At 35.5% G+C, this 72,089-nt stretch overlaps 3 protein-coding genes, 1 long non-coding RNA gene and 1 pseudogene across 5 annotated transcripts; 2 read left to right on the top strand and 3 right to left on the bottom strand.

Annotated features, from left to right (window-relative positions):
- Positions 1 to 38,622: 38,622 nt before the first annotated feature.
- On the bottom strand, positions 38,623 to 39,686 carry LOC140182587 (uncharacterized). Its single transcript, XR_011878487.1, has 3 exons — positions 39,068 to 39,686; positions 38,925 to 38,988; positions 38,623 to 38,824 (listed from the first exon to the last, which is right to left on the bottom strand). It is a non-coding gene; the product is annotated as an uncharacterized lncRNA (long non-coding RNA).
- A 1,926-nt stretch (positions 39,687 to 41,612) lies between these two features.
- LOC112775968 (uncharacterized) lies at positions 41,613 to 42,095 on the bottom strand. The gene has a single exon (XM_025819903.1). The coding sequence runs from the start codon at positions 42,093 to 42,095 to the stop codon at positions 41,613 to 41,615; it is 483 nt and encodes a 160-aa protein (XP_025675688.1).
- A 5,415-nt stretch (positions 42,096 to 47,510) lies between these two features.
- On the top strand, positions 47,511 to 49,457 carry LOC112790179 (protein DETOXIFICATION 51). Its single transcript, XM_025832445.3, has one exon. The coding sequence runs from the start codon at positions 47,799 to 47,801 to the stop codon at positions 49,314 to 49,316; it is 1,518 nt and encodes a 505-aa protein (XP_025688230.1). The 5' UTR covers positions 47,511 to 47,798; the 3' UTR covers positions 49,317 to 49,457.
- Positions 49,458 to 60,948: 11,491 nt separating this feature from the next.
- LOC112790177 (probable caffeoyl-CoA O-methyltransferase At4g26220) lies at positions 60,949 to 61,969 on the bottom strand (annotated as a pseudogene).
- A 2,768-nt stretch (positions 61,970 to 64,737) lies between these two features.
- Positions 64,738 to 68,148, top strand: LOC112790176 (uncharacterized). 2 transcript variants are annotated; one of them, XM_072232734.1, is made up of 3 exons: positions 64,738 to 66,076; positions 67,005 to 67,417; positions 67,492 to 68,148. In XM_072232734.1, the coding sequence occupies exon 3, from the start codon at positions 67,495 to 67,497 to the stop codon at positions 67,942 to 67,944; it is 450 nt and encodes a 149-aa protein (XP_072088835.1). In that variant the 5' UTR covers positions 64,738 to 66,076; positions 67,005 to 67,417; positions 67,492 to 67,494; the 3' UTR covers positions 67,945 to 68,148. The 2 variants fall into 2 exon arrangements, 1 of the variants encoding a protein (XP_072088835.1); XR_011879721.1 differs by having other exon boundaries at positions 64,773 to 66,930.
- Positions 68,149 to 72,089: the final 3,941 nt, after the last annotated feature.

The following is a 72,089-nucleotide window of genomic DNA, read 5'->3' as shown; positions in this document are numbered from 1 at the left end:
CCTGAAACTTTATTATAATGATAATTTTGACCCAATAAATTTATATAATTACTATTTTACCTCTAATAATATCAATTTTAGAATTTTATTTATTTTTCATTTAAGTTACATTTTTAACTCTCTTTTTACCCAAAAATGACCATAACACCCTTTTTACTTTTAAACCTTTGTTCCATAGGATTAAAATCAGTTTTTTAACCTCTTTTTAACCCTTATACACATGAATTTCATGATCATTTAGTGGCTGAATTTTCAGGGGTGCAGTTTTTCATTTTTATCCACTTTTAGTGACTTTTAAGGTTTGAAACTTAAACCCCAAGTGCTCCATTAATTTTTGATTGTCCCATACATTTTTCAGAGGCAAATAGCTTCATATATCACTCAAATAATAGTCCAAAAATAGAGAAGTATCACTAAATTTTTAGAATTAAAAATCAAGTACAAAAATCACCACAAAGTGGCTCATATAAACACCAAAAACAAGTACAACCATACTCTAACTCATCCTAACCCTTACCTCTTATTGAATTCAGTTTTTAAACCTTTCATACACTAGAAAACGTGCACACAAGGGTAGAAGCGCAGATGGTGATGGTGCAGTTTCATTTTTGGCCGAAAGTGTCGCAAAAACGTCGAAATTCAACCACTTTGAGCTCGATATTCTCTTACTCCTTAGGCGTGCTCCATGGGTTCTTCAAGAGGAATTCTCTATATATGGAGGAGAGTAAAAGTTCATTATGACTACTATTTTTAAAAAAATAAAAGAAAAGGAGAAAGAACAAGAGTTTACCTAGCCGAAATTTTGATATAAACGCAAAGATTAGCAAAAATTGACAACAGTTTGTGCTTGTATGTTTGAGTCCTTGAAGAACACCTGAATAATAATGCAAGAAGAGTTGAAACTGGGGCACAGAGAACAAGTTTAAGAATTTTTTGTCTTTCTCGCTCAAGAATTCGGTCAAACGAGTGTAAAAATGTGTAAAGTATTTTGTGAATTTTGTGGCAAATGCTTCCTTAAATAAAAAATCAAAGTCTTGATGAATTTATGATGGTGAAAGGGGCTAGAATTTTCGTGGTCAAGGGCTGGGCTTCAATGAATAAAGAGCGTGAAAATGAGGAAGCTTAGTCTGTGCTTACATGTTGAGCTTATCCGCAATTAACCGGAGTTAGTTACTCGAGATTAAATGCACAGCAGAGAGGGGTGAAAGGCTGAGATAGTCTTGGCCCAGAGGAGTAAATTTTACCGTGTGGTAAAATAATTAATGGCTAAGATTTATTCTTAAAAAAATAAATCATAAATAAATGGCTAATATTAATCTTGGGACACAATTATCGAGGTGGGAATTATTTTTACCACTAGTTTCGAAATTTTTGGTTACAAGAGTTTTTCTCAGTGCACGCGAAATCGTCACTAAAAGTGAATTTTTGGCTCAAAAAGTCTCTAGTGAGAAAATAAACCAATAGTAATCTAATATCTATTATTTACTAGTAAAACTTGACTTAGGAAAAATTAATTACCCTCATAAAGTCAATTTTGACCATATTAATGGCATTTTTCTTTTTTATTTTTGATTTTTTTTCTTTCTTTTCTCCTTTTTTTTATTTTTTTACCATTGGGCCAGCCTTACTATTTTTTATTGGGCCGTCATTTGGAATTTTGAAAAATAAATTTGGAAATATCCAGAAAAATCTGTTTATCGAAAATCGATTTTTTACATTCTACCCTTCTTAAAGAAAATTTTGCCCTCAAAATTTTAGTTATGCACAAGGAATTATAAGGACATCTATATCTTGTGTTATGGTTAAGGTTCTTAATTAGCATAACACTCACCTCAAGCAAAGTGACCGGATCTAGTAGTACTTGTTAGTAGTCACGGTAAAACTCTGCTCTAGTGATGGGGTCTAGAGGCTCTATCTAAAATTCTCTTGCGACAGTTTCTTGCAAGATGTCCCTCATTATTGTAGTAGTAACATATATTTGTACTAAACCAGCAAGGCCTCCCGCCATGATTTTTTCCACACTTCGGGCATATAACGTCATCCCGAGTTTGTTGAGGTTGTTCTCCCTGTACCCATCCTAGGTCATTATTATTGTTACTACCATTGAAACGATTGGATGGTCGCCTCTAGGTCGGTTCCAGTGATGTTGTTTGTTAGATTTGAAATCTCTACCCCGAGGGGCTAGTCTCCGATCGAAACTATGTTGTGTAGCCTCTCGATGATTTGCTCGTGCAACTGCTAACTTCTTTGAACATTCCGCTGCCAGTTGACTCTTATTGACTAATTCAGCTAAGTTTCTGATCTCCATTGGACCCACTAAGGCTAACAGCTCCTCTCTGAGACCTCCCTCATACTTAATACACTTCCACCCCTCATATTCTATAAGATTTTCTTGGCACACCTTCGAAAATCGACACAAGTTCTCGAATATCTGGGTGTACTCAGCTACCGTCATGCTTTCCTGCCTCAATTGTAGTAATTCCAACTCTTTGGCAGTGCGAGAGGATGGAGGAAAATACTTCTTATAGAACTCAGTGTGAAAGTCAGCCCAAGTGATCTCAGCACCTCCTTGTTCCAACAAATGGCTCATTCTCTGCCACCAATGCTCTGCATCCCCCTTCAGCATATAAGTGGCGAACTCCACTTGTTGTTCTTCAGGAATATGTTGCACCTGCACAGCCCGTTCTATGGCACGAAATCAATCATCTGCCCTGATCGGGTTGATGGTTCCAGAGAAATTGGGGGGATTAACTTTAAGGAAAGATGCCAAAGTCATTAGCCTATCCCTTTCGGGTGCGCTGTTTTCCTATCCATTTTTATTTCCATGGTCATTCCCATTACCGTTCCCTTGCTGTCCTTCCATTTTTTCCATCACTCTATTAGTTTCAGTGACGGAATTGCACACAGCTGCAGCCATTGCGTTCATAGATTCTAAAAAGGCGGCCGGGTCAAATGCCGGCTTGGAACTCAGACTCGATTGACGGGGGCTACGCCTAATTATAGACATTGAGGTCCTATTAACACCAAACGATCAACATTAAGGTGATTAGTCTTAATATATCCAGTTTAAGTGCTAACATTTCCAAAATGAATGCTCACAGACCATCATGCAAAATGTATCATTAAAGATACCCTTGTAGCATGTAAATACACAAGCAGAGCATGCGGTGAATCATGGTCAGTCCATCCCCAGGCTCTACCAAGGATGAACTGCTCTGGTACCATTTGTAACGACCCAGCTTCTAGCACGTTATGACCAATGCTAGCTGATGAGTGGATAATTTATACACTTTTTGGCATTGTTTTAGGTAGTTTTTAGAATGATTTAGTTAGTTTTTAGTATATAATTATTAGTTTTTATGCGAAAATCACATTTATGGACTTTACTATGAGTTTGTTTGTTTTTTATGATTTCAGGTATTTTCTAACTGAAATTGAGCGACCTGATGCTGAAAAAGGACTGCAGATGCTGTTGGATTCTGACCTCCCTGCACTCAAAATTGATTTTCTGGAGCTACATAAGCTCAATTTTCGCGTTCTCAATTGCATTGGAAAGTAGACATCTTGGGCTTTCCAGCAATATATAATAGTTCATACTTTTCTTGAGTTTTGATAATGCAAACTGGCGTTTTAACGCCAATTTTCTACCCTTTTCTGGCGTTAAACGCCAGAACTGGCATAAAAGCTGGAGTTAAATGTCCAAATTGGCACCAGAGCTGGCGTTTAACTCCAAGAAAAGTTTATGCACGTGAAAGCTTCAATGCTCAGCCCAAGCACACACCAAGTGGGCTCTGGAAGTAGATTTCTGCATCATTTACTTATTTATGTAAACCCTAGGTTACTAGTTCATTATAAATAGGACCTTTTACTATTGTATTTTCATCGGAGATCATTTTTGAGACTATCTTTGTATCACTGTTGATCTCTTGATCACGTTTAGGCGGCTGGCCATTCGGCCATTCCTGGACCTTCATCACTTATGTATTTTCAACGGTGGAGTTTCTACACCTCATAGATTAAGGTGTGGAGCTCTGCAGTTCCTCATGAATTAATGCAATTACAAATGTTTTCTATTCAATTCAAGCTTATTCTTGTTCTAAGATATTAATTCTCACTTCAACATGATGAATGTGATGATCAAGTGACACTCATCACCATTCTCACTTATGAGCGCGTGCCTGACAATCACTTCCGTTCTACCTGAAAATAAGCTTGAATGTATATCTCTTGGCCTCCTGGTCCACGACGCATGGTTGCCTCTCCTAACAACAGAGCCTTCCATTCCGTGAGATCAGAGTCTTCGTGGTATAAGCTAGAATCAATTGGCAGCATTCTTGAGATCCGGAAAGTCTAAACCTTGTCTGTAGTATTCCGAGTAGGATCTGGGATGGAATGACTGTGACGAGCTTCAAACTCGCGAGTGCTAGGCGCAGTGACAGTGCGCAAAAGGATCATTGGATCTTATTCCAACACAAGTGAGAACCGACAGATGATTAGCCCTACGTAACCCGTAGCCGGACCATTTTCACTGAGAGGACAGACGATAGCCATTGACAACAGTGATCCCCTAACATACAGCTTGCCATGGAAAGAAGTACGCATGACTGGATAAAAGCAGTAGGAACGCAGGGATTCAAAAGGGACAAAGCATCTCCATATGCTTATCTAAAATTCCTACTAATGAATTACATAAGTATCTCTATCCTATTTTATGTTTTATCTGTCTTTTAATGATCAAAATCTCATAACCATTTAAATCTGCATGACTGAGATTTACAAGATGACCATTGCTTGCTTCAAGCCGACTATCTCCATGGGATCGACCCTTGCTTACGTAAGGTATTACTTAGACGACCCAATGCACTTGCTGGTCAGCTACGCGGAGTTGTGAAGAAAGTGTGTGAGATCACAATTTCATGTACCAAGTTTTTGGCGCTGTTGCCGGGGATTGCTCGAGTTTGGACAACTGAAGGTTCATCTTATTGCTTAGATTAGGTATTTTTCATCTTTTATTTTTTTCAGAATTTTTAAGAATGAATTCTAGAGTTTCAGATGATGCTTTTATCATCACATAAGGCTTTTTGATTCCCATCAATTTGGCTGTTGTATGTAATGCTCTGCTAAAGCTTGGCTAGCCATGTCTAATCTTTTTAGACTGAAGCTTTAGACTAACATTGCATGATTCCTGGAATTCTTATTAAAAATTTTGAGTTTCTTATTTTCTTTTTCAAAATAATTTTCGAAAAAAATACAAAATTTTTTTATAAAATCATAAAATCAAAAATATTTTTGTGTTTCTTGTTTGAGTCTAGAGTCAAATTTTAAGTTTGGTGTCAATTGCATGTTTTTATTTTTCTAGCAATTTTCAAAAACTCATGCATTATGTTCTTCATTATTCTTCAAGTTGTTCTTGATGATTTTCTTTGTCTGATCTTTAAATTCTCTTGTTTTGTGTCTTTTGTTGTTTCTCATGTGCATTCTCAATTTGTTAGTGTCTCTAGTATGAAAATTTCTAAGTTTGGTGTCTTGCATGTTTTTTTTCTTTTCTTAAAAATTTTCAAAAATAAGTGTTCTTGATGTTCATCTTGACATTCAAAGTGTTCTTGCATGCATTCCTTGTTTTGATTTTAGTTTTTCATGTTTAATTTCATTCTGTTGTTTTTCTCTCTCATCATTAAAAATTCAAAAAAAATCAAAATTATGTCTTTTCATGTCAATAATACAGAGAATTGAAGATTCAGAACATACAGCAGAGGAATGACAGAGAAAAAGCTGGACATTCAAAATGCCCAGTAAGGAAGGATTTCTGGCATTTAAACGCCAGCCAGGATACCTGGCTAGGCGTTTAACGCCCAAGGAGGTTGCCAAGTGGGCGTTAAACGGGAGAATTGATACTATTCTGGGCGTTTAACGCCAGGATAACACCAAGGAGGTAATTTTGCTTTCAATTCAAATTTTTTTTCAAGTTTTAAAACTAATTTTTCAAAATCTTATCTTTTTCATATCCTCTCTTATCAAACATATCTTTTTCAAAATCAAATCTTTTTCATTTTTCTTTTAATATTTTCGAAAATCCTTACTAACAATTAATGTTGTGATTCAAAAATTTCAAGTTTGTTACTTTCTTGTTAAGAAAGGTTCAATATTTGAATTTTAGAATCATATCTTTTAATTTCTTGTTAGTCAAGTCATCAATTTTAAAAATTAAATCTTTTTTTAATTATTTTTCAATCATATCTTTTCAATCATATCTTTTTAAATCATATATGTTTCAAATCACATCTTTTTCAAAATAATTTCCAATCATATCTTTTTTATTGCTAATTTCAAAATCTTTTTCAAAACCACCTAACTACTTTTCTCACTTTTAATTTTCGAAAATCACTAACATCTTTTTTCAAAATTCTTTTTAATTAACTAATTGTTTTAAACTCTAATTTTATTTTATTCGAAATTTTTTTCAAAAATTCTCTCTCTCCCATCTCTTTCTATTTAATCACTAACACTTATCCTCCTTTAATAATCCGGACCCCCTCCCTCTCTATAAGTTCGAATTCTTCTCTCTATCTCATCCTTCTATTCTTCTTTTCCTCTGACACCTTAAGAAATCTCTATACTATGACGTAAAAAATTTCATACTTTCTTGTTCTCTTCTCTTTCATATGAGCAGGAACAAGGACAAAGGCATTCTTGTTGAAGCTGATCCTGAACCTGAAAGGACCTTGAAGAGGAAGCTAAGAGCAGCTAAAGCACAATACTCTGAAGAGAACCTGACAGAAAATTTCAAAAAGAAAGCAGACAAAATAGCCATGGCTGAACCCAACAACAACAATGCAAGGAAGGTGCTTGGTGACTTTATTGCACCTACTCCCGACTTCTATGGGAGAAGCATCTCTATTCCTGGCATTGGAGCAAACAACTTTGAGCTTAAGCCTCAATTAGTTTCTCTGACGCAACAGAATTGCAAGTTTCATGGACTTCCATTGGAAGATCTTCATCAGTTCTTGGCTAAATTTTTGCAAATCTGTGATACTGTTAAGACCAATGGAGTTGATCCCGAGGTCTACAGACTTATGCTTTTCCCTTTTGCTGTAAGAGACAAAGCTAGTATATGGTTGAACTCAGAACCTAGAGACAGCTTGAACTCTTGGGAAAAGCTGGTCAATGCCTTCTTAGCTAAATTCTTTCCACCTCAAAAGATGAGTAAGCTTAGAGTCAAAGTTCAAACCATCAAACGGAAGGAAGGTGAATCCCTCTATGAAGCTTGAGAAATATACAAGAAATTGATCAGAAGGTGTCCTTCTGACATGCTTTCAGAATGGAGCATCATAGGTATCTTCTATGATGGTCTGTCTGAGTTATCCAAGATGTCATTGGACCATTCTGCAGGCAGATCTATTCATATGAAGAAAATGCCTGCAGAAGCCAAGGAACTCATTGAAATGGTTGCAAATAATCAGTTCATGTACACTTCTAAAAGAAATCTTGTGAACAATAGGACAACTCAGAAGAAAAGAGTTCTTGAGATTGATACTCTAAATGCCATATTGGCTCAGAACAAAATATTGACTCAGCAAGTCAATATGATTTCTCAGAATCTGACTGGATTGCAAGCTGCATCTAGTAGTGCTAAAGAAGCCTCCTCTGAAAGAGAAGCTTATGACCCTGAGAATCCTACAATGGAAGAGGTGAATTACATGGGAAAACCCTATGAAAACACCTACAATTCTTCACGGAGGAATCACTCAAATTTCTCATGGAAGGATCAACAGAAGCCTCAACAAGGCTTCAATAACAATAATTGTGGGAGAAATAGGTTTGGCAATAACAAACCTTTCCCATCATCTTCTCAGCAACAGACAGAGAATTCTGAGCAGAGCCTCTCTAGCTTAGCAAACATAGTCTCTGATCTATCTAAGACCACCCTCAGTTTCATGACTGAGGCACGGTTGTCCATAAGAAATTTGGAGGTACAAGTGGGTCACCTGAGTAAAAGAATCACTGAAACTCCTCTTAGTACTCTCCCAAGCAATTCAGAACAAAATCCCAAGAGAGAGTGCAAGGCCATAACCATGACCAACATGGCCGAACCTGGAGAGAGTGAGGAGGACGTGATTCCCAGTGAGAAAAACCTCATGGGATGTCCTCTGAACAAAAAGAAGTTCCCCTTTGAGGAACCAAGGGAATCTGAGGCTCATACAGACACCATAGAGATTCTATTGAACCTACTTCTGCCATTCATGAGCTCTGATGAGTATTCTTCCTCTGAAGACGATGAAGATATTACTGAAGAGAAAGTTGCTAAGTACCTTTGAGCAATCATGAAGCTGAATGCCAAGTTATTTGGTAATGATACTTGGGAGGATGAACCCCCCTTGCTCACCAATGAACTGAATGACTTGATTAGGCAGACATTACCTCAGAAGAAATCGGATCCCGAAAAATTCTTAATACCCTGTACCATAGGCACCATGACCTTTGAGAAGGCTTTGTGTGACCTGGGATCAGGCATAAACCTCATGCCACTCTCTATAATGGAGAAACTAGGAATCTTTGAGGTACAAACTGCAAGAATCTCATTAGAGATGGTAGACAAATCCTTGAAACGGGCTTATGGACTTGTAGATAATGTTTTAGTGAAGGTTGAGGGCTTTTACATCCCTGCTGACTTCATAATTCTGGACACTGGGAAGAATAAAGATGAATCCATCATCCTTGGTAGACCCTTCCTAGCCACAGCAAAAGTTGTGATTGATGTGGACAGAGGAGAGTTGGTCCTTCAAGTGAATAAGGGCTACCTTATGTTTAAGGCTCAAGGATCTCCTTCTGTACACATAGAGAAAAAGCATGAAAAGCTTCTCTCAATACATAGTCAAACAGAGCCCCCACATTCAAACTATAAGTTTGGTGTTGAGAGGCCATCATCATGCTCTGAGTATCTGTGAGGCTCCATGAGAGCTCACTGTCAAGCTATTGACATTAAAGAAGCGCTTGTTGGGAGGCAACCCAATTTTTACTTATCTATGTTGAATTTCTATTTTCCATTGTTATTTTATGTTTTCTTTGGGATGATGATCATGTGGAGTCACAAAAACTAAAGCAAAAATCAAAAAATCATTGAAAACAACACACCCTGGAGGATAAGCTTACTGGCGTTTAAACGCCAGTAAGGGTAGCAGAATGGGCGTTAAACACCCAGTCTGGCACCATTCTGGGTGTTTAATGCCAGAAAAGGGCACCAAGCTAGCATTAAACGCCAGAAAGGGAAGAAAAGCTGGCGTTAAATGCCAAAAATAGGTAGCAACATGGCGTTTAACGCCAGGATTGGCACTCAAAGGGGTGTTTACACGCCAAAACGGTGCAGGGATGAGAAATCCTTGACACCTTAGGATATGTGGACCCCACAGGATCCCTGCCTACCTTAACTCACTCTCTCTCTTCTTCACACTTTCCCATAACACCCTTCCCCAAATACCCCTCACCAATTACCTCTATTTCTCTTCCCCATCACTTCTTCACCAATCATCTCCAACCACTCTTCCCCAACAACCCCACCCACCTCACCATTCAAATTCAAATCCTTTCCCTCCCAAACCCAACCCCTAATACACAAACCCTACCCTCTCTTTCCACTCCTATATAAACCTTTCATCCATCCTTCAAATTCACACATCACAAACACTTTTTCTCCCCTTGGCCGAACCACTCACAATTCTCCATCTCCTCCATTTCTTCTTCTTCTTCATCCTTCTTTCTTCTTTTGCTCGAGGACGAGCAAACCTTTTAAGCTTGGTGTGGAAAAAGCATTGCTTTTTGTGTTTCCATAACCACTTATGGCACCTAAGGCCGGAGAAACCTCTAAAAAGAGGAAAGGAAAGGCAAAAGCTTCTACCTCCGAGTCATGGGAGATAGAGATATTCATCTTAAAGATCCATCAAGACCACTTCTATGAAGTTGTGGCCAAGAAGAAGGTGATCCCTGAGGTCCATTTCATGCTCAAAAGGAATGAGTATCCAGAGATCCGACATGAGATTCGATAAAGAGGTTGGAAAGTTCTCACCAACCCCATTCAACAATGCGGAATCTTAATGGTTCAAGAGTTCTATGCTAATGCATGGATCACCAAAAACCATGATCAAAGTGTTTTTTATCTTTCTGTTTTTTTATTTTTATGCTTTATGTTTATTCTATGTTTGTATCTTTATTACATGATCATTAGTGTCTAGTGTCTATGCCTTGAAGCTATGAATGTCCCGTAAATCCTTCACCTTTCTTAAATGAAAAATGTTCCTAATTACAAAAGAACAAGAAGTACATGGATTTTGACTTTTATCTTAAAATTAGTCTAATTATTTTGATGTGGTGGCAATACTTTTTGTTTTCTGAATGAATGCTTGAACAGTGCATATTTTTTTATAGTGAAGTTTATTGAATGTTAAAATTCTTGGCTCTTGAAAGAATGATGAACAAAGAGAAATGTTATTGATAATCTAAAAAATCATAAAATTGATTCTTGAAGCAAGAAAAAGCAATGAATAACAAAGCTTGCGAGGAAAAAAAAGAGAAAAAAAGGCGAAAAAGAAAAAGAAAGAAAAAGAAAAAGCAAGCAGAAAAAGCCAATAGCCCTTTAAACCCAAAAGCAAGGGTAAAAAGGATCCAAGGCTTTGAGAATTAATGGATAGGAGGGTCCAAAGGAATAAAATCCTGGCCTAAGCGGCTAAATCAAGCTGTCCCTAACCATATGCTTGTGTCATGAAGGTCCAAGTGAAAAGCTTGAGACTGAGTGGTTAAAGTCGTGATCCAAAGCAGAAAGAGTGTGCTTAAGAACTCTGGACACCTCTAACTGGGGACTTTAGCAAAGCTGAGTCACAATCTGAAAAGGTTCACCCAGTTATGTGTCTGTGGCATTTATGTATCGGGTGGTAATACTGGAAAACAAAATATTTAAGGTCACGACCAAGACTCATAAAGTAGCTGTGTTCAAGAATCAACATACTGAACTAGGAGAATCAATAACACTATCTTAATTCTGAATTCCTAGAGATGCCAATCATTCTGAACTTCAAAGGATAAAGTGAGATGCCAAAACTGTTCAGAAGCAAAAAGCTACTAGTCCCGCTTATCTAATTGGAGCTAAGCTTCATTGATATTTTGGAATTCATTGTATATTCTGTTCTTTTTATTCTATTTTGTTTTTAGTTATTTGGGGACAAGCAACAATTTAAGTTTGGTGTTGTGATGAGCGGATAATTTATACGCTTTTTGACATTGTTTTTAGGTAGTTTTTAGTATGATTTAGTTAGTTTTTAGTATATAATTATTAGTTTTTATGCAAAAATCACATTTCTAGACTTTACTATGAGTTTGTGTGTTTTTCTGTGATTTCAGTTATTTTTTGGTTGAAATTGAGGGACCTGAGCAAAAATATGATTCAGAGGCTGAAAAAGGACTGCAGATGCTATTGGATTCTAACCTCCCTGCACTCAAAATGGATTTTCTGGAGCTACAGAAGCCCAATTGGTGCGGTCTCAATTGAGTTGGAAAGTAGACATCTTGGGCTTTCCAGAAATATATAATAGTCTATACTTTGCCCGAATTTTGATAATGCAAACTGGCGTTTTAACGCCAACTTTCTACCCTTTTCTGGCGTTAAACGCCAGAACTGGCATAAAAGCTGGAGTTAAACGCCCAAACTGGCACCAGAGCTGGCGTTTAACTCCAAGAAAAGCCTATGCATGTGAAAGCTTCAATGCTCAGTCCAAGCACACACCAAGTGGGCCCCTAAAGTGGATTTCTGCATTATTTACTTATTTTTGTAAACCCTAGGTTACTAGTTCATTATAAATAGGACCTTTTACTATTGTATTTTCATCGAAGATCTTTTTTTAGACTATCTTTGTATCACTGTTGATCTCTCTATCACGTTTAAGGGGCTAGCCATTTGGCCATGCCTGGACCTTCATCACTTATGTATTTTCAACGGTGGAGTTTCTACACCTCATAGATTAAGGTATGGGGCTCTGTTGTTCCTCATAAATTAATGTAATTACTATTGTTTTCTATTCAATTCAAGCTTATTCTTGTTCTAAGATATTCATTCCCACTTCAACATGATGAATGTGATGATCAAGTGACACTCATCACCATTCTCACTTATGAGCGCGTGCCTGACAACCACTTCCATTCTACCTGAAAACAAGCTTGAATATATATCTCTTGGCCTCCTGGTCCACGACACATGGTTACCTCTCCTGACAAACAGAGCCTTCCATTCCATGAGATCAGAGTCTTCGGGGTATAAGCTAGAAACAATTGGCAGCATTCTTGAGATCCGGAAAGTCTAAACCTTGTATGTGGTATTCCGAGTAGGATCTGGGATGGGATGACTGTGACGAGCTTCAAACTCGCGAGTGCTGGGCGCAGTGACAGGGCACAAAAGGATCATTGGATGTTATTCCAACACAAGTGAGAACTGACAAATAATTAGTCCTACGTAACCCGTAGCCGGACCATTTTCACTGAGAGGACGGACGGTATCCATTGACAACAGTGATCCCCCAACATACAGCTTGCCATGGAAAGGAGTACGCATGACTGGATGAAAGCAGTAGGAACGCAGAGATTCAAAAGGGACAAAGCATCTCCATAACCATTTGAATCTGTCTGACTGAGATTTACAAGATGACCATAGCTTTTTTCAAGGCGACAATCTCCGTGGGATCGACCCTTACTCACGTATGGTATTACTTGGACGACCCAGTGTACTTGCTGGTTAGCTACGCGGAGTTGTGAAAAAAGTGTGTGAGATCACGATTTCGTGTACCACTAGCCGATAGGCGCTACTACACGGTTTTTTCTAAAGACTCTAGACCTTATATTAAATATATGCATATGAGCCTATAGCGCTAATCGAGATCATGTGTCATATATATATATATATATATATATATATATATATATATATATATATATATATATATATATAAGGAAATAGATAATAGTTAAATAGACAATATATACATGAAGCATAGAAAATACAGAAAACATATTAATATCATGCACATATGCCGAAGGCTCATTTAGTACATCATAATTCACACCGAGTTATGTCATTTCTTATGCATGAAAATATTTACAAACTCCATATTTATACTAACAGACTTCGACTCACAAGAGTCACCCTAGTTTGGGACCTATTAACCTGTTTATATAGGTATTTACAAAGCACCTAGCCCAGTAAAAGTCTATACAAAGCGAGCGCAAAGACAACTACTACTACTGCTACTATTAGAGCTACTGTTGGTCATCGATCCCTAGTAGCTGAAGAAACAGGGAAGTACTGTGTGGAAGTAAGAGAAGTTGCTCTGACCCTCCGGTAATGCTACTGCTTCTCGTTAGTCCCAAAGCTGGAAACTCAAAGAAGATCTCGCCAGTTTGCATCTGCGGAATGGGGAAGTAAGGGGTGAGAACCTAAGGTTCTCAGCAGGGTACTACACAGGAATCCTATGGGGTTCTGTAGCCTAAGTCTAAGACTTCACGCAGTTAGGTCGGTAACTCACACAAACAAGTACAAGTACAAGTATATAACAGAATAGTAAACAAACACAAAGTACAGGAAGCAGAGACAACATACAATCACATGTACAAGTAAGCAATCACAAACATAGATAATGCAGCAACCAAGTATGATGCATGTCTAGTCCTATGCAGGCCATGAGCTCATGCGTCAGTTGACTACCTGCAACCCGACGTTACCTAGGAACTAGTCCTAGATATGGTTTTCCAATTGCGTTTGTCCTGTATACGTGTCAATGTGGTTAAGCAAACCACCAGTCCGTGACAACAGGTAATCATTGCAAAGCTTGATGCCATAATATACGCACAAAGGGGAAACATAGTTTTAACAAATCAGTGGGTAAATACCTGCCTCCAAACAACCTCTAGCACCTTGGGGTTTACAGTTCTTTTTTCGTGGCACATCTCAATAAACTTTATCTCTAAGGAACTTCTCTGCGCTTCTTTTTAAATAAAATTTGTGCCCGGTCCTTTCTTAAAATATCTCAGTCTTGTCACATATTTTACCATTTTGTTCATGAAATTTTTGTACATTTCCAATTTTACCCTTTTTGTATATAACTTCGTTTTTCTAGTTTTCTTTAGGTTTTTAGTGACGCTTTCACCATTAGTGTTATTACTTCACCATTTTACCCTCATATATTTTTTTCTAATAGACCTTTTCTCCTTCATTGAGTTAATTAATTATTTTAATTTGACTTTATGCCTAAAATTACAAATATGTCCCTAAGTACTCTAGTTTTACCGTTTAACTTTCTTTAGCGTCAAAATATTATCAAGTTAATCCTAATATTTTTCTATGAGCAAATTATCCATAATATTTTTAATTAATGCCAATTCTACCCTTAGGGACTGGTGCACGAAATTGCAATCACACTTTTGCAATCCACACAACTAACCAGCAAGTGCATTGGGTCGTCCAAGTAATACCTTACGTGAGTAAGGGTCGATCCCACGGAGATTATTGGTATGAAGCAAGCTATGGTTATCTTATTAATCTTAGTCAGGATGCCAATAAGGTTCTTTGAATTTAATTGTAAAAAGTGAAAGTGTTTGGAATAAGTAATTGTTACTCAATAATGGAGAATATGTTGGAGTTTTGGAGATGCTTTGTCCTCTGAATTTCAGCTTTTCTCTTGTCCTCCTCTTCACACAAGCAAGGCTCCTTCCCTGGCAAGCTGTATGTAGGGCATCACTGTTGTCAATGGCTACTTCCCATTCTCTCAGTGAAAATGGTCCAAATGCTCTGTCACAGCACGGCTAATCATCTGTTGGTTCTCAATCATGTTGGAATAGAATCCATTGATTCTTTTGCATTTGTCATCACGCCCAACAATCGCGAGTTTGAAGCTCTTCACAGCCATTCAATCCTTGAATCCTCTCGGAATACCACAGACAAGGTTTAGACTTTTCGGATCCTCAAGAGTGGCCGCCAAAATATTCTAGCTTATACCACGAAGATTCTGATTAAGGAATCTAAGAGATACTCATTCAATCTAATGTAGAACGGAGGTGGTTGTCAGGCACATGTTCATGGATTGAGGAAGGTGATAAGTGTCACAAATCATCACCTTCTTCATAGTGAAGTGCGAATGAACATCTTAGATAGGAACAAGCGTGTTTGAATGGAAAACAGAAATAATTGCATTAATTCATCAAGACGCTGCAGAGCTCCTCACCCCCAACAATGGGGTTTAGAGACTCATGTCGTCAAAAGGTACAAAATTCAGATCTAAAAATGTCATGAGATACTAGATAAATCTCTAAAAGTTGTTTAAATACTAAACTAGTAACCTAGGTTTACAGAAAATGAGTAAACTAGGATGGATAGTGCAAAAATCCACTTCTGGGGTCCACTTGGTGTGTGCTGGGGCTGAGACTTAAGCTTCTCATGTGCCTGGGCTGTTTCGGGAGTTGAACGCCAGGTTGTAACCTGTTTCTGGCGTTGAACTCCAACTTGCAACCTGTTTCTGGCGCTGAACGCCAAACTGCAACATGAAACTGGAGTTGAATGCCAGTTTACGTCATTTATCTTTGCGCAAAGTATGAACTATTATATATTTCTGGAAAGCCCTGGATGTCTACTTTCCAACCCAATTGAGAGCACGCCAATTGGACTCCTGTAACTCCAAAAAATTCATTCCGAGTGCAGGGAGGTCAGAATCCAACAGCATTCGCAGTCCTTTTTCAGCCTGAATCAGATTTTTGCTCAGCTCCTTTAATTTCAGCCAGAAAATACCTGAAATCATAGAAAAACATAAAAAATCATAGTAAAGTCCAGAAATATGAATTTTTCCTAAAAACTAATAAAATTATACTAAAAACTAACTAAAACATACTAAATTCTACATGAAATTACCCCCATAAAGCGTATAAAATATCCGTTCATCACAACACCAAACTTAAATTGTTGCTTGTCCTCAAGCAACTAGATAAATAAAATAGGATAAAAAGAAATCAAGAAGCAATAATATCTCAGAGTTTTAAGTGAAGCTCAGATTCTAATTAGATGAGCGGGACTAGTAGCTTTTTGCTTCCGAACAGTTTTGGCATCTCACTTTATCCTTTGAAATTCAGAATGATTGGCATCCATAGGAACTCAGAATTCAGATAGTATTATTGATTCTCCTAGTTTAGTATGCTGATTCTTGAACACAGCTACTTTATGAGTCTTGGCCATGGCCCTAAGCACTTTGTCTTCCAGTATTACCACCGGATACATAAATGCCACAGACACATAACTGGGTGAACCTTTTCAGATTGTGACTTAGCGTTGCTAAAGTCCCCAATTAGAGGTGTCCAGAGTTCTTAAGCACACTGTTTTGCCTTGGATCACGAGTTTAACCACTCAGTCTCAAGCTTTTCACTTGGACCTGCATGCCACAAGCACATGGTTAGGGACAGCTTAATTTAGCCGCTTAGGCCTGGATTTATTTCCTTGGGCCCTCCTATCCATTGATGCTCAAAGTCTTGGATCCTTTTCACCATTTTCTTTTGGTTTAAAGGGCTATTGGCTTTTTCATTTTCTTTATCCAATGATTCCTTGTTTTTTTTTTCACTACTTTTTCTTGCTTCAAGAATCAATTTCATGATTTTTCAGATCATCAATAATATTTCTCTTGTTCATCATTCTTTTAGGAGCCAACAATTTTAACATTCATGAAATTAAATATAAAAAATATGCACTGTTCAAGCATTCATTCAGAAGACAAAAAGTATTGCCACCACATCTAAGTAATTAGAATTTTTCTTATTAAGAACTCGAAAAAAATATTGCCTCTTTATTCTAAAAATCTACTATTTTATTCATGTTTAATGATGATGAGAAAAATAAATTATAGCTTAATTGGAAATAAATCAAAATAGATATACTAATTACTACTACTCCTATATAACTTCTAAGGTAAATTCCTATAAGAACAACTATCACAGAATTAAAGCTAAGATTAGGACTCAACAACCTTTATTTTGAGAATTGGATGTTCCTCTAGTCTGTGGGGTGCTTGGTCCTTCAAGAGATAGTTTTTGACGCTTCAGTTCCTTTAAGTCACGCCTTTGCTCTTCTTGTTCCCCAAGCAATTTGCAAAGTATGATATTTTGATTATTCTGTTCTTCCTTTATTTGGTCCATAGCTTCTTGCAACTTGGTAACAGATGCTTCAAGATGCTCCTAGTATTCAATTTGAGGGATTTTCGGGAGGAATTCCTGTGCTCTCCTCTTGATGGGTCATCCTACACTTGTTGTTTTTTCATTGATATTTTGGTGATTGGTCGCTCAACTGAGATATATTCAGTTAGTCCCATCTTCACTCCAGCATCTTTGCAGAGCATAGAAATTAAGCTTGGATAAGCTAATTTGGCATCTTTGGAGTTCTTGTTTGCGATTATGTAAAGTTCACATGAAATCAGTTGATGAACTTCCACTTCTCTTCCTAACATAATGCAATGGATCATCACTGCTCTTTTAACTGTGACTTCAGAACGGTTGCTAGTGGGCAATATAGAACGCCCAATGAAGTTCAGCCAGCCTCTGGCGACTGGTTTGAGATCTTCTTTCTTGAGTTGATTTGGGACGCCCTTGGTGCTGGTGGTCCACCTGGCTCCAGGGATGCATATGTCCTCTAGAATCTTGTCCAGGACCTTATTTGTTCTCATCATTCTCCTATTAATAGAGTCTGGGTCATCTTTCAGCTGAGGTAGCTTAAAGATCTCCCTGATTTTATCAAGGTGAATGTGAACAATCTTTCCTCTGACCAAGGTCCGATAGTCATAGAGGGCAGTTCCAGATATTCTCTGCCTGTCTGTTTGCTACAGATTAGCGTAGAATTCCTGAACCATGTTTCTTCCCACCTTTGTTTCAGGATTAGCTAGGACTTCCCAGTTCCTGTTTCGAATTTACTCTTGAATCTCCCGATATTCGTCTTCTTTCAGATCGAATCTAACTTCCGGGATCACTGACCTTAGACCCATTATTTTGTAGTAATGGTCTGAATGTTCTTTGGTTAAAAACTTCCCTTGATTCCAAAGTGGTTTTGGAATACTCTTTTTCTTGCCTCTTGGAGTGGGTTGTTTTCCTTTAGGAGCCATGATCTTAGTGAATATGGTTTAGTGATCACGGATAAACACACCAAACTTAGAGGTTTGCTTGTCCTCAAGCAAAAGAAAGAAAAGAAGAGGGACAGAAGGAGAGCTAGTATCGAATGGTGGATGAGAGGAGGGAGGCCGAATGTGGATTTAAAGGGAGGGGGTGGGTTTTCGAAAATTTTTTAAGAAATATAAGATAGAAGATATGATTTATAAAAGATAAATATGATAAGAAAAAGATATAATTTAAATTTAAAAAGTTGTGAATGATATTTGAAAAAGATAAATTTGAATTTTTATTTTGAAAAAGATTTTAAAAGATAATTGAGTTTTTTAAAAAAATTTCAAAAGGAGTTGGATGGGATTTGAAAAGGATTTGTGTTTATGAATTAAGATACATTTGATATTTTTGAAAAAAGGGATCTTAGAAATTAGGATTAAAATTTTTGGAATTGAAGGATGAGAGTTTGTAACATGTTTATGCAAGAAATCATGAATTGAAATATAAAAATTTTGAAAAATGTGAATTAAAAACGAAATTACCTCCTCCCCACAATCCTGGCGTTAAATGCCCAAACGCTGCATGTTTTGGGCGTTTAACGCCCATTTGCAGCTTCTCCTGGGCGTTCAACGCCCAGCTGTTGCTTCTAGCTGGCGTTGAACGCCAGGAACTCCTATGTCACTGAGCATTTTTCTAAACGCCCAGGACGCTATAAATCTGGCGTTGAACGCCCAGAAGGTGCTTCTTTCTGGCGTTTAACACCCAAATGGCTATCTCTACTGGCGTTGAATGCCCAGTAGATGCTTCTTTTAGGCGTTCAACGCCCAAAACAGCTCTTACTGGCTTTTTAGCACCAGTGAGCTTCTTTTTGCTGTTTTATCCTCTGAATCCTTCTGCAACTCTGTGAACTCAAGCAATTGCTATTTTACCTTGAAGATAATTGACATAAACCTGTAAAAATCAATTAAATTAACAAATAAGCTTTGTAAATGGCTGGGTTGCCTCCCAACAAGCGCTTCTTTATTGTCTTTAGCTGGACTATTACTAAGCTTTAATCAAGTCTCAGTTTTGAGCATTCTTGCTCAAAATTGCTTTCAAGATAATGTTTAACTCTCTGTCCATTAATAATGAACTTTTTGTTAGAATCATTATCCTGAAGCTCCACGTATCCATATGGTGATACACTTGTAATCACATATGGACCTCTCCACCGGGACTTCAATTTTTCGGGGAATAATCTGAGCCTAGAATTAAACAGCAGAAATTTCTACCCTGGCTCAAAGAATCTAGATGACAGTTTTTTATCATGCCATCTTTTTGCATTCTCTTTGTAAATTTTTGTATTTTTGAAAGCATTGAGTCTAAATTCCTCTAGCTCATTTAACTGGAGCAATCATTTTTTTCCAGCTAACTTGGCATCAAGGTTTAGAAATCTGGTTGCCCAATAGGCCTTATGTTTCAGTTCCACTGGCAAGTGACAGGCCTTTCCATACACCAGCTGGTATGGAGAAGTTCCTATAGGTGTCTTGAATGCTGTTTTGTATGCCCACAGAGCATCATCCAAGCTTCTTGCCCAATCCCTTCTACGGTTAATCACAGTCCGTTCCAGAATTCTTTTAAGTTCTCTATTAGAGACTTCAGCTTGCCCATTTGTCTATGGATGATATGGAGTAGCTACCCTGTGGCTAACTCCATATCGAACCAAAGTAGAGTAAAGTTGTTTATTGCAGAAATGAGTGCCCCCATCACTGATTAGTACTCTAGGGATACTAAATCTGCTGAAGATGTGTTTCTAGAGGAATTTTAGCACTATCTTAGTATCATTAGTGGGGTGTTGCAATAGCTTCCACCAATTTGGATACATAATCCACTGCTACCAGAATATAAGTGTTTGAGTATGATGGTGGGAAAGGTCCCATGAAGTCAATACCCCATACATCAAACAACTCAATCTTCAAGATCTCTTATTGAGGCATGGCATAACTGTGAGGCAGATGCCAGATCTTTGGCAACTGTCACAATTAAGTACAAACACTCGGGAGTCTTTATAGAGAGTAGGCCAGTAGAAGCCACATTGGAGGACTCTTGTAGCTGTTCGCTCACTTCCAAAATATCCTCCATACTGTGATCCATGGCAGTGCTAGAGGATCTTCTGTGCTTCTTCTTTAGGCACACATCTACGGATTAATCATTCTGCAAATCTCTTGAAGAGATATAGTTCATCCCAAAGATAGTACTTTGCATCCGTGATTAATTTCTTTGTTTGCTGCCTACTGTACTCTTTGGGTATGAATCTCACTACCTTGTAGTTTGCAATGTCTGCAAACCATGGCACTTCTTGGATGGCAAAGAGATGCTCATCCAGAAAGTTTTCAGAGATCTCAATAAGAGGCAGAGATGCCCCTTCTTTTGGTTCTATTCGGGACAGATGATCTGCTACTTGGTTCTCTGTCCCTTTTCTGTCTCTTATTTCTATATCAAACTCCTTCAGAAGCAACACCCATCTGATGAGTCTGGATTTTGAATCCTGCTTTGGGAGTAGATATTTAAGAGCAGCATGGTCAGTGTACACAATCACTTTTGATCCTACTAAATAAGATCTGAACTTGTCAATGGCGTAAACCACTGCAAGTAACTCTTTTTCTGTGGTTGTGTAGTTCTTCTGTGCATCATTTAAAATACAACTGGCATAGTAAATGACGTGTAGAAGCTTGTCATGCCTTTGTTCCAACACTGCACCAATGGCATGGTCACTGGCATCACACATCAGTTCAAATGGTAATGTCCAGTTTGGTGCAGAGATGACTGGTGCTGTGACCAGCTTAGCTTTTAGAGTCTCAAACGCCTGCAGACACTCCTTATCAAAGATAAATGGTGTGTCAGCAGCTAGCAGATTACTCAGAGGTTTGGCGATTTTTGAAAAATCTTTTATAAACCTCCTATAGAATCCTGCATGCCCCAGAAAGCTTCTGATTGCCTTAACATTAGCTGGTGTTGGTAATTTTTCAATTACCTCTACCTTAGCTTGATCCACCTCTATTCCCTTGTTCGAAATTTTATGCCCAAGGATAATTCTTTCAGTCACCATAAAGTGACATTTTTCCCAGCTTAAAACCAGGTTGGTCTCTTGGCACCTCTTTAGAACAAGTGCTAGATGGTCAAGACAGGAGCTGAATGAGTCTCCAAATACTGAAAAGTTATCCATGAAGACTTCCAGAAAATTTTCCACCATATCAGAGAAAATGGAGAGCATGCACCTCTGAAAGGTTGCAGGTGCATTGCACAGACCAAATGGCATCCTTCTGTATGCAAATACTCCAGATGGACATGTGAATGCTGTTTTCTCTTGATCTTGGAGATCTACTGCAATTTGATTATAACCTGAATATCCATCTAGGAAGCAGTAGTATTCATGACCTGCTAATCTTTCTAGCATCTGGTCTATGAATGGTAAAGGAAAATGATCCTTTCTGGTATCTGTATTGAGCCTTCTGTAATCAATACACATACGCCACCCTGTAACTGTTCTTGTAGGAACCAGTTCATTTTTTTTATTATGAACCACTGTCATGCCACCCTTCTTAGGGACGACTTGAACAAGGCTTACCCAGGGACTATCAGAAATGGGATAAATAATCCATGCCTCTAGTAATTTAGTGACCTCCTTCTGCACCACCTCCTTCATGGCTGAATTCAGCCGCCTTTGTGGTTGAACCACTGGCTTAGCATCATCCTCCAATAGGATCTTGTGCATGCATCTGGCTGGGCTAATGCCCTTAAGATCACTGATGGACCACCCAAGAGCTGTCTTGTGTGTCCTTAGCACTTGAATTTGTGCTTCCTCTTCCTGTGGCTCTAAGGTAGAGCTTATGATTACAGGAAAAGTGTCACCTTCTCCCAGAAATGCATATTTCAGGGATGGTGGTAATGGTTTGAGCTCGGGTTTAGGAGGTTTCTCCTCTTCCTGAGGGATTTTCAGAGGTTCTATTATTCTCTCTGGTTCCTCCAGATCAGGCTGAGTATCTTTAAAGATATCCTCTAGCTCTGATTCGAGACTCTCAGTCAAATTGACTTCTTTTACCAGAGAGTCAATAATATCAATGCTCATGCAGTCATTTTGGGTGTCTGAATGCTGCACAGCTTTGACAACATTTAACTTAAACTCGTCCTCATTGACTCTCAGGGTTACTTTCTCTTTTTGGACGTCAATGAGGATTCGTCCAGTTGCTAGGAAAGGTCTTCCTAGAATAAGAGTTGCACTCTTGTGCTCCTCCATTTCCAGCACCACAAAGTCAGTAGGAAAGGCAAATGGCCCAACCTTGACAATCATGTCTTCAATCACGCCTGATGGGTGTTTAATGGAACCATCAGCAAGTTGGAGACATATCCGGGTTGGTTTGACTTCATCAGTCAATCCAAGCTTTTTGATAGTAGATGCAGGTATTAGGTTGATACTTGTCCCAAGATCACATAGAGCTTGCTTGGTACAAGTACCTTCTAATGTGCATGGTATCATAAAGCTTTCGAGATCTTTAAGCTTCTCAGGTAAGCTTTTCAGAATGACTGCACTGCATTCTTCAGTGAGGTAAACTTTTTCAGTTTCCCTCCAATCCTTCTTATGACTTAAGATCTCTTTCATGAACTTAGCATAAGAGGATATTTGCTCAAGTGCTTCTGCAAATGGAATCTTTATTTCAAGAGTCCTGAGATTGTTTGCAAAGCGAGCAAATTGCTTATCCTGTTCTGCTTGATGGAGTTTTTGAGGACAAGGTATTTTGGCTTTGTATTCATCAACCTTAGTTGCTGCAGGTTTATTGCCTACAGCCGTGGGTTGAGAAGCCTTTTTAGAGGAGTTACTATCAGCACTTGTATGTGTCTGACCCCCCACTGGTGTTTGAATACCAGTGGTGGAAGCTGGAGTGGCGTTAGACGCCAACTCCTCACCTGTTTCTGGCGTCTGAACGCCAGAACTGTACTTTCTTTGGGTGTTCAACACCAATTCCTTGCTTGTTTCTGGCGTTGAACGCCAGGACTGAGCATGGTTTAGGCGTTCAATGCCAGCTTTCCACCCATTTTCTGGCGTTTGAGCGCCAGAATTATTCCTCTTTGGGCTCTTACTGTCCTCAGATAGATTTTGGGTAGTTTGCTCATTTCTTGGCTTCCTGCTACCTTGAAGTAAGGTATTTAACGTTTTTCCACTTCTTAATTGAACTGCTTGGCACTCTTCTGTTATTTGTTTTGATAACTGTTGTTTTATTTGCTTCAACTGTACTTTCATATTCATATTAGCCATTCTTGTTTCTTGTAGTATCTCCTTGAATTTGGCTAGCTGTTTTGTTAGAAAATCTAGTTGCTGATTGAATTCAGTAACTTGTTCTATAGGACTGAGTTCAGCAGTTACTGTTTTAGTCTCTTCATTGATGGAAGGTTCACTGCTTAGGTACAGATGCTGATTTCTGGCAACTGTATCAATGAGCTCTTGAGCTTCTTCAATTGTCTTTCTCATGTGTATAGATCCACCAGCCGAGTGGTCTAGAGAAATTTGAGCTTTCTCTGTAAGCCTATAATAAAAGATGTCTAACTGCACCCACTCTGAGAACATTTCAGAGGGGCATTTTCTTAGCATCTCTCTGTATCTCTCCCAAGCATCATAAAGGGATTCATTATCTCCTTGTTTGAAGCCTTGGATGCTCAGTCTTAGCTGTGTTATCCATTTTGGAGGAAAATAGTGATTCAGAAATTTTTCTGACAGCTGTTTTCATGTCTTTATGTTGTCCTTAGGTTGGTTATTTAACCACCTCTTAGCTTGGTCTTTTACAGTAAATGGAAACAGTAACAATCTGTAGACATTCTGATCTACTTTCTTATCATGTACTGTGTGTAATACCCGGTCTAACCGAAATTGATTAAATAATAAGTTAAGTAGGAGCGAATAGGGTTGGAAGATTTTGCAATTGGAATTTGATGATTTAAATATGATATTTGGATTCAGTGAGTTTTTCTGAGTCGGAAGACATAGTTTCCTGTGTAAAAGCGCGCAGTGGAATTTTGACCGGCAGTACCGGCTGAGACCTGTCTGGTACTGCAGCTGAGAAATTTGATTATGAGTAAGTAATATTAAGAAACGAGGAATTATGATTAGGGGAGGTAGAAATATTTAAAGTGCGATTTGGAGCGCTAATCTTAAAGGTTTTGGTCCAAAATTGGCCAACGGACAACAATAAGTGAACTGGGCCTAAGTGGGCCCAAGACCCAACATATATAAACATTAGTTATGAGCATTTCAGCTCATTTTTACCCTAAAAGAGTAGTGTGGGGCGCTGATTTGAGAAGAGAGAAGAGAAGAGAGAAAACCTAACTCTCTTTGATCTTCAAACCACCATAACTTGAGCTACGGAGCTCCGATTGACGAGCCGTTTGCGGCCACGCGTCGCTCTTCTCATCCTCTACATTTCTATCTAAGTTTTGTGGTGAGTATTCCATTCATCTCTGCCCAGTTTTCGAATTTCCCCACTGTTACACATTTTTGGGAAGTTAGTGTTGAAATCTTGTGATTTTGGGTGTTTAGGGATACTCCAACATGGATTCTAAGTGGGTTCTATCCCTACTTCATATGGGCTGAGGTAAGAAGTGCTCAAACCCTTGTGATTTATCATCTTTATGAGCCCTAGGTTGATGTGTGTATGTGATATTGGTTATGTTAGTGTATTTGGTGATTTTGATGCACAATTGGGAGGTTGGTATTGCTTGTGGAGCTTTGGTGAGGCTTGGAGCTAAGGTTGGTGGAGACTTCCAAAGAAGAGGCTCAATTGATTTGGCTACAAGAGGTACGGTTTAAGTTTCATTTAAGTACCGTGTGGTGTGATGAGAATTCCTAGGCTAGATGCCCCTAGGATTAAGTTTGGATTGTGTAAATGGTTGATGCTAATATGCATAGTTGGTATGTAATGTGAATTGATGATTGGGTTGAGAATTGTGTGACCTTGTGTGCTTGGTGTATTGAAAATTTGATGTATTGGGTAATGAGTATTAAATTGTGGTTTATGCATTTAAATTGTGAAATTGGGCCGGAGGCCGTATATTTTGGACCGGAGGCCGGAAAGAGGTAAGAAAGGTAAGTTGATGTGTGCATTGTGTGATGACACAAGTGATTGGATGAATTTCATATAATGAATATATGAATGATTGGATTGGTTATTGAATAATAAGGTTTGAGGAGTTGAAGGGTGAAATTATGTAGATGAAGTATGTTTGGTTTTGGGTTGAGAAATATTATGTGGTCATATATGTGATTATGATTATTGATGTCTTGATGGTATGATGATGTATGAGAGGTATATATATTGTGACATATGCTTGAGAAGTGATTAAGGTTGATTTGGGGGTGAAACCACGTGATAGTGAGTATGATATTGGTTATGTATAATGATGGTTGATTGGGAATAGTATGGTTGAGGATTGGCATGAGGAAGAGTATATGATATGTCAATATGTTTGAGTTTGAGCCACTTGGGTGAAGTGGGTTAAAATGATGGGATAGTGATTTTGTATATTGTGGTAAAGTGTCAATGTGTGAGTTGAGGAGGCTTGATGTTGAAATTGATGTATTTTGATTGATTTCAAAGAAAAGGGATGAAAATGGCATGTTTTGATTGATTTTGAAAAGAGTTGAAAATGGCTTGTTTTGAAAATGGCACTTTGTGGTTTTATATGAAAATATGGTTTTTTTGGGCATACTTTGACGGGACATAACTTGGACTACGGATCTTTGTTTTGTGCCAAATCTGTTTAGAAATGAAATTGGATCCGGGATGTCCATGCCTTTCGAAGAACGGGTGAAAAACGATTTAAAATGAGGAAGTTATGTCCGTCGGAAGATTGGGGGTTGAAGCTGTGAATTCTGCAGTTTTTAACTTAGAAAATTTTTAGCAGAACAACCCCTTGCGCGTGGGCGCACTTGGCGCGTACGCGCCGATCTTCCAGAAAACGCCATCCACGCGTGCGCGTGATGTGCGCGGGCGCGCCGATAGTGCTGCACCCAATGCCCAGCCATTTTCCAGAGAGTTGTGCCAGAACTGTGCCAGCTTTGTGCCTGGGGCACGAGAGTATCCACGCGTACGCGTGGTTGACGCGTGCGCGTCGATTTGGCAAATTCTTAATCCACGCGTTAGCGTGCATGACGCTTGCGCGTCGATGAGTTTTTAAGGACGTCCACGCGTGCGCGTGGAGTACGCGTACGCGTGGCATTGTTTTCATGCCAAAGTTGATATTTGAGTTTTAAAAGCCAAATCTCATACTTCTAAGCCTCCGATCTCACCACTTATATCTTAAATCTTTATGATATGCCTAGCTATTAGAAAAGGGCTAGTGAATGAGATAACTTGCGAGTGAAGCAAGGGGAAAATGAATAATCAATGAGGATCATTGAGGATTATGTGAGATGTGGAGGATGGTAGTGGAAGTGCTTGTTATGCCATTGGCCGAAGGGCCGTAATTGTTTATGAATTGGCTGGTTCTGGATTGAACCGTGAGCCGGGATAGCTGTGTATGCTATGAATATTGGCTGGTTCTGGATTGAACCGTGAGCCGGAATAGCTGTGTATGCTATGAATATTGGCTGGTTATGGATTTAACCGTGAGCCGGATGGCTGAAATGGATGTTGATCCATGGATGAGGATTCATGCATGTTTATGCTGAATTATTGATAATTGTGAATTGCACTTCCACTATCTGAGATACGAGTTTTACCTGGGTAGTAGCAAGGGTTGTGGTACGTCCCGCTTGCTCCGGGTCAATGCTTGTGTTTTCTCTCTGGTTGTAAGGGTGACAGGGCACCGATACCCTCTAATGGCGACAGGGCGCATATACCCTCTAATGGCGACAGGGCGCATATACCCTCTAATGGCGACAGGGCGCAGATACCCTCTAATGGCGACAGGGCGCAGATACCCTCTAATGATATTAATACGCAACAGAGAGACTGTGCCCGGGTTAGCTACCGGACACGTCGGGTTGGCTTGGTAACCGACAGATGATATCATCAGCCATAGGGCAGGCATACATCATTTGCATATGTTTGAATTGTTTGGGTTTGCCTATTTGTTTTGGATTTCTATATCATATATGCTATGTTACCTGATTACATGCTACTTGTTCTACTTGTACCTTATTTGTGTATTACTTGACTGTATTGCTTGTGTTTGTACAACTGAGAGATCCCTCATGATGGTGTTGGTGGATGTTGGGGGCTGTTCTTGATGAGATGAATTGATAATGCGATTGCATAATGATGATGATTTTTGAATGAGATCATTTGAGCCCCCTGGGTGGACGTAGTGATGTGATTTCACTGGCTCCAGGCAAGGGTATGATGTATTGATATAGAGTTGCTGAGGCAGAACAACTGGTAATGGTTTTGCTTATGATTCTGAGTCTGATTCGTGAAAGAATCAGCGGTTTGGGAAAACATGTGTAATATGAACTAGATTTAGCATCCCCTTACGTCAGATGCCTATTTATGGATTAGTGAGAATCTAGGCTGGATATTTGGTGAAAAGGAGTTTATGATGCTTAGTGAGTTTTTATTGCAGTGCATTGGATTTATTTGGCACTTTTACCGTACTGGGAACCCATGGGCCCGGGGTTCTCATTCCGTATATATCTCTTGTTTTTCAGATACAGGTCCAGGTGCTCAGAAGTGAGCTGTGGTTCGTCTGAGAGACGGCGAAGATATTTATTTCCTCTACCTTGTGTTTTGATTAGAATCTCTCCATCCTTGTTTTGAAAAGATTATATTATGTATTGAGCTCTTTTGGAATTTGCCTATAGCGGCTCTCATGTTTCCTTTGGGAGAGATTAGGATATATTGTTGTCAACTACTTTCATACTGTACCCTAGCCGGCCTAAACTTCGCGGGTCGCGACTAGTGGCTATTACTTATGTTATATATATCTATCTGTTATCTATCTCTTTATCTCCTTTATGCCTTGTCCGTATATCGCTTTCGGCTTCGCGGTTTAACTTTTCGTTGTCGAAACGTGAGTGATACGTCTTCGCGATTTTATTTCTACTCCTTTCAGGCTTCTCGATTAATATTCCTTTCGAATTTACCTATATTTATATATTAAAAATCCACCTGAGAGTCGTACCACCGTAATATCATTACCTTATGACTCGAGCATAAGGATTTGAATATTAGGGTGTTACACTGTGTCAGCATTTTGTAAAAACTGTGTCAGAAACTCTGTAGGTTCTTCCTGTGGAAGACTGAAATACTGACAACTTTGCTACACCATAATAATGAGCTGAGGGTTCAACTCAAAGCTACTGACTCCGATGGAGGGTATATAGATACTACTCCCGTATTAAACAGTAGTGGGGTTAGCATATGATCCCAGAGTCCTTCTAGACTATTCATTTCCACTTAAGTCCATAATGGAGAAAGGGAGATGATGTGAATTTATTTTATTATATATAAAAATTTTGAAATAATAATAATAAAATAAAATAAAATAAAGACGACAATAAAATTAAAAATAAATAAAAATAAAAATAAAATAAAAAAGAATTTAAAAATATTTTATGAAGATTTTCGAAAAAGTGAGGAGAGAGAAAGTGGTTAGGATATTTTTCAAAAGATAAATTTTTTTTTTTAAATCTTAAAAGGATAAGATTTGAAAAATTTTGAATTTGAAATCTGAATTTTTATATATAAAAAAAATTCAAAAATATGGCTTAAAAATAGTTAGAAAAGATTTTTTTTGAATTTTGAATTTTATGATGAAAGAGAAAAACACACAAAAGACACAAGACTTAAAAATTTTTAGATCTAATGCTCCTTGTTTTCAAAAATTTTGGAGGGAAAACACCAAGGAACACCAAACTTAAAAATTTTAAGATCAAAATGCAAGAAAGACTTAAGAACACCTTGAAGAATCACAAGAACAACAAGAACAAAAGAAAGAACACCAAACTTAAAATTTTTAGAAAACCAAAATAAATTTTCGAAAATTAAAGAAAATTAACAAGAAAATACCAAACTTAAAATTTGGCACAAGATTCAATCAAAGAAAAATTATTTTTAAAAAAGATTTTAAAAAGAAGATACCCAATTACCAAGAACATAAACCAACGCTCTAGCCAATTGAGCTATAAATGTAACGTGTTTTAAAGAGGTATTTTTAATAAATAAAAATAAATTTTTTTGAAAACTAATATTTTGAACTTGCACAGGGAAAACATGAAAAATACACAAAATAGGAAAAACCAAAGATCAAACAAGAAAATTTGATAAGAACAATTTGAAGATCAAGGAAAAATAAAGAACATGCAATTCGAAAATTGAAAGACAAAGAAGAGCATGTAATTGACACCAAACTTAAAACATAACACTAAATTCACAGAAAAATTAAAAATTAATAAAGAAAACTAATATTTTTGAAAAATTTTTTTAGAAGGGATAATAAAAGATGCAATTCTAGTAAAAAAAAGATAAATTCTTCCTAATCTAAGCAACAAGATTCACCGTCAGTTGTTCAAACTCAAACAATCCCTGACAACGGCGCCAAAAACTTGGTGCACGAAATTGCAATCACACTTTTGCAATCCGCACAACTAACCAGCAAGTGCACTGGGTCGTCCAAGTAATACCTTACGTGAGTAAGGATCGATCCTACGGAGATTGTTGGTATGAAGCAAGCTATGGTTATCTTATTAATCTTAGTCAGGATGCCAATAAGGTTCTTTGAATTTAATTGTAAAAAGTGAAAGTGTTTGGAATAAGTAATTGTTACTCAATAATGGAGAATATGTTGGAGTTTTGGAGATGCTTTGTCCTCTGACTTTCAGCTTTTCTCTTGTCCTCCTCTTCACACACGCAAGGCTCCTTCCCTGGCAAGCTGTATGTAGGGCATCACTGTTGTCAATGGCTACTTCCCATCCTCTCAGTGAAAATGGTCCAAATGCTCTGTCACAGTACGGCTAATCATCTGTTGGTTCTCGATCATGTTGGAATAGAATCCATTGATTCTTTTGCATTTGTCATCACGCCCAATAATCGCGAGGTTGAAACTCGTCACAGCCATTCAATCCTTGAATCCTACTCGGAATACCACAGACAAGGTTTAGAACTTCCGGATCCTCAAGAGTGGCCGCCAAAATATTCTAGCTTATACCACGAAGATTCTGATTAAGGAATCTAAGAGATACTCATTCAATCTAATGTAAAATGGAGGTGGTTGTCAGGCACACATTCATAGATTGAGGAAGGTGATAAGTGTCACAGATCATCACCTTATTCATAGTGAAGCGCGAATGAACATCTTAGATAGGAACAAGCGTGTTTGAATGGAAAACAGAAATAATTGCATTAATTCATCGAGACGCTGCAGAGCTCCTCACCCCAACAATGGGGTTTAGAGACGCATGCCGTCAAAAGGTACAAAATTCAGATCTAAAAATGTCATGAGATACAAAATAAATCTCTAAAAGTTGTTTAAATACTAAACTAGTAACCTAGGTTTACAGAAAATGAGTAAACTAGGATGGATAGTGCAGAAATCTACTTTTGGGGCCCACTTGGTGTGTGCTGGGGCTGAGACTTAAGCTTCTCACGTGCCTGGGCTGTTTCTGGAGTTGAACGCCAAACTGCAACATGGAACTGGCGTTGAACGCCAGTTTACGTCATTTATCTTCGCGCAAAGTATGAACTATTATATATTGCTGGAAAGCCCTGGATGTCTACTTTCCAACCCAATTGAGAGCGCGCCAATTGGACTCCTGTAGCTCCAAAAAATTCATTCCGAGTGCAGGGAGGTTAGAATCCAACAGCATTCGCAGTCCTTTTTCAGCCTGAATCAGATTTTTGCTCAGCTCCCTCAATTTCAGCCAGAAAATACCTGAAATCACAGAAAAATACACAAACTCATAGTAAAGCCAGAAATATGAATTTTGCCTAAAAACTAATAAAATTATACTAAAAACTAACTAAAATATACTAAATTCTACATGAAATTACCCCAAAAAGCGTATAAAATATCCGCTCATCAGGGACCTAAAAGATCATTTTACCCTTTATTAATTTATTTACTTATTCTAGTTACCACTTTTTACCGTTTTACTTCTAACTTTTACTAGAGCTTTTATTTAGACACAAAATTTATTATAATGATAATTTTGACCTAATTAATTTATATAATTACTATTTTACCCCTAATGATACTAATTTCATAATTTTATTTATTTTTCATTTAAGTTTTATTTTTAACTCTCTTTTTATCCAAAAATGAGGATAACACCCTTTTTACTTTTATACCTTTGTTCCATAGGACTAAAATCAGTTTTCTAACCTCTTTTTAACCCTTATACACGTGACTTTCATGATCATTTAGTGGCTAGTTTTTCAGGGGTGTAGTTTTTCATTTTTATCCACTTTTAGTGACTTTTAAGGCTTGAAACTTAAACTCTAAGTGCTTTATTAATTTTTGACTGTCCCATACATTTTTCAGAGGCAAATAGCTTCATATATCACTGAAATAACAGTCCAAAAACAAAGAAGCATCACTGAATTTTTAGAATTAAAAATCAAGTATAAAATCACCACAAAGTGGCTTATATAAGCACCGAAAACAAGTACAACCATACTTTAACTAATCATAACCCTTACCTCTTATTAAATTCAGTTCTTAAACCTTTCATACACTGGAAAATATGCACACAAGGGTAGAAGCACAGATGGTGATGGTCTAGTTTCATTTTTGGCCGAAAGTGTCGCAAAAACGTCAAAATTCAACCACTTTGAGCTCGAATTTCTCTAACTCCTTAGGTGTGCTCCAGGAGTGCTTCAAGAGGAGTTCTCTATACATGGAGGGGAGTAAGAATTCATCATGGCTACTATTTTTAAAAAAAATAAAAGAAAAGGAGAAAGAACAAGAATTTACCTAGCCAAAATTTCAATATAAATGCAAGGATTAGTGAAAACGGGCAATAGTTTGTGCTTGTATGGTTTGAGTCCTTGAAGAACACCTGAAGAACAATACAAGAAGAGTTGAAATAGTGAGTGGGGCACAGAGAACAATTTTAAGAATTTTTTGTCTTTCTCGCTCAAGAATTCGGTCAAAAGAGTGTAAAAATGTGTAAAGTGTTTTGTGAATTTTATGGCAAATGCTTCCTTAAATAAATAATCAAAGTCTTGCTGAATTTATGATGGTAAAAGGGGCTGAAATTTTCGTGGTCAAGGGCTTGGCTTCAATGAATAAGGAGCGTGAAAACGAGGAAACTTAGTTAGCACTTGCATGTCGAGCTTATCCGCAATTAACCGCAGTTAGTTACTCGAGGTTAAATGCACAACAGAGAGGGGTGAAAGGCTGAGATAGTCTCAGCTCAGAGGCTGAGAAGGAGAGACAGGTTACTTGGTTGGCATGTAAGAAGATTTGGGGTCTCTAGGAGTTGTTTGTGGAATACTAGTCAGAAATTCGGTTCAGAGTAAATTTTACCGTGTGGTAAAATAATTAATGGCTAAGATTTATTCTTAAAGAAATAAATCATAAATGAATGGCTAATATTAATCTTGGGTCACAATTATCAAGGTAGGAATTATTTTTACCACTGGTTTCAAAATTTTCGGTTACAAGAGTTTTTTCTCGGCGTACATAAAACCGTCACTAAAAGTGAATTTCCGGCTGAAAAAGTCTCTAGTTAGAAAATAAACCAATGGTAATCTAATATCTATTATTTACTAGTCAAACTTGACTTAGGGAAAATTAATTACCCTCGTAAAGTCAATTTTGACCATATTAATGGCCTTTTTCTTTTTTTCTTTTTTCTCCTTTTTTTTGTTTTTTTTTTTTACCATTGGGCCAACCTCACTATTTCTTGTTGAGTCATTATTTGTAATTTTAAAAAATAAATTTAAAAATAGCCAGAAAAGTCTATTTATCGAAAACCAGGTTCTTACAGCTGACACTTATCACATTTTTTCACATACTCCATGGCATCTTTAATGAGCGTTGGCTAGTAGTATCTGACTTTGATGACTTTCTGTGCCAACGATTTTTTTCCTACGTGATGTCCACAACAACTTTCGTGAACCTTTTGCAACACATACATCGTTTGTTGGACATTTAAGCATTTCAATAGAGGCTGGGACACACCTCTTTCATATAATTCACCATTTATCATAGTGTATTTGGCTGCTTTAAGCTGCAATTTTCTCGCGTCCTTTGGATCACTGGGTAATATCTCGTGCTCTAAAAATCCACAAATTGATTTTATCCATGTATTTATAGTAGAAGTAGGGGTGTTCACGGTGCAGTTTGGTTCGATTTTTAAGAAAAAAGTCATCTTATCCAATCATTTAATTAAACTGCAGTTCGATTTAATTCAAATTTTTTTACCAAAATCATTCGAACCAAACCAAATCAATTGAAATCGGTTTGGTTTGGTTCGATTTGCTCGATTTTTTAATCATTAGGAAAATGTAAAATTATAGCATCCTTTCCTAACAAAATTAAGCAATAATACGAATATATGAATCATAATATGCAAAACTTAGGCTAATAAAGAAATTGACTAAATTATAACAATAAGAATAAGGGTGGTGAAAAGCAATAATTATTATCAATCAATCACTATTTCTATATAATGTACATATATCAGGTGATTTAAAATTTTGTCTTTCAAAAAATTATTATAAAAATATGAATACTGCAACATAGTTGACTATATGCTGATTATGTTTTACAGCTCAATCATTATTATCTCTAATGACTGAATTCAACAAAGAATAGAGAACCATGACTAGATAATAATATATATCCAAAAAAATTAAATAAATAATTAGAAATAGGTCAAAGTTAGAACAACTCTAAAATTAAAATAACATAAATTAGAACATCAAACCACAAATTCAAATTAGATAATAGAACCAAAATTAATAAAAAATACAACCAAACTAATTTTAAAAATTTTCATATAGTGTACCAATTCTTCCATTTTTATCTATCTCTTTCTGTATTATCATTGAGTAAACAAAAGGTTCAGAACCAACCCTAAATCAAAATTATCCTAAATCAAAATAGAACAAAAAGTTCTGAATTAAAAAATAAAATCAGAATTAATAACTCAATCATAGAATCAAGAATCAGCCAACTAAGTGTTCATTACAAATTAGAATCAATAAGAAGATTAAACCAGAATTTAAAAAAATAGAATAAAAAAAACAAAACCTGAGGCTTAGGGAAGAGTTTTCTATGTTAAGGTCATATCCTCTAAGCTTGAGCATTGAATAATACGTTGAACAATGAACAGTGAACAACAGAATAACTATCAAAAGCAATTTTAGTAAATCAACAACAAATAAATTAAACAGTGAACAATATTCAAAAGTAATTTTAGTAAATCAACAACAAATAAATTAAACAATGAACAACAATCTGCAACAAATATACATTAAAATTATACATTGAAGAACAAACAAAATTATAGCAATTACAAATACTTTAAAGTTAGAACAACAATGATTCAAACAAAAGCAGAAATTCAAACAAAAATACACTGAACATAGAAATTAGAATAGAAATTATTCAAACAATACATAAATTGAAACAAAATAAAATTATTAACAATTACCAGAAATTCAAACAAAAATACACTAAACATATGACAGAAATTATTCAAATTAATACCTGACTTGGAGACCCCATATTTGGTGTTTGGCGCTGGGAGGGACTGGGTTCGCCAGTTTGCGCTGCTGGGTGGCTGGTCTGGCGCTACTGGGAGGCGCTGGGTTTGTCGGTTCACGCTACTAGAAGAGGCTGAACGTTGTTGCTGGGTGGATGTTCTGGCGCTGCTGGAAGGCTAGTCCGACATTGTTGGAAGGGGCTGTGAGGTGCTAGGAGGCGGGGCTAGGAAGGGCTGGCAGGGGTTAGGGTAATAGGGCTTCTTTGAGATAGTGGCTGCACTAGGTTAGGAGTTAGGAACGTCAGGTGATTAGGTTATTTGATGGGGGTGGGGTGAGGTAATGGTCTAATGGTTTTTTAGGGTTTTTATTTGACCAGTTCGGTTTGGTTCGGTTAGGATTTTTAATGGCAAAACCAAAAACCAAACCGAACTGTAGAAAAACAACAAAATATGTTTTTTTTTTTCGATTTTTTGGGGTTTTTGGCTAGTTCGATTTTTGTCGGTTGGTCGATTTTGTTCAGTCCGGGTCGATTTTGAACACCCCTATGTGGATGAACACAAGGTCAAAATATTGGGTTTCGTTACAGTGGGCTCTGCGCTGTATTAAACTACAATTTTTTTATCTAGGCTTAATGCTTGCAAGTTTGGATAACACATCAGCATGAGTATTTTGTTCTCTAGCTACATGCTTGATTGAGGAGGTGGAGGTAGGAGATCCTAACTTCGTCAGACGCAAAACCAGGTTAGGTGGGCAACCTGCAAGACATTCTGATGCTAAAGTCAGTAGTGTAAGAGGTAGTAAAGAGAGGTTTTCATTTGTTTGCCTGGTGGTCTTTTCCCCTTGGGGTTGTCGTTTTTTCGGCATTAAGTACTTATTATGGCACATTATTTTCCAGAATTTGGCAGATACGGAATATGGTGCCATATCCGTTGTGGTATTGGGCCGCTATCCCGTGAGGTTGGTTATGGCCTTAATCACTTGGTTGGTTATGTTCTCTTTTGTCCAGAACGGTAATATATAATGGATTTTTTAAATTTAAATTAAATAATATATAAATTACGAAAATACATAAAATATGAAGTATTTACAAAAATGTGTACTCTTACATATTTTGGATGTTGAGTGATAAGTTAAAAATTGAATGTATCTCAGCATCTGAGACCCCGTATTGTGATCGGGCGACGCCAAGACATATCCGAAGGTGCACTTGGGATATGTGTTATTATCGAGATTGGAGACTGAGCGCCCGAGATATGTGGCAATTGAGAAAGGGGTCTCAGTACCCGAAATATATACAATTTACCTAATTTAGGTCTCAACATCTGAGATGCTCGGACGCATGTATAACGTCAAGGCAGTCGAGATTGCTATACATTTGAATAGTTTTTAAGAATTTTGTTAGTTTCTAAATGCTTAAGTTTGAGTTTCTTAAGTAAATATGTCCGCGATAGAGATATTAATAGACTGAATGCTACTTGCCACGTGGTTGGAACTTTAGATTTTAAAGTTAGCAGGTTTTCCTTGTTTTATTTTCAGTGAATAATTAGTTTAGATGTTTAGGTTTTAGTAACTTAGTTAATGTGGTAGGATTTAGTGACTAGACAAAGTTAGGCATATATATATAATAAGGTATAATAAGATTTGATATTTTGTATAATTGATTGTAACTAATTCTAACTTAAATAAATAAAATAGGTAACTAATTGTTACTTAAGTTAAATAAATAAAATAGATAACTATTAATTATAGTGAAATTAATAGGTAATTAATTGAAATCATGCCCAAATGTAGCATTTAGGTTAGAATAGTGCAACATAAATGATTTAATTTTTTACATATTGTTTGATAGTCCTATCTTTAGTAAGTGCTATGAATATTACCAATACAAAATATATTCGTATTGTATCTGTTGCATTTATTATCGATGTTTATCTACTTGATTTAGAATTTTTGGTAATGGTTAAACACAATTAATAGTTTAGACGAGATTAATATACGAGAGTGTATGTTACAGATATTACAAAGATTACGGTTACTGTTGTCATGCCGTGTGATACTGGGTCTCCTCTTGCCGAACATCCTACTGTCTTATATTTGGGAGGTGAGATTTGGGTATGTAGTAGAGTTGAGAAATTTCATGTTTGATAATTTCTTACTCTCTGCATTTATCCAGTGGTAGAGGTCTGAGACCCATACGTTCCACCTTCTATAGGGTGAGGTCAGCATTACGCTCCAAGATGTTACCTACTACATTGGTCTGCACACTGACAGGACACTAATTAGGGGTTGTACTAGAGACCTTCAACGATGGCATGGACACCTCACGTAGGAGTGGGTTGAGAATTTACTTGGCGCCAGGCCGTTACCACAGCCAGAGGGAGGGAAGTAGGTTTTCGGGGTGAGGATGACCTGGTTGAGGGATAGAGTTTCACACATTCTAGCTGGGGCAGCTTCGAATATGCTCTGTCAGTACGCCTGGTGCTACTTGATGATGCTTATCGGGGTTTCTATTCACGGACAAGTCTGTTACACTTGTCCCTTTGAGATGGCTATCGCTATTGGAGGATTCCATCGTTGCAGCCAATTGTCATGGGGGTCTGCACTGATTCGTCATACGTACCACTTACTGTGCACCACGACAGGATGTGATGTGACCGACATTGCAGGTTACATGCCGCTTCTTGTGTCTTGGATCTACTATGGGTTTCCGTGTTTTAGTCCGGCGGGATATGATGTCGTCAGGTTCCCACTTACAACTAAGTATGTACATATTGTGAATAATTTTTAATTTAACAAGTAGTAAACATTGAATGCGTGTTAATTAATATAATTAATTAAATTCTGTTCAAATATTTTTATTCTGGGTAGCTTGGCAGGACTAGGGCAACAAAGTAGAGATCATCATGATGGCAAGATCTAGACCTTACATCATCGCATCAATGGCCTCACATTTGATCAGGTATGACCTTTTTTTGTTTCTATATTATTTCATGCATTCATATGTCATTCTTAATTATGGTACTTTAACACTATCTGAACAGTTTTGATGTACACCATACGAGAATCTCTAACTACATCAAATTACACCTGACTGACTTATGAGTGATGCGAAGATTCATACATGGAGGATTGTTGTCCCTCTCGTCTGCTTGCACTTATGAGATCCAAATTACATCATTGATTATATCTCGGATGCTAAAATTCCATTTGGAGAATCGTACATATTTTTGGTTCTAAAACCACCTTCTAAGTTGCCACGTATCTCGAGTGCTCAGAAGCCGATCTCTTTAATAACACATATCCCAAGTGCATCCAGGATATGTCTCAGCGTCGCCCGATCACAGCACGGGATCTCAGATGCTAAGATATATTTAATTTTTAACTTACTCCTCAACATTCGAAATGTAGTATGCATTTTTGTAAATACCTCACATTTTATATATTTTTGTAATTTATATATTATTTAATTTAAGTAAAAAATCCTTATCTTAAAATTGACATGTATGGGTTTATATTTGTAGAATACTAAAAAGTTCTATAGTACAACACTTTGTTAGCCTCATGAACTCATTGTCCAGCGATTCAACTTTTCCCATTAATAATGTTAAAACAATTAGGAGCTAGACATCTCATGATTAATATAACTACAATAATATCAAAAATTACATTTGAAAAAATCACAGAATTTAATTTTTTTAATACTAAATTCATAATAAGCAACAAAATATTAACAAACCAAAATAATAAAAAATAATTAAAGAATTGAGTAGGAAATCAGGAAGTTCATTCAAAAAATTTAGATAATGCATAAACATATTATCATCAATCTAGAAAATTCAGTAAATTAGCAAATTATCTTATCCCTTAGCTTCTTTTTTGTTAGCTTCATCAGCAAGACTCTCTTTGTTTACAATAGCGATATCTTTACCAATAAGCTTCTCTTCATCCAAATTCTTTTAGCTTCATTTACGACTTCATCATGCACCCTAAATAAAGATCCAATCAGATCGAATTTGAATCCATGACAAGCATAATTAAGATTTAATTTGGAAAGGCAATATAATGGATTGTAAGAAGAGTGCTTACTGAACAATTTTGTTAGATTGTGTTCCCTGTTTTCTCGTCCAGTATCCTCACGTTAAATCAATTTCTGCAAATAGAACAAGGAACATTAATACTGATAGAAACTTAGGTTGAACATCGAAATCATCAGTTAATGACAGCATTACTCGCATCCAGTGCCACTACAATGGTCAAATACTCTTCTTGGCCTTCCTTTTTCTCCAGTTTCGCCATTGCTGAAATCTCCGCGGCCACCGCTATGATAAGGGTCTTGGCCATTCATAGAAAAAAGGAAGAGCATTTTGGGAGAATTTGGAAGGGAGAAAATGGCATTGTCGTTGAAGCGGAGCAGGTGGATTACTTGCTGTTGACCAGCGATGGATAATGATGGCAGCAAGGTATATGATAGAAAAGAATAAGGGTTCTTTTTTTGGGTCAGTGCCCACAAGAGACACAAAGAAACCAATACCCAACTCGTCCAATCACCTGGACCCTAACTCAGCTACCCACCCACCCCAGACTCTCGGTTATTGCTAGTTCTCAATGGTTGTTCTTCGGCGTCTTTCTGCGTCTCTACATATTTCCACCATAATCACTTAAGGGTTGAGGCGGGTTGATGGTCCAAGACTACAGGAGAAGGTTTGAATTGGAAAGAAGAAGAGAAGTGGGATGAGAGTGAGAGTACCCACTCCAATACTCCATTGATTGGACCTGTTTTAGCTGTTCTGCTTTCTCTCTTTTCTATTACTATTTCAACCGCAGTCTCTCATTAATCACAATTTATCTAATTTCTATTTTCAAAAAACTTTTTTAACTTATAAGTGTATAACATCTTTTACTTAGTTTCTTAATTTTTGAGATGATAATTTTTATTTAAAAAAAACTTTAAAATCGGAGAAAATTTCATATTAGCGAATGGCATACTATGGATAATTTGATGATAAATTTATCTAAAATAAATATAATTTTTTAACAATGAAATTTTTACAAAACCCAATATATACACATTAACGTACGTGCGAAAGAGATTCATATCAATAAACCATACGCACAATGAGACAAAATTGGTATATATTACACAAATTCTCCTTTATATATCTTAAGTCCTGTTTGAGCTATAATAAATAAAGATGATTTAATAGCTGTTAAGTTACTCCAAAGAAACAATAACTTCTAGCTATTCAAATTGATTTTATTATGAAAATGTATAAGGAGGCAATAAAATATTTGTACAATGTATATAATGGAAGTTTAGAGAGTATTAGAGATATAATTATTAGTGTTATTTTTTTTTATCAGCTGAAGTTTTTGGGATAAGTTGTATCATGGTATGGTATTAGAATTTTAAATCTAAAAGATTAAGAGTTTGATTTTTGATGAACCCAAAATTAATGTTCATTTTGTAATTTAATAGTTTATTGTATATATTGTATAGATACCTTATTGTCTCTCTAGCGGGATCTTTTTATTATTTTAAAGAAGTATAATGATAAAACCCTAATTAAAAAAAAACAATAAAGAATTTTAAATTTTCTTTGAAAGATTAATTTTGTTAGTCAATGGCATGAGACTTTTTTTTTCAATGCCGTTCCTTTGCTATTGAACCGACAACTGAGGATAATCAAATCAAAATTAAATAGCATAGTAATTCATATAAAAAGCGCAATGCTGATTGACAGATTTCGCAATTGGAAATTCTTACTAGTAAAGGACTAATTATTGCATTTTAATTTATGGTGAAACTTTATGGTTAGTTTTATGTGAAATTAATAATTAAAAATTATTATATAATTTAATATATTTAATTAAATTATTATTTAATAGTGTTTTAGTATTAATTTTATATAAAAATAAGTGTTTATAAATTTTTATTTTATTTTATTAGGTAAAAATTTAAATACAGTTAAATTTATGTGAAGTTAATAATTAAAAATTGTTAAATGATAATTTAATAAAAGGACAAAATGTGCATATAAGTCAATTAAATAAATATTTTACACAATTCAGGTAAAAAAAACTAAGATATGAATCAACCAAGAGGATGTGTCTATATAGTTCGAATTAGACCAATTCGATCTAGACCAATGAATAATAATTCGAATCACCTTATCTCGAATTAGACATGAACATAATAATTCGAATTGGTGCAATTCGAACTAGGCATGCATAAAAGCATTATAGTAATTCGAATCACCCTTATTCGAATTACACACAAACAATCACATACTAGTTCGAATTGGGGTGATTCGGACTAGCACCCGGTATATTGGCCCATAGTAATTTGAAGCATGCTGATTTGAATTACCAACAAATTAGCAACTCATGGTATTTCAAATTGCACCAATTCGAATTACAAGTATTTTGCCTATAAATAGAGTTCGAATTAATCTCATTCGAACCACTATTCCAAACCCCTGCCCCACCAAATCCCATAAAAAAGGACCCCGTACGTGTGTTCTAAATATTATGGTTTCCTCACGCTTATCGTTGGCGACAATAATGTATATCCCACAACAATATTATACATGTTTTTAATAGGCCATGTAATATGATTCATTGCGAACCTAAATAGGCTTCAACATGACATAAGACAATAGTTGCAAAAAGAACACATCGAATAACACAGTACATAAACTAAATAAAGCAAACTGAACTAGGAAATAGCTAACATACTCAAGTGCAAATACGAAACTAAAACAACTAAATCAACAACTACACATCGACTCCGGTCCCCGTGGTGACACCTCCCTGTGGACAGCTCCGAACCGTGTGTCCTGGTTGTCTGCACAGACCACATCTCTTGGGACTGTTTGGATCAGCCTCGTCCATACTAGTCCGAATTCTGGTGGTCTTAGGACGCCTCTCACTCGCACGCCTCTTGGTGGGATCTAGTATGACTGTGGGTCCATCATATGGTGGCCAAAAACCTTCGAGGATGGGCGGGGTGAATTCCATCTGGTACACACTGAACACCGAGTTAAGATGATACACCTGGTGGACGTACGGCTGCCAAGTGAGCCGTGAATACGCACAACATGCTAAGGCGTGAGAGCAAGGATAATGAAGTGTCTGAAAATATCCGCAATCACATGTCTGATCTCTGAGTGACACTTTGTAACTACCAAGTGAGAATGACCCGGTAGGAGTGATCTCTGAGACGGTGAACTCGGAATTATCTTTGTCATACACAGTCATCGTGAAGCACCTCGACATCTTCAAATTAGCCTCTATACTCTTCACCAGATGTTGATTGAATTGATGTCTAGTTCCCAACTGGGCCTCTGCTTCTTTTTCCTTGCGAACAAATAGCTATGCCAACCTCCTGTAAGTGGCCTTCACTAGTGAGCACACCAAAAGGTTCCTGACCCCCTTCAGATGGAGTTAAAACACTCGAAGATATTCTTTATCATGTGTCCGAATCGTCTATCCTCATCCCGATGCTGAGTCCACAATGAATAGTCAATTCTGTTAGCCCAGTCACACATGGCAGGTCTTCAGACTGCAAAATATCAAATCAGTAATCGAATTATATCTCAGTCTTGGCATACACTGCATTCACAAGAAGCCTCCTTGCATCCTTACCCTTAAATGTGAGGGAAAATTTTGCGGCCACATGTTGAATACAGAATGAACGGTATGCAGCAGGTGGTAGCCAACCTCCGTCAGGAGCCTCAAGTGCAGTCTTGATACCATTGTGCCTATCTGATATGACCAGGATACCCGGTTGCGGGGTCGCGTGCTGGCAGAGATGGGATAGAAAAAACGACCAGGACTCCGCATTCTCACCCTTCACGAGTGCAAATGCAACAGGCAGTATGTTAGAGTTCTCATCTTGTGCAATCACAACGAGCAACGTACCGCCGTATTTACCATACAAGTGGGTCCCATCAATACTCACCAACGGCTTGCAATGTCGGGATGCCTCAATACACGGTGGGAACGTCCAGAAAAGTCGGTTAAAATAGGCTTGCGAGTCGTCCACCTGCCCCTCCCCCCACTCGAACAGGACTCGTCATCAACATTGCAACACTACTAGGCATCGTCAGCTCCACACCTAAGACCCATCACGGCAGCTCATTGTATGACTCATCCCAATCTCCGTAAATATGGGCGATGGCCTTCTGCTTGGCCAACCAAACCCTCCTATAAGTCGGCCTGAACCCAAAGTGTGCCTCCGTCGCATTCAGCAGTACCTTGATGAAGGCCGATATCACATGATAATCAAGACTCCTGTGATCGACATTGCGAGACAAGTATGAGGTCTGTTATACCGTTTTACCTCCCAAATACCCTTGCACTGTCAGAAACTTAGCCTAATCAACCATGTGCACCCATTCCCAAATTCGGTACACTTCCCAACATACATGTGATAATTGGACTCCACCACTTTGTACCGTACCACGCATCGGATGCTATATGTCTTCACGCTTAACACAGCCTCCTTTTTATCCTGAAACTCTGCAAGACCTCCAGTACCTTGGGTATCTCTAGCACCAAATCCAGTGGGTTCCCCAAGAACCCCCTCCTGTCTCATGGCATCCAAGTCCAAAGATGAAAAGTGTGTAGGATACTACTGTGTCCCAGAGCTAGAACCACCGCCAGCCCCAGCTGGATTACTCGCTGCAATGCATCGCCACTGTCATCAGCAATGAGGTCTGGCTCCACATAATCATCGTCATCATCATCCATCAATGCATCACCCATACCAGCCGGTGTCCCACACTGTAAAGAAATCGGCACCCTATCCACGATACCAACCTCTCTGCCACCACTGCAGTTGAGATCAACAACGAACGACGAGGAGGCGACAGGCTCGTCCCGAGGTGCATTCACAGGCACGGACGAAGATGCACCAACATGTCTCGAGTTAGAACTGGCTACCGTGCCTATAGTTTGGGTATTCCGGTTCGAACCCCCCGAGTTAGATACCACATAAACCAACTTTGCCAATAGCTCAGGTGTCCTGACCTCGGGAAACTGCCGACGACAATGAAAGAGGACCTGCAAATCCTCGTCACTCTCTATGATGAAACAATCGTACTTCACGTCATCTCACAACACTGAGATTGAAATGCGATAGTATAACTTCTGAACTCGTTTCACGCCTTGCAGCCCAAGTTTCTGTATTATAGAATTCAAGAATTCATCGAATCTCATCGTAAGCCTCATAAAAATACTCAGAAGATCTTTATCAGTGAACTTCACACCAGATCGTGTTTTTCTCTTAATGGACCCTTTATAATGCACCAACACTACAAAACTCTCTTCATCACTGGCCATTTTGTCACTCTAATGAAAGAAATTCACGTTCACACCATATTTATACACGTCTGGAGTTTCATAATTCGAATCAGCTAGATTCGAACTGCCTATGATTTGCTCACTATATAATTTGAATCAAGTCTATTCGAACTACCTATGATTTCATGTATGTATAGTTCGAATTGATCAGCTTCAAATTACCCTCTCTATAATTCGAACAGTCCTGATTCGAATTACTCTCATTTATAGTTCGAGTTGGTTTGATTCGAATTACTTATAGGCAGCTTTGGTTAATTCATGTATTATATATTTTTTTTTTGCTGAATTGTGTAAAATGTTTATCCAATTGGTTTATATGCGCGTTTTGCCCTTAATTAAATCTATCAAATCATTTAACTATTCTCAATTATCAACTTCACATCAAATCAACTGCACCTAAATTATCATCTATTTATTATCATGGGTTTAATTTGTTTTCTCTTTAGAAACGGCGTGACTGTACATGCTCATTAAGATTTTGAAGCCTAAAAAACAATATCAGAGTTGCATCTGAACCCGATCTGGTAACTATGCAGGCCGTGAAAACGTTTTCGAGTGTCACTAGCAATTAAGTTATTGAAAGTCAAAACCAATCTTGGTACGATTGGATTCGTTAGTATTATAAGCGGCGTAGCAAAGTCATCAGATGCTAATAATGTTTCCAAGATGATTTTTTTTTATCATTCAATAAGTCAAATGCTATGTCTAGACTTATCAAGATAGATCGATGGCTATATGATAAAATTTGTTCCTAGAGATCACTTGTGTTTTAAATTAATGTTTGAAATATTTTTCAATTAAATTTATTTTTAAAAATTTTAAGTTTGTCATATTAATCTTTTTATTATTTTATTGCTCATAATATTAGAATTTATTAATATGACACTTAGTGATATTATAGTACATAATTGATTATTTTAATTGGTTATTAATATAATATATAAATTTATAAAATTAGATAAAATTAATTTTAAATCGAAAAATTTAAATGTTTTAAGATTTCTTTCATTTTAAGATTGATTTGATCTAATTACATAAATTTATGTTTGGATTAGTAAAATTTTTATTTTTCAAAAATAATTCATAAAAATTATATTTTAAAAGACAATTTTTTAAAAATTATAACACCTAGCGTTTAGTAAAAATCAAACTAAAAATAATTTTCAATAAATACAAACACCACAATTATGTTTAATAAAATAGCTTTTAAAATTAAAAAAAACCATAATAGACATAAATATAAAAGTTAAATTTAAAAATTAATTAATATATGAAGTTATATTTAATAAACACAAGTCAATTTTAAAAAAATTAATTCTATCTTAGATTATTTTAAAAGTATCTTCTTTTTTTTAAAGATGCAAACACAAATATATATTTTTTTATTTATCAAACAAAAAAAATAAAAAATTTATAGTTTTAAAAAATATAAATATCTCTTCAAAATTTTTTTACTAAATTATACCTTATCATGTTAGCAAATAAATTAGAACTGATATGTGTGCGCTTTAATTAGTATAATCTCCCTTAACATATCATATCAAAAATTAATATAAATATTTTTTTCAAAAATAAATTTGATCATTTACTGACACTTCTACCATTATTCACTCGTTACCGGTACTATATGCATGATACGTTAACGAGGAATATAATAATGGCACCTAAGTCAGTAAATAGTAGTAATTTAATTTGGCGCTTTTATTTTCCATACAAGTAACTGTATCGCACATTATAACCTAAAAACTTAAGAGGAATAAATTAAATAATTAGTAAGTAAGATTTTGTTATTTTGAAAACGCAGTTACCTATATGTGAAGGGGGAGCAAGGAGCAGCATTGCCGGGCATGCATATATCACAAGTCACAAGTCACAAGAGCCAAATAACAATTCAATTTTGGGAAATTGTTGCTACAGAATCATTATATTGACGTCGTGACGTATTACTTACAATTCTTAAACTCAAACTTTTACGCAAATAATAATATTTGTATTTTGCTTTTTTTTTTTCCCCAAAAAAGAAGATAAGCTATTAAAAGGGTGATCATAAGTTTTGAGGATTGTAAAGGTAAGAACAAATAAAATGTCAGAAACAAGGAGTAACGCACTGATGCACAAGCATGTAAGCTGACATGTGTGTCAACCTTCAGTTCATCAGTTCCTCAACTCGACCACGTCCTTATTGTTTCCCCCCCCCCCCCCCCCCCCTTAATAATTTTAATGTTTCTTTATTTTTTTTTCCCTTCAAACGGATTAGCTTTCTTTTGGGAAATATATGTTGAATTCATAGAAAATAAATGCAATAAATTAATACGAGAATAATGTATTATAAACATATAAAATAAAAAATATTTCTATCATATATATAAAATACATATGTATTTATATTGATCGATTTACGTAAGAGTAAGATTCGTTGTGTTTCATGTCTCCAAAAATCAAACATACCTTAAAATATCCTATTAATAATCGAGAAAATTAAATGAAAGCTATATGTATCAACAGTAGTGTAACATAATTAACAATTTATCTTGTATATGTAACATGCATGGTATCAAATAAATATATATGTTCTATCAATAAGGGTTATATGATATGAATACATATAGAAACTAAAAAGTAAAAACTTTTGAAGATGTTTTAACATAAATTATAGAGTATTTCTTTGAGAAGATGACACTCCCTTCTTCTATGATATGTCTTAATAACAATTTTTTTCATCTAATTATAAAATGTATACTTTTCTCTCCTACAAGATTAAAATAACATACATTTTATTCTATTTAACTAAAGTATCCTTCAATAATCATTATAGTTATATATAAAGATTTGTAATAATTATTTGGTTGATTTAAATAATAATAATATAATTATTATTAATAACGAAATATATAAAAAATGTTAAATAAATATTTTATAACATGTTAACATATTTTATATTTAATTTAAATTTTTATATATTTGATGATTAATGATAAAAATATTTAAAATAAATAAATTGTATTACAACAATAATACATATATGTTTTATATTATTATTATTATTATTTTTAAATCAAGTAAATAATTATCATTAATATAATTATTATTGAAAAATATTTAGGTTAAATAAATTAAAATGTATTTATATCGACCAAAAAAAAATTAAAATGTATTTATGTTAATCTTATAAAATAGAAGATGTAAATTTTATAAATAAAAAAAGAATACTATTTAAACATCTGATAATAGAGAGGAGGTAATTTTGTATTGTGAAGGATGGCGGAGAAGATATTAATGTAGATGGGGAGGGAATGGGGAATAGTATTAGCATGAGGAAAGAAACACAATAAAGAGAAATAGTGGTGGTGGACCCAGAAGAGAGACACAGAAGATGTTGTTGTGAGGGGCAACTAAGAAATTGTGGTCTATTTATACATGGGCAGGTCTCTGCTTGGGTTGCATTGCCACTGAGAGTCACACCCACTGTGGCTCTGATTTGCAATTGAAAATACAAAAAACAGAGTGCTCTTTACGAGAGTATCTCTGCAGAATACACCGTACCATGCCACATTAACACAAGTTGCATTGGATCTTCATAGCTAGGTGCAGCACAGAATGGAGAGTACTAAAACAGAGCACGATTACCACTACAGCTTCATTGAGGACAAAGAAAACACCTCATCATCATGCTTCTCAGAAATCATGGAAGAACTCAAATCCCTCCTTCTCCTGGCCTTCCCCATCGCACTCACAGCCCTCATTTTCTACTCCCGCTCAATCGTCTCCATGCTCTTCCTCGGCCACCTCGGAGACCTCCAGCTCGCAGCAGGCTCCCTCGCCATCGCTCTCGCCAACATCACCGGCTACTCCGTCCTCTCTGGCCTCGCCCTCGGCATGGAGCCACTCTGTTCCCAGGCCTTCGGGGCCAACCGCCCAAAGCTACTCTCCCTCACACTCCACCGCTGCATCATCTTCCTCCTCCTCTCCTCCCTACCAATCTCCTTCCTCTGGCTCAATATCTCCGCCATCCTCCGCTCCCTCCACCAGCACCCTGACATCGCCACCCTGGCACGCACCTACCTCCTCTTCTCCCTCCCTGACCTCGTAACAAACTCATTCCTCCACCCAATCCGCATTTACCTTCGCGCGCAGGGCATCACCCACCCTCTCACCCAAGCCTCCCTCGCTGGCACCCTCCTCCACCTCCCCTTCAACTATATCCTCGTCACGCGCCTCCGCTTCGGCGTCGCGGGTGTCGCTGCTGCCTCCGCCGCCTCCAACCTCTCCATCCTCCTCTCCCTCGTCGGACGTGTCTGGCTCTCCGGCCTCCACCGCCCCACGTGGTCCCCGCCCACCCGGGACTGCCTCGCCGGCTGGAAGCCCCTCCTCCGCCTCGCCGCTCCTAGCTGCCTCTCCGTTTGCCTCGAGTGGTGGTGGTACGAGATAATGATCGTCCTCTGCGGGCTCCTCATGGACCCCACCGCAACCGTCGCTTCCATGGGTGTGCTCATCCAAACCACTTCCTTCATCTACGTGTTCCCTTCCTCCTTAGGGTTCGCGGTCTCTACTCGGGTGGGAAACGAGCTCGGCGCCAACCGACCCTTCAGGGCTAAGCTCTCTGCCGTGGTTTCCGTTTTCCTCTCTGCCATGATGGGCTTCTCGGCCATGGTTTTTGCCACTGCGATGAGGCACATGTGGGGGAGGATGTTTACCACGGACAAGGATATCCTGCGGCTGACGTCGGCGGCGCTGCCAATTCTCGGGCTGTGCGAGATTGGGAACTGCCCGCAGACGGTGGGATGCGGGGTGGTGAGGGGGACGGCGCGGCCCAGCATGGCAGCCAACGTCAACTTGAGCGCATTTTATTTGGTGGGGATGCCTGTGGCGGTTGGGCTTGGGTTCTGGCTGGATGTTGGGTTTTGCGGGCTTTGGCTGGGCCTGCTGTCGGCTCAGGTCTGTTGCGCGGGACTGATGCTGTATGTGATTGGGACCACTGAATGGGAATACGAAGCCCAGCGGGCCCAGCTGCTGACGTTGGCAGATGACGTGGAGGGGAATGATTCCGGCGTTGATGACGATGGCCGGAAAGTTTCGTTGACTGGCGTGGCCACCGTAACTCCATCGCCGTGTTGATCATCTTTTCACGAAATGAAATCAGCCTTAATGAATGATGCTGCTTGATGGTGACGCTGTAATATCTGATTTTGTTTTGTAATTTTTCCGATAGGGAGACAGAGTGAATTTACAAGTTATTATTAATTACTATTTCTTTCATCTTTCTCTCTCTCTCTCCTTTTTCTGCTGAATATGGGACCTGGACATACAATATAACCTATAGCAAGAGTGAATAATTAACAGATGATTATGTCGTTTTCGACATAAATTCCGAGATAAGGGAAAAATACATAAATAGCAGCATAGAAATGTCTTCGCCAAAACAAGCTAGTGATGTGGATGCTGCAACTTGGAGAAGTAAGTTGTTTACCATCCTTTTATCATTTTCAAAGTCTATTTTAACCTTTCTAGACCACAATCAATGATTCAGGTTTACCTTGTTATTAAGCCCAAACCCTAATATTTCTTGAGTGACATCTCTAATTTGAGTGTCAGAATTCTTTAAGTACAAATTCCATTCTTCATATTGTTATTAGTGTATAAAAACGAAAAATTTATATTTCTGCTCAAAGATTGAAAGATCAAGTAACTACAAAAACTAAAGAGATAGAAAACCTAGCAAGAAAACTCAAACAATGATGTCGATGAAAGTGTGTGCAATTTATTTAAGATTGGCTAGTACGTGAAAAAAATATATATAATCCCTATGGAAATCTTATTGGTGGTACACTGATAAATTATTTTTTCATAAAATGCTGAAAGAGATTGAGTATTATTCTTTTAATTTAACTAAAATTTTGTCCATTAACAATAAAACAGAAGATAAAAGAATGAATAGGAAAAAACTCGAGCGATAGTAATGCATAAATGAATAATTAGACGTATAAAACTTTTCTTTTTGTGATTTAGCTTTGAAAGGAAAAGATTATTTCTAAACAAAACGTATGGTATACAACTCAAAATATAAATGGAGAATATGAAATGGAACTAAAAGAATGGAAACAAATGATTTGATTCAATTTCCCAACAAAAGACCAAAATTTGAAATTGAATAGAATCATAGAATGTAGCCAAATAATCAAAGTTAGGCTCAAACTATTTTGATAGGCCAGAAGGGTATCATTATAAATTAAGTCCATTGTATCACGAATAGAATATAAGGATAAAAATGTTGAACATGTTAAAGTAGTACTTATTGCATTGTGAGGGTGATAGATGCTTTGACATGTCCTTGAGGGACAAAAATAAGAGAGAGCATAGACTATGCTGTATGCGTGGTCCTCTCTATGGTCAAGATAATTAGAGGCGACACATGGTTCATGGTTATATTAACGGGTCAAAGTCAAACCCTCAAATAAACATGTTAACTAAGAGAGAAATTAGTAAAGGCATACATACATGACATCGCTGCATGCTACTGTGACTAATCTGCATTTTCCTTTTTGAACAAGAATTGCATCCTGTCGAATTCCACTTACATGATCTTTAGAAAGTATATATAATAAAATAATATTATATATTGTTGGTGGATGGAGGAAATTAAAATGGTTGGGGAATTTGGGAAAGAAAAGATAATGGAGGGGAGGAAGGAAACAGAGAGTATAAGGTGAAAAAGGAGGTTTGGTCAGAGCTGAGAAAAGAAGGGAACAAGGGAAACGGCAGACACAGAGCGATGAGCGCACGAGTGAGTGGCCACTATGACTACTGTGGAGTGCGGACTGACCCCGTTCGTTATTCTTTTTTTCCCCACATGCATACACCGTACAACCCATCCATGCCCATCACACATCGCTTTCTGTAACTAGAATCTCCCATTTATTTCTGCACCTCCCATGTGATGTGAGAACCTTAGTGGACCTTTCGGTACCAATCCGTACCTACTTATTAGCTTACCCCTCTCATCTTCGGATCCATGCCTTCTTTCTTTTCCTCAATTCTTCCTGTCAAACTCATTATATGGTAAGTGGTAACTGGTAGCAATTTGTTCTATTCATAGATTCATTCCTGCTTCTATTACCTATAATATGTACATAGAAAAATATAAACTAATCCAATTCAAAAACATCGCATTCGCATTTATAATTCCATCGGTGCGCTCCATTCTTTGACCTCCACAATTAGGGATCACAATGTGTATCTCTTGGGTGAGAGATCTAATCCATTTCTGTTTAAAAATGTTGGGTTTGTTACAAAATGGCCATTATTGTGGTTGTCATATTATGGAAGATGGAGCCTTATCATATATAATAGAATATTGGACATTTTTATACATAGTGGATGATGAAATATTATCAATTAATAAGAAATGAGTTTTTATGTATTTTTACTAATTAGTAAGTAGGTTAGATAAATAATATTTTATTATATATTATTTAATTCAAAATATTTATCTATAAATAGGTTTTAAAGAAATTTTTTTAACACATATCAAATTTACATTATCCTAGCTCTTGTATTATATTTGTGTAATAGAAAATTTATTTTCATCACAAATTATTAAGTGTTATATTGTAAAATATCATTAAGGTATAATTCTTTTATATTTTCATATATAAATCTCTACTCTTATTTATCTACTTTTATCATATTTTTACAACAAGTTATCAATACGAAGGCTTGTAAGGTAAAAAAATTTAATCATGTTAAATCTCTTTTGTTTGAAAGTTATATCATTTTATATTCTGAAAAAAATATTCATCATAGATTGCAGATGCTAAAATTTACCTTGATTTAACGGGTAATGTCATTAAGGTAAACAATAATACAAAGCTAAAGAATCGTACTATTGCAATGATTTTCGTTCGTTATTATCTTGACGGTTAGAAAGGGTAAGAGAGAGCAGTAGAGAAAAGGTTTGTGTGTATTCAAGTTGTATGGAATGATATAATATAAAAGGATATTTATAGGTACTAAAAGAATCAAAATAATAAAGACGTAATATTATATAATAAATATTCAGATATACTAAATAATGATAATAAATGCTAATTGATCTTAATATATTCTGACATTAATAAAGGATTGAAAAATTGAATATCTTACTAAAACTATGAAAGAGCCTAAAAAAAAGATATTATCACAGTGATTCTTCTAATTGCCCAATATAAATGGTTATATTTGTGATTACAGAATTTTAAATCTATCGTTGAATATAATTCCACAATGTTCAAAATAACCTTACAATTAAAATTGTGTGAAAAAATATTACTAACAAATATATGTTAGAGAAAATATTTTATACCTTTCATGACTCGAATATGCTTCTGCAGTAATAATATCGAAAGAAGAAATTTACAAAATATTCTGAATTAATTGCATGTCTTCTTGTGACAGAATATAATAATGAATTGCTCACGAAAAATCATGAATCTCGCCCTTCTAGCTCTGCTCTCTGAGGTGAATGTGAAATATTGTAATTCAAAAAATGATAAAGGTAATTATTTTGGTAATAAATATGACAAAAAAAAGAAAAAATATTCTTCAATAATAAAAGATCCTACAAAAAATAAGATAATAAAGAAAAAAATGGACACAATAAAAATATAAAAAGCAAATATCATTATTGTGGTGGTAAAAATCATTGGTCGCATACTTATGGTTAGCCAAAACATTTTGTTAAACTTTACCAAACATTTTAAAAAAAAACGACAAAAAGATAAAAAAAAATTAATTTTATCTCAAAAGTTACTCCTATTGTAACTCATCATGATGTGCCTAATTTTTTTAGAAATGCTAAAAAAAATATTGATCATCAGACTAATAATAAAAATGTTAAATATTCTCTTTTCACGTTTTTTGTTTGATTTTTGATATATTAATGTACGTATATTTTTATTTATTTATATTTAAATGTATTTAGGTTTTAATTTTTTTCTATGTAAGTTTCAAATAATTAATAAATAAATTTGTACTATTATAATATGTGTACAATAAATAAAATAGCTATGCAAGTAAGAATATGATTTAGCACATTACATATGCAATAACAAAATAATTGAGTTATGAATTTCATAAAAAAATTAATTTTAAAGATAAATCATATATTGAATTGTATTTTTACATGTTTATTCTTTGTTGTGAAGAAAATGATGAAGGTAAAAAAAAAACATTTATCTTGTAGATAATGCAAGTACATATATTATTCTTAAAAGTAAAATTTATTTTACCAATCTACTTATACATAAAAAGGCAAGTGTCACTACTATTATTAGTACAAGTAAAATGATTAATGACTTTGGAAGAGCTATTATTTTATTTTTGAGAAAAACTTTGCGTACAAGCGATTAGGGCTTGTAAGTATTACAAGTCAATTAAACTCTAACCCTCAAAATTCGCTGCAAGTGCTACATCCCTTACACGCGCTACATCCCTTCTTCTTTTCCTTCTTTTTCGATCGTTCTTTTCTCCTCCTTTTTCACTGGTTTGTTCTTCGTCGTTGACGTTAGTTCCTCCACATACTGTTACGGCACGTTTTCATTGCACCTTCTTCTTCTTCTTGCTGCACGTTCTTCTTCCTCTTCCTCTTCTTCTTCTTCTTTTCTTTTGTTTCTTGCCTTCTCTTTCTCCTTCTTCATTTACGTACTTTTCTCTCTGTTTTCTTTTTTCGTTATTCTCGATTTCTATTGTTTTTTGACATCAAGCTCTGAAATCGTTTTTGAAGAAGAAGTAGTAGCAGAAGATGAGGAGGAAAAAGAGAAAGAGTTCTGAATTATGCATGATTTTGGGTGTATTTCTTAAATCCTTTGGGTGTATTTTCTGTAATCTTTTGGGTGTATTTCTATAATCGTTTGGGTGAATTCCTGCAACCGTTTAGGTGTATTTCTGTAATCTCTTGGGTGTATTTTATGTAATCGTTTGGGTGTATTTCTGTAATGCCTGCCATTTTTTCTGAAATGAAAAATACACCAATAGATATGAGTCAGATACACCCATAGATATCAGTCAGATATCACTCAAATACACCCAAATGATTACAGAAATACACCCAAAGGATTACAGAAAATACACCCAAACGGTTACAAGAATTCACCCAAACGATTATAGGAATACACCCAAAGGGTTACAGAAAATACACCCAAAGGATTTAAGAAAATACACCCAAAATTCGTTGAAGTACATCTTATGCATAATTCAGAACTCTTTCTCTTTCTCCTCCTCATCTTCTGCTGCTTCTTCTTCTTCTTCAAAAATGATTTTACCATGAAAAATCGAAAAAAAAAAACGAAAAAATAGATAGAAAAGACGTAAATGAAGAAGAAGAAGAGGAAAACGAGGAAGAAGAACGTGCAGAAACGAAAGAAAAAGAGAAGAAGAAGAGTAAGAGGAAGAAGAACGTGCAGCAAGAAGAAGAAGAAGAATTTCAAAAACCATGAAAATCGAAAAAAAACGAAGAAGAAGAAGAAGAAGAAGAAGAAGAAGAAGAAGAGGAAGAGGAAGAGGAAGAGGAAGAGGAAGAAGAAAAAGACGAAGACGAAGAAGAAAAAGAAGAGAAGAAGAAGAAGAAGAAGAAGACGAAGAGGAACCGTTTGAGTGGGACGCGTGTAGTTACGCTCCATTCAAAATGAGTTATTGCGCGTGTTAATGAAGTTTGGGCTGATAACTTGTAAAACTTGTATGGCCTTTTTACTTGTATGTGTAGCAGGCCCCTTTATTTTTTAGAGGAACAAATTAAATCTCATTATAAATAATATGTTATTATTTATAAAGTCATAAAAAAACTTGTTAAGTTATAAAGATAGCAGAATAGATATCATATTGAGATAATAAATGAGAAACAAAGAGTCCTTATATATTATAAGTTGTGACTGAAATAAAAAAGTCATATTAAAAAAATTGTTTATACTTTTTTTCTTATATATTTTATATTTATATTAGTGCAATTAAATTGCATGTTATAGTAAATTAAAAATTTATTAGTCTAAATGAATTCATCATTTGGCATGACCAATTAGATCATTCTAGAGCAACAATGATGCGAATGATTATTGAAAATTCATAAGGGCATTTATTGAAGAACTATAAGATTCTCCAATTCATCGAGTTATGTTGTGCTTCGTATTCTCAGAAAAAACTGATTATAAGACTGTCAGTAGCAAATATTAGATTTGAATCTTCTGAATTCTTTGAGTATATTCAAGGTGATATAGGTGGACCAATTCATTCTTTAATGGATCTTTTAGATACTTTATGATCTTAATAGATGCATATTTAAGATGGTCTCATGTGTACTTATTATCATCTTACAACTTGGCGTTTGCGAGACTACTTGTACAAATTAATTAGAGGCACGATTTTCAAAAAATTCAATCAAAACAATTCACCTTGATACTTCCAAATCCTATAATGCTTATTATATGACTATTGGTATTAGTGCTGAACATGTAGTAGCTCATGTTCATACATAAAATAATGAGCTAGCAGAATTACTTATTAAACGTCTCTAATTGATTGCTAGACTCTTACTTATGAGAACGAATCTCCCAATTACCTTAAGATATTTGATTAGCTTATCTGCATATCATAAGTTAAATATGTATCTAATAGATGGATCACATTGTATCTATATGATATCATATTTATATGAGAGTCCCTAAAAGACTAAAGATATCAATCATCTAAAGAGAATTTTTGAGGATGATATATTCAATTAGATTATAAATATCTTTATATAGTTTAAAACAACCTAGATGAATGTAGTATGACCGTCCTACAGAGTATTTGATGAAAAAGAATTAAAAAATAATGATATTTATCCATGTATTTATCTAAAAAAATGCATATGGATTCATTATAATTGTTGTATATGTTGATGATTTAAATATTATTGATTCTCTTAATGAGATCCTAATAATCATAAATGCTCTGGAAAAAGAGCTTGAGATGATAGATTTTAAAAAAAAATTAGGTTTTGTCTTGGCCTCCAATGATCATTAGATCACTAGATGTGAAGAAGGATCCATTTCGAATAAAAGAAGAAAATGAAAAAAACACTTAATCTTTAGTTATCATATCTTAGTGTCGTAGGGGTATTAATATATCTTGCTAATAATATACGTCCCGTTATAGCATTTGTTGTAAACTTATTAACAAGATACATTTTCTCTTTAACTATAAGACATTGTAATGAAATAAAAAATATGTTTTAATATCTTCATAGAACGACTGATATGAGATTATTTTATTCTTGTGGATCCAAGTCACAATTAGTTGGCTATGTAGGTGTAAATTATTTATCTAATCCCTATAAAGGTAAATTCTAAACTGGATACTTATTTACATTTAGTGACACAACTATATCTTAAAGATCTACGAAACAAGTTATAGTTGCAATATCTTCCAATCATGCTAAAATACTTACAATACATGAGGCAAGTCGTGAATATCTTTAACTCAAGAGTTTAATTAGATATATTCAATTATCATGTGTGTTGTTTGACAAGAAAATAGCTTCTACAACGTTGTATGAAGATAATACGATGTGTATTGCTCAACTTAAAAGTTGATACATCAAATATGATTGAACAAAAAACATTTATCCCAAGTTCTTTTCACACATGATCTTCAAAATTAAGGAACAATTAACGTTCAAATGATAACTTGGCATACTTATTTACCAATAAATCACTTTCTAAATCTTCCTTTGAAAATCAGGTACATAGCTAGAATTGGAATGTGTTGCTTTCAATATCTTATTTAATGTTACTAAGAGAGGAGAGACTGTACTCTTTTTCTTTATGATCAGATTTTTATCTCATTAGATTTTTTTATTAGGTTTTTGAATGAGGCAGTTTTCATTATAAAGGATATTGTATTTTTTTTCTTAGTCAAATTTTTATTCCGTATGATTTTTTTTAACAAAATTTTTAACGAGACATATTTCTAGTGACATCTAAGGAGGAGTATTATAAAATGGTTATTTTTTATCTCATTAAATTTTTTTATTAGGTTTTTAAATGAGACAGTTCTTATTATAAAGAATATTGTATTTTTTTTTCTTAGTTGAATTTTTATTCCGTATGATTTTTTTTAACAAAATTTTTAATAAGACATATTTTTAATGACATCTAAGGAGGAGTATTATAAAATGATTATTATTATGAATGTCATATTATGAGATATGGAGCGTTATCATACTTAATGGAATATAAAAATATTATCAATTAATAAGACGTGGGTTTTCATAGTGTTTTCATAGTGTGTTTTCACTTTCACTAATTAGTAAGTAGATAATGTAAATAATATCCTATTATTATTTAATTCAAAATCTTCATCTATAAATAGACCATAAAAAAAAAATTCAACACACATCGAGTTTACAAGTTTATATTATCCTAACTCTTACGTTCTTGTGTATCATATTTGTGTAATGAAAAATCTATTCTCATAAATTATCAAATATTATACTGTAAAAATATCACCAAAATACAACTCCTTTATATTCTCATATATAAATTTCTATTGTATTTATCTATTTTTATCATATTTTAACAACATATTTTTGTTTCTTTCTTATTATGAGTCTCCGTTTAATTTTTTTGGGTATTGATGAATAATATTTTAAAAAAATAAAAACATTAACACAAAAAAATAACATAATTCAATTCAATTTAGCACAAATTAACATAATTTAATACAATCTAACACAATTCAACATAATTTAATATATATATATTAAAAATTTATATAATATATTCATTATAAAAATAATATTTTTTAACAGATTTTTGTGATACGGAATACCTACGTTTTCGTTGGTCCTTATTTATTTGCAAGACCGACTACCCGTCTTCATAAATCTTTCATAGGTCTTCATTTAGCCTGCGTCTCGGAGATAGAATTTTTTTTTTTTTTTTTTTTTTTTTTTTGCTGTTGTCATCCCTATCCACAATCTAGTAGAAACCCAAACAATGTAAACAATTGTCTGTATCCCCTCACCTCATTGCAATCACTACAAGATGTTTTATTTTTTTCTGAAAAACACTAATAATAGTATTTTAAACAAAACTGTGACTTATATATATATATATATATATATATATATATATATGTATATATTAGTCGATAGAAAAAGTTTCTTGGTTAAAACCAACGGAAAAATGATCCAGTTAATTCCCATATATATATACAGGAAACATGAGGAAATGAAATTAAAGGTATAGGGTGAATGGAAGTGTCTATAGACAGCATGATTTTGCACCGTCATAGCCATCACATGGCTACCCTTTTGGGCAACCAACCTAATCGTTTGAATATTTGTTTTAGTCACTTTCCTTGTCCCCTACTCCCCTTCCATGAGACGAGCCTCCTAATTTTTATTTTTGCCAATAATAACTTTGTGTCTTGGCTACGTGATGAAACAAGGAATAACATATATGCGATTATAATGAAGCTAAGCAGAAAAGACGACCTTTGATTTGAGGATAATACACGGGATAGATAGATAGATAGATGGATGATTAGGGTCATCAACAACTAACATAAGCACCAAGAAACAACCCATGATCATGATATGTATAATGAATAACCATCCGGACCCTCGCCATCATAGCTGTCTCTATATATATATGTGCAAAAAGAAACACAAAATCGCTGCCATCAAAGATGTATACACACACGCACAACATGTAGGGGTGGCCTTTTGTCCACAGGTTTGGAATATTCTCATCCTCTTCACTAACTTTACATATAGGCAACTCAATCTATCTATCTATATTTGTGTGATAGCTAGCTACTAATAATATATATATAAAATAGTTATAAGACGGGCTGCCTAGCTAGCTAGTTTTGCATCATTTGCACAACAAACTTTAGTATCTGAATGCAAGTTGAGTATGGACATGTTCCCCTCTGACCCCTCATCACAAGGGTGGACATACATGAGATGCTTAATAGCTTGTTTTCTCCTCCACACACATACACATATGCCACCAATTTCCTATTATCTTTATTTTCATATACATTTACAATATATAGTTAGCAGGAATTTGTTTTTTGGTTAGGTTGTATTCGACAATCCCGCATTATAACATCGCAATATTCACGTGTACTACACTCTCAAACACATAATATTAAGGATTTTCATTCACTATTGGTCTTAGCCAAATCTCAAATCCAAATTCACCTGTTATAAAACAAGGAATTTCACTCTTTTTTTTTTTTTTTTGTCTTGAAGAAATTTCACTCTTAAACTAAGATCTTGTGTGCGTTGGCAGGGTTATTAGGATTCACTTCATCAGGAACCATGTGATTGATTGGGTAGCCCGGCCCGGCCCCTTTGAGGGACCATACAGTCCCTGCTCCTCTCCTCGCCTTCATTCTTAGGCATACAACTAGGATCCAATTTATGCTATATATAATAACTAATCAACAACACATGCATTCCCCCCTTTCCATCTCCTATAAATCTACCTTAGCCTCAATGTATAATAATACCTTTTTTTTAATATATTTATTTATTTCTAAAAGAAATAATCTCTGATAAGATGGCTGCACTGTAGAGATTTTTTTTTTTTTTTTTTTTTTGGTATACTCTGCACTGTAGAGATTTGAAAGCAGGGTATGGATAAGATTTTAAAATGTTTTTCCTGCTGATATTCATTATTGAAGCTTCAAAGTTTGGTCCCACCGCAAACCAACAAAGCCTTTACTTATATAAATTATTATGAACCAAGAATCTGGCTATGAAAAAAAAAACAAGAAGAAAATAATTGTTGAGATAATTCAAACACTTCACATTTACAATGATAATTTTGCACATGTAAAAAGGTAGATGTTTCGTTTGGACATGCATGTTTTATGATTACTGCTTAAAATTCTGTGCTCCAACTTTAAATTTAATAAATGTCCAATTAATAGATAAACACTTATTATTACTTTTAAATGTACATGTAATTTTTTTTATATAATTTATTTCAGTTTTTCCAATGGAGTATAACTTCTAGGCTGCTAGCTTCAATGAAATTACGAAAATAATAGAAAGGGTTACAAAGTCTCTTTTTTTTTCTTTTCTTTTTTTTTTCTCTTTAACGGGAACTAAATCAATTTAAAGGTTCATTTTCAATTTTTGTTTTCTATCAATAAATTTCATTAATCAGAGATTACAGGCTCAATCTCTTACTTATATCATACATGAATAACATGAAGCAAAACTAAATCCACAATTTTAGTTAATGATATATATATATACTCCAGTAGGCGAAATAGTTTTTATTTTTGTCAGGATCCAACCCAGTTAGAGCGAAGCCCAATGAATCGGACCAAAACACCCAAACAGTACCCGACCTGGACAAAGATCCATCCCCACACAGACCCCATCCAACCCAATTCATCGTCTGTGGCCAAAGAACCCCAATCATCGTCTTCGCCAGACCTCTTCTGATGCGCTCCATGGCTGAGGCTGCAGAGACGCTTTGTTCTTCGGATTTTTTTTTGGTCGATGAATTGGACAGTCCGAATCTTAGGCATTATCCACTCACGCACACCACACTCACACACACCACATTCAAATCTTAGGCATTACCCACTCACGCACACCACACTCACACGCACAATTCACGTTCTATCACATCCAGCTACAGCTGGGAATCGAACTTGGAGATGTGGCTATCTAAGGCCAACAAATAGGCCATCGGTACAAAATAAGGCAAAGTAGTTTATATAACCTGTGACGATGCAATTTTTATTTTATTTGACGGAGGCCCGAATATAAATTATAGGCTAAGATAGCGTTCAGGAGAATGAAAGGCCAAATTAAAAACAGAATAGGCCATAAGTAAAAATAAAGTGTAGTTGGACCTGTGAAACAAAAACAGCAGATGATTGCTTAAATACGCCTCCTGCAGATAGTGAAGCTATCACCAACAGAAGCAAGAGCAATTTCAATGCGAGAATCTTGTGACATTGCTTTGTTGAAACTGAGTACGGCTTCCCTCTGCTGGAACATCTTCTTCCTTCCATGCAACGGTTCCACCCCACAGCGTGTTATCGTATATTATCATCCCTCCAATCCTAATCAGTTTTAGAAGGCGCTCATGGTAGTTCCAATAATTGCTTTTATCAGCGTCAACAAACGCAAAGTCAAAACTGCCCTCGTTGCACTCATCTTGCAAGAGTTCATCAAGAATCGGTAATGCCGGAGAGTCTATAAAGTCGATCTTGTGTTCGACGCCAGCATTCTTAATGATGGGAGTCCTATTTCATAAGCTTCTCTGTCTGGATCCAGCCCTATAATTTTTCCATCTTGAGGAATCGTAAGCGCCGTGTGGAGATGAGAGTATCCAGTGAACACTCCAATTTCAATTGTCTTTTTTGGCATTAATTCAACACCTTCAACAGTTACGCCATTAGCTGACTGGCATCTGGTGCCGCTTTCATCAACCCCCTGAATTGATTAATAACCGCATGGTTAGGTTAATTTAGGTTAGGATAATGCAAATTAAATTAGTAGTGGTTAGAAAGAATAGTTAGTTACATAGGGTGGTTTGCAGTGGCATTCCTTATTTCTTTGAGAGCCTCTGCTTCTCGTGGAAAAACGCTCGTCTCCAGTATATACTGCCATGACATTATTAATAAATTAATACAAGCTAAGTGGAGGGAAATAGAAGTGTTGAACATCCAAAAACACTACTACCGGTCAAGTTGTGGCTCTGTAGTATAACTGGGTTACGGATCATTCTATCGTTTGGAAAGTTCCCCATTATTTCTATATTTCTCTCGATAAACCATAGTGTAATTTATAGTGTTGCGAGTTGCCCCGGTCATAACGTCCATTCTTGTGCTGATATTCAATTCAACAACTATCAGTCTACCACGTTCTCACTGCTCAGAAATTGTGTACAATATGGTGGATCTTGCAAACGCCATTTTCTTCTAGGACCATATTACATAGTCGTTGCGTTGCTTCAAATGGAAAATGAATTAAATGCAGCATCAGCATAGAATAATTAATTCAACCATGCTAAGAATAGATTAAAATCAGCTACCAAATTTAATAGTTAGTGTAAAACTAGTATTTTTGTCCGTAATGTTGTTACGAGAATATAAATTTTTTAAAATTCCGTTGACTTTGTTTTATATTATATATTATGATACAAAAGATTTAGAGAATTAAATTATTTTTATAAAAAATTCGTATAAGACAAAAGTCTTTATCCATTAAAAAGACCAGCGTCTTTGTAGATAAAAAATTTAAATAATAAACTTTTTATTATTATTTTTATATTAAAGAGTTTAATTAATTTTAACATTCATTATCTACAATTTAAAAGAATTTAATGTATATATTTTTATATTTAATTAAGCATTAAGTCTATTGCACAAATAAAAATAATTAATTTATATATACTTGTTATTTGAAAATAGTAGTTTCTTCCTCTATATATATAAAAATATAATTAGATATTAGTATAAAATTTTATATTGATATTATAAAATTAATTTAAAATTATTTTTTTTTGAAAGAATTGAATCTTGATGCTAATTATTAATCACAGTATTAGTATTCTCTCCAAATTATATGTAATAAACATTTTAAAGAAAATAAGTGAATATATAAATTAGAAAGATAAGCGATGAAAATTTAAAACAAAATAAAAAAACTAAAAAAATATGCATATAATAATAATAATATATTTTCATTTGAATATTATTAGAGAATTATTTTTAATCATATTTAATTATAAATTTAATAGATTCATTATAATTTTATGAATTTATTTAAATTATATTATTTTATTAATTTTATTTTCTTAGAACAGAAAGGTAAAGAGTAATAGAGAACGAGAGAAAAATTAAAAAAGAAAAAAAATAAGGAAGACCAAGAAGGAGAGAGAAAGTTTGTTAATTTTGGATGAAAAAAAATTATTTTAATTGTAACGAAAGAATATCTCGTAATACATTTTAATTTGGCAAATTAATAATATAAAATATAAATTATAAGTTATATATAGAGTGGGAAGGATAGAGAGAAATAGAGAAGGAGACAGAGAAAGATAAGAAGATCGAAGAAGAGAATTTATTAACTTTGAAAAAAATATCTTATTTTAATTTTAATAAAAGAGTGTCATATAATATATTTTACTTCTTCAATAGTAATAAAATATAGATATATTTTAATTTTAATTGTAAAAAAATATTTTGTTATATATTTTGATTGTCAAATTTATAAATTAATTATTGATAATGGTATATAAGAGAGATAGAATAAGTGAAGGAATAAGAGAGATAGAGAATGGAAGAGAAATGAGGAAAACATTCTTTAATTTAAAAAAAAAAATTAATTGCAATGAGAGAGTGATGTGTGGTATATTTTGGTTGTAAAATTAATAATATATAATAGATATGAATTAAAAAATAAAATATTTATTAAAAAATTAAATTTTATATATATTTATATATTAATACATATGAATTAATTTAGTAGTTGATTTTGATGTTCGAATGGTATTTTTGTAATTAATTATATTGTGGGGAGGGATATGGTATGCATATGTGGTATCTTTAATTAATATTTAATAGTAACAAAGGTGATTCCTAACTCTTAATATAAGTAGGGGTATTCGCAGTGCGGTTTGGATCGGTTTTGAGTCAAAAATTTATCTGATCCGAACATTATGTTTACTTGTAATGCGGTTTGGATTGGATAATTTTTTTTTAAAAAAATCCAGTCCAATTTCGAGCGGTTTGTATTGGATTGGATTTGCGGTTTTGTAAATTAAAAAAATTAAATATATATAATAAGTCTCAACATCAAATTTTAAATAGCCAACAATGACATAACAAGTCTTAACAATATCTTTAAAAACCAACGATAACATAACAATAGAAATAAAATTATAAGTTAGTTAAAATAAATAAATAAATAAATCACATTTTGAACATAAAACATCTATTAAATAATAATAATAAATGAAAAATATAAAAATGTATAACAAATTGAATATGTTATAAGTATAATTGTAAACATAATAATAAAATAATAATATTATAACACATTGTGCGGTTTAGATTAGATTGGATCGGTTGTAAAAAGTAGATCCGAAATCCGATCCGATTCAGTGGTTTGTAAAAAATAAAATCCAATCAAATTCGAATTAGTGCGGTTTTAATTGGTTTTCGATTTGAATTAGATTGAATGAGCGGTTTAATTTAAATTAGTTTGGATTTGAACACCCCTAAATATAAGGGTATTTTAAATAGGTGGCATGTGACTTGTGATAAATGATTTGGTTTGATGGCTAAGGTAGACTTGAAGCAACCAATGTAAAAGTGACATGTGTGAGGTTTGAATGGTTGATAAGGGAAAATTTAATTCTCTTAATGGTTGACAATTTTTCAATAGAGGTACATATATATTTGTATATATACTTTTATATATTTTTTTTAAAATGTTAGTTGTTTCCACAAATTAATAAATAGATATGTCTTTTTGAGGAGTCAAATTATGAATATTTTTTTTTGTTTACAAAGGGGCTAAAAGTCTAAAACAAAACCTAACCGCACAATAAGAGTCTAGGTTTAGAGACCCTCATAGCATCATCAAGTAATGATAGATTCAGATCAATTTGAGATGAATTCCATATGATTAAGTCTTAGCTCTATTCTATATCATAGTTTGCTAGCCAATCAACACAAGAGTTGGTAGGCATGTGAGAAGCGTATTTGCCAATCTCTCGAGATAAAATTATGGATTCTGTAATACAAGATCGATTCCACTCCTCTTCTCTGTTTGGTCTTTGATATACTTTCTATTACTGCTTTAAATCTCACTCTAATCACACATTCTTGAACTCCATAGACTAGGATATCTCCAGTCCAAAACTGACTCTCCAGAGCTCCACTAAGAAAGATAACCATTTTTCCAGCTATTTTGAAAAACACATCACCTATTTGCATCTTTGTTTTGCAGTAAACCATCACATCCCGCTTTGTTCATTCTAATTTTTGCTACTCCGTCTGTATTTACTTTGATCCAATTCTCCATAGGAGTCAGCCATTTAATATTGGTTTCTATCCTAATTGGGTAGGCTGGTCCAATCTTCTTTTTATCAAAAACCTCATGAACAGTGTCAACATAATCATGAATAATAGAAACCACTACATTGGGGCGCTTAAACGATTCTTGAAAAATCTCTATATTTCTCCAAGTCCACAATTTCTAACAAGTAACAAAAAGTGATAATCCACCTCTTTTTGGATAAATACAGAGATTATACGGGTGATTCAATCTAATCCTTCAAATTAGAAGAGGTGACGACATTAATTTTTTGTAGGTGGATAAGCTTCCTCCGAATATTCATTTCTTCCTCATAATCTCTTATCATAAGGACTGTGCTTTCCACCATACTCTGAAAATTATGCCAGAAAAGAGAAACTCCAAACCACTTGTGTCTGCATATGTTAGTTAAGAGTTTGTCATGGTTGGCTTGCCACATGAAAGTTTTAATTCGTTGTGTGCCTCTCCATTTCCAAATCTTCATCCATACATTGTTGCTACTTGCTGGAGGGAACTCAGGGCCTTATAAGCGGACTTAACAGTAAATCTCTTGTCTTCATTATGTCTCCTCGAAAGATTATTTGGAGGATCTAACGGCATGGACACTGGGTGTGCACGAATTCTATCTATACACTTCGTTGGGAGCAAATTTTGGATCAAATCAAAATTTTACTGTCCATTTTTGTCACAAAACTGTTTACCTTCGATGGGTGGTTTTTGCTGGACTCTTGATTATTTGTTTTGGGTCATATATTTTTTGTGTATTTGGTGAAGATGAGCAAGAAAGGTTAGTTATTCTCGTTTAGTTTCTTTTCATTTTATTCGTTTATTGTGTCTTTTGGGATAGAGAAAGGGAAGAAGGTTGTGATAGGGAGGAATGTTAGGGGTCGGGGTAAAAAGGAAATTACTGATGAAAAAGATAAAATTGTTGAAGATGTGTGGGTCTGGGATCCTAATGATTCCTTTTGCATGGGTAGCGGAATCGGTGAGGGGATGGTCTTCTGTGTACGATGATGAGCAGAGCGTGTCTCGGTTAGGCTTAGCGTCTTTGTGGGTTAGGGAGGGTGGGGGTATTAATATTAAATTTTTGCCTTGTAATGCTGATGACTGTGTATACCACCGTGGTGAAGGGTTTGAGTTTTTCTTCATGTACAATTGCATTTTTGTAGACCATGGTGTTAGATTTCCGTTTATTGAGTTTGAACATAGAGTGTTAATGCAGCTTAAGTGTGCGCCTTCTCAATTGCACCCAAATTCATGGGATTTTGTTAGGGCGTTTGAGGTGTTAATGGAGTACCTTGAATCCAAACCATTGCTGGAGGTATTTTTTGCTTCTTCCAGTGTAAAGGTGTGAAAAGGGGTGGATGGTTGAACTTGGCGAGTGCTCCTGGTCGAGCCATCTTTAGTTTGTATAAGTCGTCTTATAAGGGGTTTAAGCCAATGTTGATGACTGTTTGCTGGAGAAGTTTCCTTTATTCTGGTGTCCTACACCTAGGCAGATATTGAGGATGGATGAGATGGAATATAGAAACGAGATGATGGTGGAATTTTTAGTTAACAATGTTTCCTCTTCTAGTTTGTTGTCTGTTATGGAACTTCTTGAGTGGGAGTCTGATAAAGATGCTGTTTCAGAGTACATAGGTAAAAATTTTGTTTGGACTTGTCTGGTTTATTTTATGGTTTTTGATGTTTCTCTTGTATTGGTATTTTTGCAGTTGAGAAGGCTCCGAAAGTGACATTGAGCAATTTGAGGGTAATCTTCCGAGCGAAGAACTTGGATAAAGAAGGGTCTAGTAGTAATGCGAAGGCTGAGAAAGGAGCTGAGGTTAATCAGCCCTCTCTTACTAGGAAAGTAAATTATAAGCGAAAGAAGGGAGATGGCAAGAAAGAAAAGGTGGTGAATTTGGCTGGTGACAAATTTGGCAGGAAGGAGGTTGACTTGGATAAGGTAAAGAGGTTTACCAAAAATTAAAAGGCACTACATGGTTATAAGGGAGATAAGGATCTCACCTCACTATGGAGCGAGCATTTTCCTCTGTCGATGGTTGCCGATGAATATTGTCAAAGTCCTGCCGATATCAGAGTGGTTTAGGACGTTGATGACATTGGCGTTTGTCAATATCTTTAAGTATGATATTTTTGTTCGTCTTTCCTTTGCAATGTTAGTTTGTGCTGGTTTAATTTGATTGTTTGTTGTTTCAGGTGATGGGAGCTCGGCTGATGTCTATAGGCCGAACTCAGGAGTTAAAACATGCCAGAGACTTGTTTGACAAAGCTGCTATGGACCAGCTCATGCAGGATAATTTGGATAAAGGTAACAAACTTCACACTGCTTTGGATTTGGTGGACTCTTTGCAAGAGAAGCTAACTACTGCCGAGGATGTCAGAAAGAAGTTTGATGAAGAAAAAACCGCTTTGGAGGCTAGGCTAGCTGTGCTAGTTGCTGAGAAGAAAAAGCTCGAGACTGACAAAGAAGACCACGACCACGAGATGTTCACTGTTGGATTTAAGACGGCTGTTGAGCAAGCGAAACTTTTGGCGCCTGCTGCTGATTTGTCTGCAATGGATCCGTGTAAAGTTGTTGTTGGCAAGGAGTTAGTTGAGGATGATGAAGATGGTATTGAAGGGGAGGGTGAGAACCCAGATGTCCCGTGAACTTATGTGATAAATTAGTAGTTGTACATTGTTTATCTTTCGTATGATTGTGAAACTTCTGGCTTATAGTCAAAAAGTGTTTTGATGTTGTTTGCTGGCTTACTTAGTCGAAAAACATTTGGTACTTGTATAATTTGGTTGAATGTTGATGCGTGTTTAGTAAGTTGTGTGGTTTTCTGACTTGAAAATATTTTTGAATACTCATCGCATGAGTTTAGTTGTATTTTGTTTAAATTATTCGACCAAGTAGGATAAAAAATAGATATATGAAGTAACTGACAGTTATTGTATTATGAATTTAGTAATTGTAAGGGTGCAGGGTGGTGTGCCTCATTAAAACCTCTCTAACAAAATCCAACTTAAAGATAAAATCTGGTAGTAGGAAAAAGAGTGCATCACCATGTTCGACTTATAGACTAACTATAATACAGTTTTAAAGAAGAAATATTCCAATTATTTGGTAGTATTGTGCCATCAAATGTTTGTATCTTGTATGCTCCTTTGCTGATGACTTTGCAAATTCGGAATGGGCCTTCCCAATTGGCGCTTGGCTTGTCGTGTCCTGGTGGCTTTCGTACGTCTTCTATTTTCCTGAGAACGAGGTTGCCCTATAAGAATGTTCTTGGCTTGAGTTTCTTGTTGTACTTCCAAGCTATAGCTTGTTTTGTTATGAGCTGTTGAAGTGTTGACTTGTTTCGATTTTCTTCGACGAGGTCAAGCTCGGTTCTTCTGTTTTTGAATGTTCTTGTCTTCATTGACACTTGCAATTCTGGGAGATTGTAAGGAGATTTCGACAGGTAGCATGGCAACACATTCGTACACCAGCCTGAAAGGGGTTTCCTTCGTTGAGGATTGCTCTGTTGTATTATAGCTCCATAATACTTTTGTGATGAGCTCGGCCTATTCTCCTTTGGAATCTTCAAGCTTCTTCCTGAGCCCTTGTAGGATAATCTTATTGGCAGCCTCAACTAGACCGTTAGTTTGTGGGTGTTCTACAGATGAGAACTATTGAATTATTTTGAAATTTTGTAAGAAAGTTGTGAATTTTTTATCTATAAATTGTCTACCATTATCAGTTATAATGGACTGAGGGATACCAAATCTGCAGAGTATGTTTCTCCGTACAAAAGATATCATTTTTTCAGAAGTTATTTTTGCCAATGGTATTGCCTCTATCCATTTTGTAAAATAGTCAATAGAAACAATTAAAAATTTAACCTGCCTTGGTGCTGGTGGGAAAGGTTCGAGGATGTCCATCCCCCACTTATTGAACGGCCAGCTTACCTCTGATGAATGCAACTGCTCGGCTAGGTTATGGATGATTAGTGCATGACGTTGGTAGTGGTCACAATGTTGAACTTTATGCATGCAATCTTGTTGCAAAGTTGGCCAGTAATAGCCTGCTCGGAGGATCTTGGAAGCTAAACTTTGTCCTCTTATATGCGTTCCATAGACGCCTTCGTGTACCTCGTCCATAGCTAACTTGGCATCCATTGTATCCATGCATTTTAGAAGAGGTCTTGTGAAACCTCGCTTGTATAATTCGGAGCTGAGTAGTGTGTAGAAACTCGCTCTTCTTTTGAACTTTCTCTTATTTTGAACATCGTCAGGTATTTGTCCTGTTTGTAGATAGTGTACGAAAGGTTTTTGCCACTCTTCTTCCTGTGAAATACTCGAAATTGCTGTTGGCATAACACTAGGTATCATCAAGTGTTAGTTGAGATAAGGTCGGATGAAGAACTGAAGATTGTTGGTTTAGAAGTTATAATAAATTCTCGTTGCAAGTATAGTTTTTAAACCAAGCAATCAACCTTTCTTACAAACGTTTTGGTTGTCACAAGTAACAAACCCAATAAAATTTATAAACCGAAGTATTCAAACCTCGGGTCGTCTTCTCAAGGAATTGCAGGGAAGTATGATTTATTATTGGTTATGCAAAACAGTATTTTTGGATTTTAAAAAGGGTTTTGAATAAGAGAAATAAATTATAGGAATTAATAAATTATTAATTAATAAAACTCTTGGCAAGGTATGAAAACTGGAAGTCCTATCCTTGTTATCCTTATCAATGGTGATGAGAATTATATTTCTGCTACCACTAAGTCAACCTCTAACTATGAAGGTCAGTTAAGTGGATAAATTAATTTAATACCTAAAGTCCTAGTTAACTCCTTAAGGAAAGACTAGAGTTATAGGAATCTAAATTAATAAGCAAGAATAACAATTATCAATCACGATGAGTTTGACAACTCAAGAGTTACCAATTAATCAACCAAAGCCAATAGTAAATAATCTAAATTATAAATAGGGAAAAAGCAATCATGAGTCTGAAATATCTCAAATTATATTAATTAAGAAAATCATAACATGAATGGTCATTAAACAAATAAAAGAGAAAAATAACTAAAAAGAACATTGAACCTGAGATGAAGAAGAAATATTCCTAATCCTAATAAAAATCCTAATCCTAAGAGAGAGGAGAGAACTTCTCTCTCTAAAAACTACATCTCAATTATGAAAAGTGAAATATGATCTGATCTGAAGTGATCTCTTGAGTTTCTGCATGTTCCCTGACTTTAATATGTGTTTCTAGGCCGAAAACTGGGTTGAAATGCGGCCCAGAATCTGTGCCAGCAACTTTTGTAATTCTGCAGATCGCGCACGTCATGCGGCTGCGTCGTCCACGCATTCGCGTCACTCAGCGTTTTTTCGTACCACGCGTGCGCGTCGTCCACGCATTCGCGTCGTTCGTACAGCTTCCAATCCGCGCAGTCGCGTCAGGCACGCGAGCGCGTCACTATGATTTCTTCCATTTCGCGCGGTCGCGTGAGCCATGCGCCCGCGTCGCTTCTCGCTGGACATCTCCTCAATTTCTTATGTTCCTTCCATTTTTGCAAACTTCCTCTCCATTCTCTCAGCCATTTCTGTCCTATGAAGTCTGAAACACTTAACACACATATCACGGTATCGAATGGTATAAAGGAGAATAAAAATATACAATTAAAAGATCTTTAGGAAGCAAGTTTTCAATGATAGAACAATTTGGGAAGGAATTGTAAATACATGCTAATCATATGAATAAGTGGGTGAAAAGCTTGATAAAACCACTCAATCAAACAAAATATAAACCATAAAATAATGGTTTATCAACCTCCCCATACTTAAACATTAGCATGTCCTCATGCTAAGCTCAAGGAGACAAAATAAATGAGTAGGGAACAGCAGGACTCATGCAATGCAACCTATAAATGTGAATGTAACTACATGCTAAAATGATTCTACCTACTTGGTGAAAAAGTAAATAGATCTTTCAAGAACAGATATGAACTGGATTTCACTAATTCAAATTTAAAAATGAAGTACAAATAAATTGCAAGAAGAAGATAGCTCATGGAAGCAGGAAACATAGAATTAAGTATTGAACCCTCACTGGTAGTGTATATGCACTCTAATCTCTCAAGTGTCTAGGGTCAATCACTCTACTCTTCCCTGGTCATGCTTTCTAAACTTTGTTCTTCATCTAATCAATCAACAAATATTTAATGTACCAATGCAAACATCATGAGGTCTTTTCAAGGTTGTAATGGGGCTAAGACAAGGGTGAGGATATATGTATGGCTAAGTGAGCTATAAATTGAATCTTTGAGTAACCTGGGCTATCACCTAACTTACATACATTCTATATAACTTCTAAAATCATGCCTAGCTACCCATAATTCTCACTTTTGTATCACATACTCATGTATCAACTTTTCTTTTAATTTGTGTCACATATGCATTGATCTTTTATTAACTTAACATTGGGGTAATTTTGTCCCCTTATTTATTTATTTATATATATATATTATATATATATATATATTTTCTCTTTTTTTTATAGAGACATAAAAATTAAAATAATATATCAATGCATATGGAATTTTTTATTTTCTGTTTTACATGAGTAGATACCTAAATTTCCCAATATTCAAAATTAGAAACATGATACATTCCCTTATTAACCCATGTTCCCACAGTTTCCCCACACTTAGTTGATGCACAACCTCTATCTTAAGCTAACCAAAGATTCAATTAGGATATTTAATTTATTTTTCTGCTTAAGGCTAGTGATGTGGTAAAATATTAAACAAATGGGGATTAAAAAG

Source organism: Arachis hypogaea, chromosome 3, assembly GCF_003086295.3.
Source record: "Arachis hypogaea cultivar Tifrunner chromosome 3, arahy.Tifrunner.gnm2.J5K5, whole genome shotgun sequence".
NCBI lineage: Eukaryota > Viridiplantae > Streptophyta > Magnoliopsida > Fabales > Fabaceae > Arachis > Arachis hypogaea.
Note: the sequence above shows the minus strand (reverse complement) of the source record. Positions and strands in the feature narration are given on the sequence as shown.

Excerpts from the sequence above, each read along its gene's own strand:
- LOC112775968 (XM_025819903.1), bottom strand. The coding sequence starts at position 42,095 with ATGACTGTGTATGACAAAGATAATTCCGAGTTCACCGTCTCAGAGATC.
- LOC112790179 (XM_025832445.3), top strand. The coding sequence starts at position 47,799 with ATGGAGAGTACTAAAACAGAGCACGATTACCACTACAGCTTCATTGAG.
- LOC112790176 (XM_072232734.1), top strand. The coding sequence starts at position 67,495 with ATGGGAGCTCGGCTGATGTCTATAGGCCGAACTCAGGAGTTAAAACAT.